This window comes from Pangasianodon hypophthalmus, chromosome 23 (genome assembly GCF_027358585.1).
Source record: "Pangasianodon hypophthalmus isolate fPanHyp1 chromosome 23, fPanHyp1.pri, whole genome shotgun sequence".
Taxonomy (NCBI): Eukaryota; Metazoa; Chordata; class Actinopteri; order Siluriformes; family Pangasiidae; genus Pangasianodon; species Pangasianodon hypophthalmus.
Genome location: NC_069732.1, coordinates 5,674,863 through 5,746,369, shown reverse-complemented (window position 1 = coordinate 5,746,369; position 71,507 = coordinate 5,674,863). Strand labels below are relative to the sequence as shown.

At 38.2% G+C, this 71,507-nt stretch overlaps 5 protein-coding genes across 12 annotated transcripts in view; 1 reads left to right on the top strand and 4 right to left on the bottom strand.

The window, feature by feature from the left end:
- zgc:63863 (uncharacterized protein LOC393372 homolog) overlaps positions 1-10,806 on the bottom strand; it is a 21,685-nt gene extending 10,879 nt beyond the window's left edge. Inside the window, exons 1-5 of one of the 2 annotated variants that reach the window (XM_034298744.2) lie at positions 10,580-10,806; positions 8,589-8,774; positions 8,373-8,453; positions 7,485-7,671; positions 4,963-5,064 (exon numbers count right to left, since the gene is read on the bottom strand). In XM_034298744.2, coding sequence (XP_034154635.2) covers positions 4,963-5,064; positions 7,485-7,671; positions 8,373-8,453; positions 8,589-8,774; positions 10,580-10,643 — 620 coding nt within the window. In that variant the 5' untranslated portion in view covers positions 10,644-10,806. The remainder of the gene's footprint in view (positions 1-4,962; positions 5,065-7,484; positions 7,672-8,372; positions 8,454-8,588; positions 8,775-10,579) is intronic. The other variant, XM_034298742.2, reaches the window with a different exon arrangement.
- Positions 10,807-16,322: 5,516 nt separating this feature from the next.
- On the top strand, positions 16,323-42,023 carry dgat1a (diacylglycerol O-acyltransferase 1a). The gene is made up of 17 exons (XM_026929888.3): positions 16,323-16,673; positions 19,551-19,638; positions 28,729-28,769; positions 30,272-30,357; positions 31,580-31,632; positions 31,761-31,866; positions 33,136-33,264; positions 35,373-35,447; positions 36,899-37,002; positions 37,776-37,814; positions 37,904-37,945; positions 38,476-38,520; positions 39,158-39,270; positions 39,876-39,941; positions 40,107-40,194; positions 40,581-40,643; positions 40,726-42,023. The coding sequence occupies exons 1-17, from the start codon at positions 16,465-16,467 to the stop codon at positions 40,891-40,893; spliced, it is 1,515 nt and encodes a 504-aa protein (XP_026785689.3). The 5' UTR covers positions 16,323-16,464; the 3' UTR covers positions 40,894-42,023.
- Positions 42,024-42,059: 36 nt separating this feature from the next.
- On the bottom strand, positions 42,060-46,356 carry cfap20 (cilia and flagella associated protein 20). 2 transcript variants are annotated; one of them, XM_026929890.3, is made up of 6 exons: positions 45,854-46,353; positions 44,453-44,532; positions 44,258-44,369; positions 43,801-43,989; positions 43,044-43,154; positions 42,060-42,257 (listed from the first exon to the last, which is right to left on the bottom strand). In XM_026929890.3, the coding sequence occupies exons 1-6, from the start codon at positions 45,935-45,937 to the stop codon at positions 42,252-42,254; spliced, it is 582 nt and encodes a 193-aa protein (XP_026785691.1). In that variant the 5' UTR covers positions 45,938-46,353; the 3' UTR covers positions 42,060-42,251. The 2 variants fall into 2 exon arrangements, with proteins under 2 accessions (XP_026785691.1, XP_026785690.1); XM_026929889.3 differs by lacking the exon at positions 42,060-42,257 and having other exon boundaries at positions 43,035-43,154; positions 45,854-46,356.
- A 673-nt stretch (positions 46,357-47,029) lies between these two features.
- Positions 47,030-52,701, bottom strand: oxsm (3-oxoacyl-ACP synthase, mitochondrial). Of its 2 annotated transcripts, none has more exons than XM_053228484.1 (3): positions 52,594-52,701; positions 48,735-49,760; positions 47,030-47,865 (listed from the first exon to the last, which is right to left on the bottom strand). In XM_053228484.1, the coding sequence occupies exons 2-3, from the start codon at positions 49,727-49,729 to the stop codon at positions 47,463-47,465; spliced, it is 1,398 nt and encodes a 465-aa protein (XP_053084459.1). In that variant the 5' UTR covers positions 49,730-49,760; positions 52,594-52,701; the 3' UTR covers positions 47,030-47,462. The 2 variants fall into 2 exon arrangements, with proteins under 2 accessions (XP_053084459.1, XP_026785295.3); XM_026929494.3 differs by lacking the exon at positions 52,594-52,701 and adding an exon at positions 51,036-51,368.
- Positions 52,702-58,146: 5,445 nt separating this feature from the next.
- The window catches only part of LOC113535991 (hemicentin-1), a 26,087-nt gene continuing 12,726 nt past the window's right edge, over positions 58,147-71,507 (bottom strand). The window contains exons 7-14 of one of the 5 annotated variants that reach the window (XR_008300797.1): positions 71,338-71,507; positions 70,909-71,223; positions 70,534-70,764; positions 65,410-65,673; positions 61,463-61,798; positions 61,074-61,322; positions 59,494-59,877; positions 58,150-59,034 (exon numbers count right to left, since the gene is read on the bottom strand). The exon at positions 71,338-71,507 is cut by the window's right edge and continues 94 nt beyond it. Coding sequence is in view for 4 of the 5 variants with exons in the window: in XM_026929637.3 (XP_026785438.3) it covers positions 59,771-59,877; positions 61,074-61,322; positions 61,463-61,798; positions 65,410-65,673; positions 70,534-70,764; positions 70,909-71,223; positions 71,338-71,507 (1,672 nt within the window). In the remaining variant the exon portion in view is untranslated. Of the gene's footprint in view, positions 59,878-61,073; positions 61,323-61,462; positions 61,799-65,409; positions 65,674-67,508; positions 68,779-70,533; positions 70,765-70,908; positions 71,224-71,337 lie in introns of those variants that run through there. The other 4 variants (XM_026929637.3, XM_034298515.2, XM_026929638.3 and 1 more) reach the window with 4 other exon arrangements.

Here is a 71,507-nt window from a genome sequence, read left to right as displayed (position 1 = left end):
TGAGCACAAAACAGAAGCTACATTTTAAGATTTTATCTTTGTAGAGTTTTGGAAACTGTTTTTTTTTTAAACAAATAAATAGTATTTAGCAGCATTATTTAGGATTTTACATTACGCCTAAATGCTCATCTTCACACTCTGAGAGCACAATTTTATCCATCACTTCCGTCGTATATATGCAGCTTATGTTTATTTAATCAATGTGTTATTTCATTAGTTTCTATTACTTTCGCCTGAAGAGTTCCACTTATACACAAAATTACTGAAGTGACTCATCATTCGGTGCTTGATATCTCAAGAATAACTTCAAAACGTTATGTAACGTGAGCTAATTACATTACAGGACATTATGGAAGGAGTCTCCAGTGTCAGTGCTTTGTAACAGACAGAGGTAAAGCGTGAAGACAAGACAGTCTTCAGTCTTTAAGATAGAGGGCTACAGTAACAAACATATTTTGCAGACTTCCACAACATAAAATGTGGATCAAATGTGCAATGCACTGGGCTCCTGAGTGGCACGACAGAAAAGGATTCGCCTTATCGCCAGATCATGAGCTTGAATTCCGACGACGCTACAGCCATCCTTGCGCGGCCGTGCCCTCTGGGCGGGACCTGGGTGGTTGCTGTCGTGTGATGGGGGAGTGATGGCTCATGGGTAGGAATTGTCGAATGACAAAATTGTGTAAAAAAAAAAAAGTTTAATTAAAAAATAATAATAATAAAAATGGGTTGAAGTGTCAATGTTAGAAATCTACGGTATAAGAATTCCATGATATTAATTGCTATAAGAGGAATAAAACACCAGCAGCATGCCCTGTCTTGCATCATTCCTTACTTACTTATAATCCCCACACAGCATTTTGCTATAGTAAGATACCACATAATCCCAATATCACTTTTTTGTCCATATGGTACATATTTACTGCCTGTCAGTGCTTGAAGGCTTTTCCTTACGTGTCTGAAAATTATTCAAAGAGTAAATGAAAACGGGACACTTGATGCATGTATGGTCTCAAACTTTTAAAAAAAAAAAATCAACTTAAATGCACCAAAGTGCTCTAAAGTTTTTAAAGTTCAGAGTTGGACTACACTGAGACTGAGCTTGTTAGCTTGGAAAGTGCCCTGAGCAACAGCACCTGAACAAGCTCGACCATTAAACCTGAAGAGCTGCAGTGCACTAGACGGAAATCCCAGGACACACACACATACAATATTTATCCACAGTCTCTTATTCGCTCCATTTTAAATGACAAGCCATTAAAAATAACTTCCCTTTACATATAGGGCTGGGGAGCAAACACGGGTCCTTTCACGCACAAATCCTACAGCACACCCTGCATCTTTAATGCATGAGGAATCGAATGGTAAGAGCACGAGGGTTTAAAAGCAAACAAAACATCAACGATAAAACAAACCGACATTTTCACTCTATTAAAGCTAGGATGCTGACTCTCATCTTTTGAAATAATGTCAAGTAATAATGAAAAATGATTATAAATAATAGAAATGAAAAATATACTTCTGTTGGTGGTTTTATTATTTCAAAGTCAGGGTGTGCAAACTTTTGCACTCAACTGCACCTCATGCAAAGAGGTCTCGAATGAATATGACAGATCGTCATTTAATCTGAAGGAGATTCGGATGAGTGCAGAATTTAAAGAGTGTGTGTCCTTGCAAGCGAATCAGCTGCGCAGGAAAACAGGAAAACACTTCTGATCCGTATTGCTGGTTGAGACGAAGCTCACGGAATTGCAGATGTTCACAGCGTGTGAAGCTAATGTTACACTCTGCTGCCTCCTAATGGAGAAAATTTACACTGCATTCTTCTTAACACATCACTAAACTGTAGCCTTCACTTTGTAGGGTTTGTCCCAAAACTATAACTGGCGCCTGGTTGATTCCTCGATCCTACATCTGACCTGGAAATCGATCCAATTCTGACATATTTAAAGAAGTACCAATTATTAAGAATGACCTATACAGATGTAAGCATATTCATAATTAAATAATCAGTGGGTATAAATAAATCCTTGCACACTGACAAGTCAAATAATACCTCTTGCTTTAAAAATAGAGAAGTAATGAGCAGAATTTTGTTTAGAATTTTTTATACAGCTGAGAAACGTCATCAATAATTCGATTTAAAGTGACACTTCTTCACTGAGCTTTGGTAAATAAGTTTACTTTTTCTCACACACTTTCTCCATTTCCTCAGAGGAAGGAACTAAGAAGCGCAGGCATGAAGCAAGAAAAGAAATGAGCATCACCTGTCAACACTGCATGTTTACATAAGTGAGAGACGTTTTTCAAGCATGAGGCATCTTCAATATCATTCAATTTCCATCAACAGATTGAAAAATTACCATTTGAAATAAAATTCTTTCCTAATTTTTTCACTAAAGCATTCCCCGATCATCCAGAGATCACCAGTTTGAATCCCGGTGACGACACAGCCATCCATGGCTGGAAGTCCAAAACTAGCTGTGCTCTCTGGGTGGGAGGGACGGCAAACGTTCACTCCCTCATCAATCACAGTGACAGCAGCTAATCACGAGCGTCTCCGAGCTCATGTATGTGGAAGGGGGCGGATAGCGCTTTCCTGAGAGTGTGTTATGCTGCCCTGTGACGCAGCATGAGCAGCAGCTCTAAAAGACTGCAGTTCTCGGAGGAAGCACATGACAGCCTTAATCCTCCCTGGTTCATAGCTATTATAAGATGGAGGAGACCTAACTGGTGGGTGGGAATTGGCCAACACTAAAATTATGGAGAAAATCAGGGGGAAATCAGCGGGGGGGACAAAGGAAGTTGGAAAAGAAAGAGAGGGAGAGAAAAAAAAAACAAAACAAAACAAAAAAAAAAAAAAAAACACCCCCTCAGATTGGAATTCCCACTGGGAACATCTCAACCCTGAGACGCACCACTTCTGGAAATTCAATGAGATTAGCACATTATAGTTAACAGTAGAGTCACATTTAATGTTATGGAACATCATATCTCTCTCTCTTTTATATATATATATATATATATATATATATATATATATATATATACACACACACACACACCCTGACACTGGAGACTCCTTCCTTAAACGTTACAAAAACATCTCCTAACAGAAAGCTTCACGACATCAACAACTCTATGTTTTTCTTAGTGAAAAGAAAAACAAGTTTTTATTATTATTTATTATTAGCCTTGGATTTTCTGTATTGTCTGCCAGACAAGTCCGTATGTATGAGCTGTTACTATAGGAACGATAATGTATGAGGGCATCATTTATGTCACAACCAGAACAACTGTCAGAGCTGTAATGTGCACGCTCTGATTCGAGAATTCAGCAACGCTGTGGTATGAACTCGCGTAGCACATATTGCAACATCAGCATCACACCTCCACCAGTCACGTCGAAAAGGCTGTCACAGTCAAGCTGGTCAGTAACATTAAGCGAAAAGCTTTTTCTGTTTGAAATGTTCAAAAGTTATAGTATTTTCATTTGTTATTAATAATCAGCATCATCTCAGCCTCACTACTTTGTGCTCCCTGCAGAGCCATGCCCTTGAACACTTGCACAAGAGGTGGAGTGTTCTGAACTGATTAACAGGTTAGTAGAATCGCCTCCTTCTGATTGGTTGGATGTCACTGATCCACTCCGAGAACACATAATTTACTGACAGCTGACGAAATGTGACAAGAACTTCACCAAATCTTACCCCAAAAAAAAAGTTCTGACTGTTTTAAGAATGCCAGTCAATTGGTATTTATTCAACTTTTTTCCTGACCTTTCTTCATCTAATATTTTTACATTGTGTCCTGATTCCTAAAATGATCGACAAGACAATGGATGCTACGGAGCTGCAAACTGACCTTCACTCTTTTTAGCAAACTCTGAATGCCTTAAAAAGTACGTGTTTATTCGGCTGCAGTTTGAGGTAAAGATTTCCTGTCAGGTGGAGATTTCTGAAAGAGATAAACACCAGGTCTGTATTTCAGAATTCATCAATCTTGCACAGATAACGACGGCCTTATTAAACCCATACGCCTTGTGCATGTGAACTCTCCCGAATGTTCATTCAATTTCACCGTTAACATCGAAACGGCAAATAGTTTGATTCTTATCTTCTTATAGCTTAATTCAGACACTAATGGGCTACTAATGGGTTTTAAAGATTTGCTTGTGCGGAGGTTTCAGCATGAAAGCCTCCTGTATAAAAAGCCTAACTAAATGTATACCACTCTTTACTCTCTTTATGAAGAGAGAGAAAACAGGAGGGGACTAACTGGTGAGGGAACCAACTTGTTTTACGGACACTCCACAGCATTAAATGTAGACAAAAAAAAAAAAAGATGTGTTATTTTGTAATAAATAAATATTAGTAATTGTCAGTAAGTTGTTGTGGTATGTTAATAAGAACATACGAAGATAATAGGAAAATACTCAACTTCATAGTTGGAAAGATATCATACCACTCCGTCATTGATTACTTTTCTATAACAGCATGTCCCACTGTGTTTTATTCCTTACTTAAAGTATTCCTAAACCATTACAAACAGTCTTTATAGAATAACACGCTGTTTATTGCGTTTTATGGAGTAAGTACTTCTCTGCACCTTTACCCTCATTAAGACCCCGCCCCCCGCCGATCCTTCCATCATGATAAAACATTAACATTTCCTGACTTAGCTAGCTGCCTAGCTTAGTATGCAAGTGTTTATTTTCTAGGGTCCCGCATCATCCTCTAATCATTTGCAAAGCGGACGTGATATTTTGTAAGATCGCAAACTGAGCTCATACTGCTAGTCACTCTGGATGTTTTTTACAGTAGCATTGAGAAATGTGAATGTAGTCTAATAAAAAAAAAAAAAAAAAAAACCTCTGAGTAGAGATTTTAATGCAGCCCCCAGTTTGTGAACCGCCGCTTTAAAATAAACCAACTTAACCCACCCAACCCGAAGCAGTCATACCTCAGCATGAAGTCGTGCAGCTCAGGGTCGACCTGCTCCAGAATGGGCATCAGGTAATTCAGGATGTGTTTGGTGCTGTCCATGGTGGGGTCCATAAAGTCCCTGCACACACAACAACAGCGCAAAGTGTTAATACTGATGTTTATTAAGACTTGTTCTGGAGAAACAAAAGGAACATGTTCCATCATCACTTTCTCACCATGTTAGCTGTTTTTTTTATCAATATGGAAAAAATACACAGGCGTTCAAATAGAGATTTACCTACATCTAAATCTTAGAACACATTCAAAATGTGATTTATGTTGAGCAAAAAACTGACTGGTCCATTTTCACACACTCAAAATATGCATTTCATAAAAACCATTTACATTTTATTCATCTTTGTATAGCTTTGCTGCCTAACAATGAACGTGCACAGCATACAGCAGAGCTTTTCAATGAGCCGTCTGCAGGTTGACTTTTAAGCATTTAAGGCTAATTTGTACTTCCTGTTAACTACGCGTACACAAGATGGCCGCCGTGAAATAACCTGCAGTCGTTTGCATTACCAACGTAAATAATGGAGGCAGAACATTGTGTCTCCAATAGCCTACTTGTGTCCTATTCTACACAGTTAGTGTGTACTGACACTACCGGTTTTCCTATTACAGTAAGTTTTTGAATTTTAAAAACCTTTCTAAACCTCCCGAAAGATCTGTTTCTGTACCAGTCTTCTGGATTTTCTAGATTAGTAAATATTTCTGAATGTACGATGAGGGATTTTGATTTGAGACGCAGATCATGACAACAATCACGCCGACAGCAGAAAGTGTTAAAGAGAAACAGAGTTCGTCTGTTTAGCGTCGCTGCGCATGAAATCGCTAAACATTAAAGTTTGACCCGGAAACCAGACGGACAGGGATGTTTTGGCTCTGACGTACCATCTAGTGGACGCTGCTTTTAATCCTCCAGATGTAGATAAGATATGCAAGTGAGTATGTGAACAATGAAGCTTGTGTAGCAGGTGCGTGCGTGCACATACACGCTGGGAAAGTGAAGTATATTTGCATCCTAATTGTGTAACTAGTAATAATGTTATGTACGCTGTTGTTACAGAAAATTATTTAACACCTTCTGACCAATCAGATTCGAGAATTCCACAGCGCTGTGGTATAATAATGTTGTAAGAGCTACTGTACAAGCAGTGAGCGCACGTGGACCATACGCAGACAATAACAAATGCTCCTAGATGTTTTTTTTTATTAGGAAAATTATGGACTGTAGATATATTATATATAATATGAAACGCAGTTCAGTCACTGCTGTGCTACACTGTCAGTATGTTTTTCTCACATTATCAGATCACTGATTTGACTAACGCTCTGTTATGTGAAACTTCAACACATCGAAAGACAGAAAACACAGAAAGACAGAAAATCTATAGTGAAAACAATCAATCCCCTTTTCAAAACTGCTAACAAATTCTTGACACTTACAAAATACTTGATAGTTTTGTATTTAGTGTACAACAAAAGTGCCTGTTATGTGAACTTTTTCCATGACAAATTTTAGAACTTTATAACCATCGCTATTTTTTTTATTTTATGTTAATGAAAATATGCATGTGTTTGGTCTTATAATACAGAACTTTGTATTACCCTGTAACAGTATTTCATTTGGGGAAAACACCAGTTTCCCCACTTGTCCCTTTTGTTAGTGACGTTGTTGAGGCTGCTTTCACCAGAACGTTTCTGGCAGGATTCAGAAAACACACTCTGCTGGTTTGCTGTAGGCATATTCTGAGCAGAGATCAATGTTTTCTTACTGAACAATATCTCAATATCTTGTATTAAAAGCAGAACTCAGCCTCAGGATACAGAGTGTATGATGTTTTTTACACTTTTCTGGCAACAACCTTCAGGATCTTGGAATGTCACAATTTGATTGGCTGCCTGGACTCCAGATGTGTGTACACACAAATGTTTAAACATCGCAACATAAGCTTTTCAGAGCATGATTTAGTCGTGGGAGTAAATAATGTTCATGAAATCAGTTATTAAGTTATTAACAGTTATTAAGCTAGTAAGGTTGTCAGTGCAAGAACGTAGACCTTGGGCTCTCAAGTGGCGCAACAGTAAAGCGTTCGCTCTGTTGTTGGAAGATTGCGAGTATGAATCATGACGATGCCAAAGCCATCAGTGGCCGGGGGTCAATTGGGCAAAATCGGCCTTGATCACTGAGTGGGAGGGATGGCATTACCATCTCTCCCCTGTCAATCAGAGAGACACTAACCAATCACAGGCATCTGTAAAGCTCATGTATGCAGAAGAGGGCAGACAGCACACCTCCGAGAGACATACCTCCGAGTGTGTTACGCTGTACTGTGACACAACATGAGCAGGAGTTTGAAAACATAAAGAGGCTGGTTTTACGTGTCTCGGGAAGAAGCACGTGTCTGCCCCACCCCCTCCAGTCGAGAAAAAATAAATAAATAAATCAACATTAACAGGACAACACCTTGTTACTCTGCAAGAGATGCAAACCTGAGGTGGTGATTGGACAGCTTCTCAACTATCGCTATGGCCATGCGCTCTCCTACCACCAGCAGGAAGGTCACCACTATATCATGGTAGCCCTGGTAGTAGTGCAGTTGAGGGTTCCTCCTCAGAACTTCCAGGATGATGTCAATCAGCTGCTCCTGCAGCACCTCCCTCTCATCAGCCCGCATCCCTGACACACCGAGACAGAGAGGAAGAGACAGACAGATGAGCTCCAACCTGTCTCACATTCCAGATTTGGTAGCTGTACTGACCTCGCTTCTCTAATGCTAGCCAATAACTTTAAATGTGCATCTATACTGCTACGATTATGCTTGTTATTAGTATTAGTATTATAGTAGTAGTGTTTGAGGATTTTTTTTTAAATTCTGATTTGCATTTTGTGATAGTAAAAAATAGACCTCTCACACACGATATGGAGATGGCTAGAGAACAGCAAGTTCTTAATTTTTGCCATACAAATTAAAAAAAAAAAAAAAGACACACTGATAACACACCCCTAACTTTCAAATATTCAATATGAAAAATTTTAATAGTAAATTAGGAATTGATTATTCTTACTTCTCAGAGTAATAATAAAAATAACTGATTATCTATTAATTATATTTAATAGTTTCCATGTTCTGGGAAAGTTATTACTATTACGTCAGTGATGTAATTCTATACAGAGAGAAAGCAGGTTTTGAGTTTTTTGTGCATTTTTAGACCTCAGAATGACCTGATGGCTTGCTATTCCCAAAAGTCTCAGACATTTCTAGATGTGCCAGTTACATAACAACTCGAAGACATTTCAGAATTCATCAAACGCAATCATGAGAATAGGGATGAGTCACACTGTCTAATCAAACAGACAGACAGACAGACAAAAGCTACCTCTCGGGAATCGGCGCATGGAGCGCCTGACATCCAGAAGCACCTGGTTGTAGTCTTTGTGGTTCTCTCTGATATTTTTAGCTATTTAAAAGAAAGGGAAGGACAAGAAAGAGTAGGTGAGTAATACAAGACAAGGTGAAACAGATCCTTGCGTCTAACGTGTTTTATTTCACGCATTCTGGCTCTTATATACGACACATGCCTACACACACTCACCAGGTTTGGCAGGAAGGTCAAAGACGTTGACGCTGAGGAGCTTGGGCCAAACTTTTCTTCGCACATCGTCCGTCAACAAGCCTCCCTTGCTGACAGCTGCACTGCGCAGGGTCTCGATGTCCACAGGGTCACTGTTCAGGGCCTGCTGGATGTCTGCAAGCTTCTGCTTCTTCCAGGACATGTGATCTGCCAATGGAAGAAAAAAAAAAAAAAAAAAAAATCTGAATTGAACGGCTAAAGGTTACATCTAACAGAACTGTGGACGGAGCTCTTACTTTTCTCGTTATTTCTTTTGCACAAGCAGACTCAATTCTTGATTTTGTAATGTGGCTTATCTCATGAGGCTTGTTTCCAAATCACAGCTATGTAGAAATACGTTGTGAAATTGACTAAACAATCAGGAAATAGACGCAAGTGCAGTTTTGTGTGAGTAAGAAATGAATGGGCACAAAAAATTAGAGAAGCGCCGACTCCTTTTTTCTTAATGTAATACTAATATCACAATATTAAAGCTCTGAGTATCAGAATATAACCTATAATCATCCATTATGGCGACATGCGTCAAGAGTAAGATGTGTGATATGTCTACATCACACACATTCCAGCGTTCAATACGTCACTGGACTGTTTCAAATGTGATCCGATGTCAATATCAGCCCTGATACTGACGCTCATTATCGGGTCAGTGCATCCCTAGCACAAATAATGCAACATAAAATATGCCAATATTGCATTATTTGTGCTAGGGATGCACCGATCCGATAATGAGCATCAGTATCAGGGCTGATATTGACATCGGATCACATTTGAAACATCACATTTTAGACACATTGAAAAATGGTGAAAACTAAATTTTATGACGACAACACTGTTGAATCCTCGACTCTGATTGGTCAGAAGTGCAGCTCTGAAAGTAGTTCCGGTTGCAAGCCGAATCACAGGTTTATATTAATACGCTCGCTGTAATACGTCATCATTTCTATAATATCACAAGGTAGACCCTCCACATAAACAGCTTTAAGATGAATGTAATAGTTAAAATGGTAACATTTTCTCTGAGGTAACATTTATTTATTGTTTATGGAAGGAGTCTCCAGTCTCGGCGCTTAGTAACAGTCAGATGTAAAGCTGTAACTAAGTCTTCTGATGCTGGAATTTCTCGGTAACATGACATGCTGCTTTTTTTTTTTTTTTTTTTTTGCTGTTTTTTTTTGTGTAATTAGCTTTAAGAGAGAGAGAAAAGGGAAGCTGGTGAAGGAATGACCGTTTATAGCTGCTATAACAGAAGTGATAACAAGAAATAGCCTTGTTTCGCAGGCGTTCCGCAACACCAACATCAAACGTAACTACAAACGGATAAAACTGCAATCAGTGGTTTCATTTTAAGAGGAATTAAACACTCGGATCCATGCTGTTAGAGGAAAATAAACAACTTCCAGGTAGTAACAGTAACTCTGCTTTTTCACACCGCCCTGTTGTTGATCATTTTCCTACAACAGCACTACCCCCAAGTGTTTCATTCATTATGTAATTTTCTCCTGGACAATTATTTTGTCTGTCAGGGGTTCAAATGCATCTTTCTCTGTCTTCATGGCATAAAATGCAACAGGTCTTGAAAATTTTGGCACTGTGGCACTCAGCCAGATCTTTCACAATGGATCATTTGTATTCAAATTCTGCAAAAATCTGAGATTTGTGCAAGTGATAATGTCTGAGTCTGTACATACATTGTAATGATGTCTGTTTATGGACAAAAGATTTGGAGATCTCTCTCTCTCTCTCTCTCTCTCTCTCTCTCTGTGTGTGTGTGTGTGTGTGTGTGTGTGTGTGTGTGTGTGTGTCCACGTAGCTTTGCTGGACACGTCAAGACTTTGTGCCTAGTTAGATTACTCATTATTACTAAAGAACACACTGAACTCATCACTCAATCTTATTCTAATATTTAATATTATAATATTAGAAATCATATTAAACCCACAAATCCTGCTCACCTTCGTGTCTGCCTGCTGCTGTTCTGCTCCCATTCACCTGGTGGCGTTTTTTCACCTTTTTCATCTCTTCCAGGTCTACAATATATTAATATATGATAAATACTGATATCATTCAACTATTTCAACTCTGTAATTAAAATAAACCGCCATCTGTTCGAAGTATCCACTCTGTCAGGGCAAACACTTCCGTTTCAACGCCGGTCACTCAACCGCGCTTGCTTGCAGGAATTTATTCCCCAGCTTTGATCCTATTGGTTGACATGCATTAAAGCTCGAAGCTGATTGGGCGGTTGTCTGTGGGCTAGTCCAGCGGGAGCTCTATAAACATGGACGCATGGCCGTGTTGCCAGATTTGTAATAAACCCTTTTAAAAGACTTAATATTATAAATGAATATACTGTGGTTATTATTAAAGATGTAGTATAAATAAAATAAATAAGAATATGTAACTAGAAGTAAATTCATATCAAATAAATTAATTCATATGAAATCTAATAAATTAGTCTCTTTTACATATGTCATACATATTATATATATATATATATATATATATATATATATATATATATATATATATATATGTATATATATACAAAAAACTATCATGTGCTGTTCTTTAATAAGTAAAAAATATTTGTATAATCAATCTTCATTATACAGCAAATTTCTGTGGCATAAGAGGAATAAAATACTTTGGGACATGCTATTAAAGGAAATTGATCAACTTTGTGGTGGTAACAATACTTTATCATACCACCCCATTGTTGATTGTTTTCCTATTACAGCACACCCTGTGGGGCTTTATTCTTTACTTGTATGATCTCACTTGCAATATGGAAGTATATTTGTTTTGACATTGGACTATTATTGTTAGTTGTAGTAGTAGATGTAGTGGTAGTAGTGGTAGTGGTAGAAGAAGTAGTGGTGGTAGTAGAAGTGGTAGTAGTAGTAATAGTAGTAGCAGTAGTAGTGGTAGTAGTAATAGTAGAAATAGTAGTGGTAGTGGTAATGGTGATGGTGGTGGTAGTAATAGTAGTAATACTAGAAGTGGTAGTAGTAGCGGTGGTAGTACTAATAGTAATAGTAGTAGCAGTAGTGGTAGTGGTAATGGTGGTGGCAGTAGTAGTAGTAGTGGTAGTAGTAATAGTAGTGGTAATGGTGGTGGTAGTAGTAGTAGTAGTAGTAGTAGAAGTGGTAGTAGTAGTAATAGCAGTAGCAGTAGTAGTGGTAGTGGTAATGGTGATGGTGGTAGTAGCAGTAGTAGTAGTAGAAATAGTAGTGGTAATGGTGGTGGCAGTAGTAGTAGTAGTAGTGGTAGTAGTAATAGTAGAAATAGTAGTGGTAGTGGTAATGGTGATGGTGGTGGTAGTAATAGTAGTAATACTAGAAGTGGTAGTAGTAGCGGTGGTAGTACTAATAGTAATAGTAGTAGCAGTAGTGGTAGTGGTAATGGTGGTGGCAGTAGTAGTAGTAGTGGTAGTAGTAATAGTAGTGGTAATGGTGGTGGTAGTAGTAGTAGTAGTAGTAGTAGAAGTGGTAGTAGTAGTAATAGCAGTAGCAGTAGTAGTGGTAGTGGTAATGGTGATGGTGGTAGCAGCAGTAGTAGTAGTAGAAATAGTAGTGGTAATGGTGGTGGCAGTAGTAGTAGTAGTAGTGGTAGTAGTAATAGTAGTGGTAATGGAGATGGTAGTAGTAGTAGTAGTGGTGATGGTGGTAGTAGTAGTAGTAGTAGTAGTGGTAGTAGTAATAGTAGTGGTAGTAGAAGTGGTAGTAGTAGTAATAGCAGTAGCAGTAGTAGTGGTAGTGGTAATAGTAGTGGTAATGGAGGTGGTAGTAGTAGTGGTAGTAGTAATAGTAGTGGTAATGGTGGTGGCAGTAGTAGTAGTAGTAGTAGTAGTAGTGGTAGTAGTAATAATAGTGGTAATGGAGGTGGTAGTAGTAGTAGTAGTGGTAGTAGTAATAATAGTGGTAATGGAGGTGGTAGTAGTAGTAGTAGTAGTGGTAGTAGTAATAGTAGTGGTAATGGAGGTGGCAGTAGTAGTAGTAGTGGTAGTAGTAATAGTAGTGGTAATGGTGGTGGCAGTAGTAGTAGTGGTAGTAGTAGTAGTGGTAGTAGTAATAGTAGTGGTAATGGAGGTGGCAGCAGTAGTAGTAGTGGTAGTAGTAATAGTAGTGGTAATGGAGGTGGCAGTAGTTGTAGTAGTGGTAGTAGTAATAGTAGTGGTAATGGTGGTGGCAGAAGTAGTAGTAGTGGTAGTAGTAATAGTAGTGGTAATGGTGGTGGCAGTAGTAGTAGTAGTGGTAGTAGTAATAATAGTGGTAATGGAGGTGGCATTAGTAGTAGTAGTGGTAGTAGTAATAGTAGTGGTAATGGAGGTGGCAGTAGTAGTAGTAGTAGTAGTAGTAATAGTAGTGGTAATGGAGGTGGTAGTAGTAGTGGTAGTAGTAATAGTAGTGGTAATGGTGGTGGCAGTAGTAGTAGTAGTAGTAGTAGTAGTGGTAGTAGTAATAATAGTGGTAATGGAGGTGGTAGTAGTAGTAGTAGTGGTAGTAGTAATAGTAGTGGTAATGGAGGTGGCAGTAGTAGTAGTAGTGGTAGTAGTAATAGTAGTGGTAATGGTGGTGGCAGTAGTAGTAGTGGTAGTAGTAATAGTAGTGGTAATGGAGGTGGCAGCAGTAGTAGTAGTGGTAGTAGTAATAGTAGTGGTAATGGAGGTGGCAGTAGTTGTAGTAGTGGTAGTAGTAATAGTAGTGGTAATGGTGGTGGCAGAAGTAGTAGTAGTAGTAGTAGTGGTAGTAGTAATAATAGTGGTAATGGAGGTGGCAGTAGTAGTAGTAGTGGTAGTAGTAATAGTAGTGGTAATGGAGGTGGCAGTAGTAGTAGTAGTAGTAGTAGTAGTAATAGTAGTGGTAATGGAGGTGGTAGTAGTAGTAGTGGTGATGGTGGTAGGAGTAGTAGTAGTGGTGGTAATGGTAGTTGTAGTAGTTAGTTAGTTAGTTAGTCTGGTTGGTTAGTAATTGGGCTGTTTTCTCATGCAAACTTGGCAACCCTGCAACAAGTTCCACAGCAGAGGAAAAAATCCATTCTGCTCTTATTTTCATACGTTTTCTTAACAATATTACCCAATAAAAAAATCTAATAACAAGAAGAAGAAAAAAAAAGATAATCATCTCAGGAACGAACAATTTCTGCCCGGATGTGTGTCAGGATATCTCCAGCTATGCATCTTCCTGTCTACTGCTCACACACACACTCATAAAGTCATACACTACTGTATACACTGTGAGCTTGGCTTATTACAAGAAGGCAACAAAACGGTTATTTATCCCAGTGAACTGGTTCACACACGCTGTACAGCCTGCAATAGTGTGAGTGAGTGAGTTAGGTGTGTTCACGCATATCAACTGCTGTCTATCTGCGGCCATGTGTGCGTGTCGTGCGTGAAGGTGGACACCAGGGGGCAGTGTTACATAGTCCTCACACTGTTTGATCTCTGCCCAAGATGGCGGCATGATCATCTGATCGAACCAAGCAAGTGAACCAATCATGAACCAATAACCAATAAATGAATCATTTAACTGAACGGGCTCAAATGACTCGAGTCATTGAAAAATGGGAGGATCAAGATTCAAGATTGCAACCACAAAGCCAGCTTTACACGATTTTGCTGCTAGACACACACACACACACACACACAAAAAAAAAAACGACTCTGATTGGTCAGAAGGTGGTGAACAATTTCCTGTAAGTGCAGCTCTGAAAGTAGTTCCGGTTGCAAGCCGAATCACAGGTTTATATTAATACGCTCGCTGTAATACGTCATCATTTCTGTAATATCATAAGGTAGACCGTCCACATAAACAGCTTTAAGATGCGTGTAATAGTTAAAATGGTAACACTTTGAGGTAACGTTTATTTATTGTTTATGGAAGGAGTCTCCAGTCCCAACGCTTAGGAACACGATCAAGATTCAAGATTGCAACCATAAAGCCAATTTAGCGCCATTGTGACCAAAAACTAACCACAAATGTACAAGCTGTTCGAAAAGCCAGAAACCAATGAGAACATGTTGAGCAGATGTGTTGTTCTGAATATGTTGAGCAAAATCTGCAAAAACATGATACAGCAGCTGAGAAAATGCATAGAGCATAAGGATGAACATTTCAAGCATATGTTGTAAATAATAAATACAAAATTAAGTATATGTAGTTTTACTCTCGTTGGTTCCTGACTTTTTGGACACCCTGTATAGGTGGAGGATTTGCACCGTATAATGAATGGACATGGAGAACACACATTATCACACAGTCTGTTATAGAATATACGACCAAAATTTTATTGGGATCATCGGGATGTCCGATACTATAACTCTATAACAGACTGTGTTCTTCATGTCAGATTAAATGGTGAACATATCTACTATGTTCTGCCATACTCGGTGCGCAGAGATGTAGCACAGGTTTGCAGCTCGTCAGCCAGAAAGCATAAAAATAGTTTCACATTTTCGTAATAGTAAATAAACTCGATGGACAGAGCTTTTGCATGCTAATTAGCTAGCTACACACCTGAAAGCTGTAATTCATCCTCTATTTCTTTCCATGTCGCCTCCCTTTTAGTCCTGTCGTCATATAACTGTGATGAGACATTACAGAGACGTTCTGTCTCATGCCGCAATTCAACAAAGTGCTCTTCTTTGAAATCCAATATGATTTGTTTTTACGTTTCACCATCACCACTACTGTGTTTGTAGCTGTGCCGTGAATTTTGTGTAGCACTTTTAACATGGACATTGTCACAAAGCAGCTTTACAGAAAATTATAAATTGATCCCTAATGAGCAAGCCAGAGGTAACAGTGGCAAGGAAAAACTCCCTGAGAGGACATGAGGAAGAAACCTCATCTGAGTGACACTAGATGAGATTATAAATGCGAGTATAAATCATTTCCCTTCTATGTTTGTATACTATATAGTGCTAATTGTGTAAACAGGAACTTGAGTATGAGCATCAGAGTCATTTCTGAATTCATTATACTTTTAACTTAAAGTCTATTGTATGGAACTGAAGTTATTATCTCTTCAGTGATGGAGATTTGAGTGCAAAACTGTTCTTAGCAATCGATTGCAGTCCTAAGGCTATCCAAGGAAGAACATCCACAGTCATCCTTATGGTTTCGATGTGGTACCATCCACAGTAACCTCATGCTGATCTTTCCACTGTTCTTGTGGAGACATCCTCAGCTGATTTTCAGGTGACAAAACTCCAAACAGAAGTAGGGCATCAGCTCGTCATGCTCCTATTGGTGGATTTTAGACGAGTGTCGTAGCAGCGCACACTCTGAGATATTAAGCAAAACTGCCAGACCTTTGTCGGAGGCTGTCTTTGGTCGTAAATTGGCCACCGGTGAGCACGTCACGTAATGCGTTCTGACCACCGATCTCAACTCACAACCAGTGATTATCCTTTACGATGTATGATCGCGTCTGCGACAGCAAAATCGTGCTGGATATCATACAGTGTAAAGCCGGCTTAAATCAGGCTTAAAGGCTTAAATCAGGCTAAAAGGCTTAAATCAGGCTAAAAGGCTTAAATCAGGCTAAAACTCCACCACTGTTTTTGTTCAGAAATTAATATCTTCCTCCATGAGGCCACTCCCACTAGTTATCCTTTGCGCACCATGTGCGGAGCATGTTCTTGCATTGACACAAGTGAACACACCCATCTCTCTCTCTCTCTCTCTCTCTCTCTCTCTCTCTCTCTCTCTCTCTCTCTTTTATCCTTTTCTTGACACGACTCACGGATCTGAAAGATGAGTTCCTGCATGCGAGTCTGACACACTCCTGCATCATTCACCATGTCTCAGTCAGCCCTGTCCTAGATGGAAACATGGGCGACAGGCGCGAGCGAGGCGCCGTGACGCGCAGGCGGAGAACCTTGACGATCTGCGGGGAAGCCGCAGCGGCGGGCGCGAGCTCGAAACGCACGGCCAGGAGCGAGCAGAGCGCCGGTGACGCCTCCCGCAACGCAACCGCCAACGGCGAGCAGGTGCACGAGACGGCCAAGAGCAGAGACGATGGCCTTAAGGACAGGATCAGGTAAAGGCACAGGTTCGCTCGGGTACACACTGTTCATTCACTCCAGTCCTGCAGGTGAGGGATAGATGCATGTGCACAGGAGCTCTGACACTGCTTCTGCTTATAACATCAAGACCTGACATATAACCTACATAACTGATCATAATGCATACCAGAAGCCTCACTGAGCTTCTTAAATACTGAATTCCAGCACTGATGATATGAATTCATTCATCTATCCACTACTTTAATCTTATGCATAATTCTGATACTGGTGTTTTTTGTTTGTTTGTTTGTTTGTTTGTTTTTTCCTGCTATAACACACCCCCTGAACTTTACAATGACCTGATTATAAAATAATGGAAATAATTAACCATCTGTGGAATTAATGACCTCTAATCAGAAGCTGGGATCAGCATTTTAGTGAGGTCCAATTTATTTTCTTTCTTTTTAATATTCAGTTTGTCTCTGTCTAGCTTGAGCAAACAGGAAGTACAGAATTCTTCACTTACAGATATAACATAGCCTAATCTACATTACTTTCTGATTTCTGAATTATGTCGTGCAATATTATGTCAATAATAGTTAACAATGAACTTTCCCATGCTTGTAGTGTGTTATTCGCATGTCATAATGTCACACCACAACTTAAAACTGAACTATCGTTGTTTGTTTTAGCAGCTAAGGGTTTGTAGCTAGCTAATTTTAGTGCAACTACTGTAGCAAGCTGATAACCAGTGAGATCAGTGTCTTGAGTAGTCTAAAAATATTTGTGTTTTGCATTTTACCAGCATAAACCACCAATTGTCCTCATAAACACTCATATTTATAAGTTCTCGCATACACATTTATATCATAAAAATATATGGCCAAAAGTATGTGGACACCTGACCATATCACTGATAAGGCTTTCCATTAGATTTTAGAGTGTGGCTGTGGGGATTTGTGTTCATTCAGCTACAATATTTGGGGAGAGGAGGTCTGGGGTGCAGTCGGTGTTCCAGTTCATCCCAAAGGTGTTGAGTGGGGTTGAGGTCAGGGCTCTCGAGTTTTTCCACACTAACCTTAACACACCATGTCTTCATGGAGCTCGCTTTGTGCACAGAGGCATCGTCATGCTGGAACAGGTTTCAGCCTCTTAGTTTCAGTAAAGGGAAGTTGTAATGTTGCAGCACACAAACACATTCTACACAATTGTGTGCTTCTAACTTTGTGGCAACAGTTTGGGGAAGAACCATATATGGGTGTAATGGTCAGGTGTCCATAAACATTTAGCCATATAGTATATATATAGTTAGATGTTAGCCTATAATATGTGACATGCTCATTGCATATCTCTCAACAAGAAATCAAAGGCTGGCAGTGTTGCATCTTTGGCAATATAAACATAATGAGTGATTAAATCTATGAGCAAAACTAAAGTGTGTCCTCTGAGTCAGTTGAGATTGGAATGAGTAGTCTCGTAATGCAAGTCGGCTACCATATTATCACGTTGTTGGTGAATTTGATCATGTGAGGGGTTAAAAACAAATCTTCCAAAACTCAAGGTCAAAATCTTAGTGTCCTTACAGTTAGTTACTGCTGTGTCTGAAGTGTCTAAGAGAAACAGAACAATCCAGTCATAGATTAGAGCAGTTAAAGGATAAGGGCCTTGTTCAAAAGCACTACAGTGTGTTTATGGCAGCTTTGCCTCAGAATTTAACCTCACAACCTTTTAGTAATAATCACAGAACCGTAATCACTGCCGCTGTATATCGCTTCAGTTCACTGGGCTTATATTAAAACTGTAGAAGTTTAGCTGCCTACATGTGCTTGTTAGATTTAGATCTTTCCTATTTTTAAAGCCGTAATTATGAAGTGCACTGCACCACTAACCCTAATCTATGGCCTAATTGGTGAATACTTAATATAAAATTGCATTCAGAGAAATGAATTGAAATGAATTTAAAAAGTGCATGAAGGATATTGGAGCTTAATTCATCATCATATTTGTTGGTCCCCTTATAAAACTAATTTCTTAAAACAGCACTTCTTATAGCCATTTTCATAAATTCCCATTATTAAAACAGCAGACTTTAGTGATTTTCACTGTTTTATGTGGAAATCAGGCATACAAATGATCCAGGTATTAAATACATAATTGTATAGAATAATAATTATATAATAGTATACTGTATATATTATGAATTATTAAATTACTGTAAAATCTAAATGAGAGATTTGTTATGTTAGGAATAAAACACAATGTGACATGCAGTTATAGGAAAATAATTCAGGCATGTCAAGAAGTGTCTCCTACCTCAGCCTTTTGCCAAATGGTTACAATTTGTATTTATTAAAAATGAAGACTTCCCCATGTTGAAAAGTTGGCAAAGCTCTAACACTGGAGACTCCTTCCAAAATGACTAAATGAGCATTTCCTCACAGAAAGAAATTGACAAGATCAGCAATTACATGTTTATAATGTGTTTATATGACTTGTCTGCTATACAAGTCCCTGTGTAAGTTTTTATTATAGAAATGATAACGTATAAATGACTGTCAGAGCTGCTGTTATAGAAAATTAATCAACATGATCTTGACTATGACCAATCAGATTCAAGAATTCAGCAGAGTGCTGTGGTTTAAAAGTTGTAGTTCTAAGTTGAAAGTAACTTATGGAGCTGATTGTGTGTGTGTGTGTGTGTGTCTGCTCTCTGCTACACTACAGTGTATCAGTGAGCACAATCTGAGATAAGAATCCCAACTTGCTGCAACTTTTAGTGCAATAATGTAATAAGCACTGCAGTTGAGCAACATCAGAGCACGGCTTGCTGTTTTCACAATAAAAATGTCATCTCCAATGGGGTTTTTATGAATGTTCCACACTAAAACCTTTTGCCCTTGCTGTCTCTTCAGCTGCCATCGGCTCCAGGAGTCACTGCTCAGCTCGGAGAGTGGCTACAGCAACTACAGAGGAATCCTCAACTGGTGTGTGGTCATGCTGGTAAGAGCTCCATCATGGACAACACACAGTTTCAGCTTAAAAGCGGACACCAAGGAAATAGTGCTGCTAAAAAAAAGAAAAAAACGCACTTGTTAAAATGCCATTTCCTTTTTCCCCATCTCTTATGGATTAATGTTATAATTAAGCACTATCGCAGGAGCAAGAGTGCAGTTACACTGAATATGAGCAGGTGCCGTAGCTAATCACAGCCGTGCCGATATTCAGTATAACCACACGACTGCGAGTGTGATATTGCTTTTATACAGTAGTTCTATAAACAAAAAATTAATATAGAGTACGTGACATTTCGGACACAATATGGCCAAATGTTCTGTTTATTTTTGCTCCTCTAGTGGAGATAGATCCCGAAGAAGCCACACTCACTTTATAGCACATCAGCTAGCTGCCTAGCTAGCTCACACTGATTTGTACATTCCCTTTGAAGATGTTTCTGGCAAAATTGTCTTCCTTTCTTCCTTTTCATCCATCTGAAGAGCTTTCAAGTCAAAAGTTATATTCCTGAAATGTATTACTGTGTGCCCTGTCCGCTGATGATGTCGCTAACTCTACTGTAGTAACCGTTTCGAACTAGGAAGTGGAATTTTACGTAGCGAACACAGATGAGTGGAGTGACACACATAGTGAAACATCCCAGTGCGGTTATAAGAAATATAGGCACTCTTGGAAAGCTGCTCGGCCAATCAGATTAGTGAACCGGAACTAACTGTTGTGTAATGTGATGTCACTACAATGCAAGTGAAAATATCTGGAATATAATCAAATTTATGTAATATTTCCCATTTTGAGATTACAGCAAAACAAATACGATGATTAAGACTGGATTCTTCATATAGACGGAACAAAATTTTTACTCATTTCAAGCTTGCTGTTCTATTGAAAAATAACATCACATCCCTTAGTGTTTTATTCCTCTTATACCACAACACTTATTCAACACTAATTTTGATTCAGTGAAAGACGACACTTCAGGGTTCTAACAATAGCTCCTCTTTATGACGGGCTGCGTTACACTAACCCATCGTTGTCTATGTTCCTACGACGGCACACCTCCATGTGTTTTATTCAGTACACATATAATAGGAATAAATCGTATGAATATTCTTGCATATAAAATGACAAAATCTCTCCCTCAGCCCCTCATCCACTACACCGTATACATTATATACTCATTATCTCTCATTTAAAAGAGATCTAAGTAACCACGAAACATTGAGAACCTTTTAAAGCTGACAGGAAGGACCGTTTTACTGTATGAGCTTGTCCTGTAAAGTGTGCAGTCGGAGTTAAACAGCTTGGTGCATTTCCTGCTGTGATGTGTTTCAACTAAAGTGAAGCTTGAAAATTAGCTACGTAGATTCAGTATGCTTTTTTTTTTATTTTTTTTATGAGGACCAATAAAAAGTGTCCCACGTGCTTTGACAATCCACACATCCACTCAGTTGCGCAACAAACAACCGAACCCTGATCTGCTAAAAATTAGAGTTCTCGGTCCTTGTTGTTCAGTTTCAGTTCATTACAGGAGAAGATCCACACCAAAATGAGCTTTTGTCATTACAGTAAAGCTTCATTTAGGCTCTAATGAGGGTTAAAATCCAGTAAAGGCTTGCAGATTTAAAACAGTAAGACCACAGGGAATGATGCACCCCAAAGATTCTGCAATAATAAAAACGCACTTGAAAAGGTAAAACATTTATACAACCCAGTACGAGAGCAAACCCAGACGAATTCCTGCCCAATTAAGGAATATGAGCAAATAGTTGTGAAAATTGTTGCAACATAAAACCAACTGAACCACACGAACTGAAAAAAAGCCTGAGGGTTGATGCTGAATCTAAAATTAAGATCCTTTCTCATTTTTATCTCCAAAATTGCTTATAATACATTGTACAGAAGTGCTTACTAACTTTTATTATCTTGTGACTGAATATGAAATAACACAGAGTCAAGAAGTATTTAAGAGTCCTTCCTGTAAAGGACAGTCGAGGGTCAGATGTGAGGAGACGCAGCACAGAACGCAGCTTGTAACGCTGCTGGAATTAACGTTTGGTTTACTAAGACTGTAGCTCATGTTGCAGACTGTGCCTGGAACTGCCTACTAAATTGTAAAGTACAAGTTCAGTAACAAAACTATTAATAAAGTCGTTAAAGAAATAAATGAAGTCCTTATATAAAATTAAATAAATGAAATAAAGATGATTGCATCAGAATAAGTGTGGATGGCATTAATATAGCTGATATGCTGATTTGATTACCAGTTGGTTTTAATGAAAAGACCACTATTTATTTCATATTTTTTTTTAAATTGTATTTTTTAAAATGTTGTGACATATAACTAGGGTTGCCAGATATGTATAAATAAAACTGGCCAATGGACAAGCAGTATTAAAAGATGTCATTTCTTTAAATGGTTCTTGCAAGGTCCTAAAATGGCTTTATATGTTTCATAAACATAAATAAATAAATAAATAAAACAGTCTGCACAGTTCGAAAGTAGTCCGGGACAAACGGGAACCTGAGAATGAGACCTGTAAAGCTCGGAGGCAGAAAAAAAACACACAAAAAACAGGCCAATACTAATCATCCAAAGTTTAGTACATCGAGTGTATGTAATCAGCTGCCTTTCCTATTTCTCCACCCTTTTGTGCACTGATGATCCTCCTTGAAATACATATGTACGAGGAAGAGAAGCTCACGTTACGCGTTTCTACTTGCATGGTGTTTAAATAGCACATTTACGCCAGTTTTTTATATAACACAAAAGTTTTTTTATTTGCTCGGAACGCAGCCTGAAGACAGCTTGGTACATCTGGCCTTCATTACGCACTTTCTTCAAGTCTTCGTTTGACCTCTAATCAGCAATGCAAATGTTGAGTTGGCGCAACTCTGCTTTGCATGGACAGTGTGAGAACGTGAACTCAGTTGTGAAAGGAATGACTTGGATGAAGCTAACGTGACTTGGCGTTGCTTCACTGCTTGCCACATTCATCTGAGTGAAACAGACAACTTTCTTACCCTCAGTCTCTTTCTTTCTCTTCCCCCACCATTAAACTCACTTCTCACACTCCAGGAGTCGTCTTTATACAGTCGTACATCAGCCATGTGCTTGTTTGTCTCACCCACAGTCTTATGGTGGAAGTTAAACTCAGCTTCATATGCAATGAGACAACTAATTTACAATCAGTTTCCCTTATTATATAGTTAAATACACTGATGTATGAAAAGCAAGATCTGAAGCTATATCCAACCTGATCACTGGTGTAACTTACTTCCCAGTAAAAGTACTTAATCTATGTTGAATTATGATTATAGAATAAATTCAATTCTATCCATAATTACTGTCGCACTTCATGAAAATATGCAAAATGCAAAAAACACATGCGAAGAGTTTTGAGCGTTCATTGAACATACAGTACTGTGCAAAAGTCTTAGGCACATGCAAAGAAATGCTGTAGAGCAAAGATGCCTTCAAAAATAATGGAACTAAATGTTTCTACATTAAAAAAAATACTATAAAGAGCAGTAAACAGCAATAAATGAAACAACGTCAATATTCGGTGTGACGATCCTTCGCTTTTAAAAAAAAATAGCAGTCTCAGGTCCAATGTGTGCAGTTTTATAAGGAAATGAGCTGTAAGTGTTACTGAGCATCTTGCAGAAGCAGCCGCAGTTCTTCTGGAGACTTTGACTGTCGACTCGCTTCTTATTTCTGCAGCGAAACCCAGCAGCCTTCATTATGTTTTTTGTCTGAAAAGTGTCTCTTATGTAATCTGCTGCTTTCTTTACTGACATACAAACATTTTTCTGTAACATTGAATTTTGTGCTGGAAAACTAATGTTTGGAAATCTAAAATGTTTTTGTACTGAATCAATAATGTAGAAGTCATAAAATAAAAGTCTATAACTTTTATTATAGACTTTTATAAAGTCTATAACTAAAGACTTTTGCACAGTATTGAACACTGGCACTTCAGCCTTCTTTATTAGTGCACTCATTTATTTATTTATTTACAAAACGCTGGTTTCAAAATTAACTGCAACACCACAATTAATAGATAAAATAACAGCTTTGAACCTGGTCACTTTTGACTTTCTTATGGTCCTGGTTGTGTTAAATGGTAGTTTTGGTATATTGTATAACAAAATTATAGCACTCACGCACTCATTTTCAGTAAGTGAATCCGGAGTGAATCCGGAGTGAATCCGGAAGTGAATCAGTGAATCCGGAGCCTATCCCGGGAACACTGGGCGTGAGGCATGAATACACCCTGGTTGTAACACCCGTACATTGCTGTGCACCATGCACACACACGAGTCAGTTCACTTACTGACATATTTTTGGACAGTGTGAGGAAACCAGAGAACCCAGAGGAAACCCATAGAAACTCTATACAGACAGTAAACTTGGGATCAAATCCGGGACCCTGGAGCTGTGAGACGGCAATGCTACCCACTGTGCCATACCGTGCCGTCCGAAAAGATCGTTTTTTATGGAAATATACACAGTGCTAGAAACTCAGTGCTGCACTCTGTTAGCGTACTGGCATCATACTAAAGCTACACAGCCTGGAACACTGAAGATCATCATGTTGCATGAGGTGCTTGGAGAATTGTTGTGTCTGTAGGTTCCAGGACCATTTACCTCCTTGGGGACTCAGTGGATCATGATCCCCTTGGTGTCCTGGGAAATTAGCACTATGCACCCAGTGTCCTCGCTTATCCGGTTCACCCTTTACCCTATTCTCTCGTCCACTGACCTCCGATACGCCATAAACAGAGCTGGTTACACACTCGCATGGAGCAACCGGCTCGGGTACAGCCTTCTGAGCATGCTGTCTATGCCATCTATGCCATGCTGAGCGTGATGTCCGTGCCAGTCTATTCAGCAGTGACTAAAGATAGGCCACATAAACAAACACACAGCGTTTTTGAATGATTTCATGATTACCTTATCTACCTGAAATGTCTCTAGGTAACTTTCTTTATTTAGGCACCCTAGTCAAACCCCAAACTTTTCACATTAATTCACATTAATGAATTGTTGGAAGTATCACATGTCCCGTCTAAAAATAAACACCCATTTCTCCTGAAGCTCAGAGGGAAAACAGAGAGAGAGAGAGAGAGAGAGAGAGAGAAAATTGCAGTTTCTAAGCCAATATTAAACCAGTCTTTGAAACGAGAATGCAGCGACATTCCTCTCCGGGATTTCGTTTTTCTCATTATAGACCCTGAGAACGTCCCACAATGCTTTGTGTCTGGTAATGAGTAATTATGGCTATTAAGTGGAAAACTGCTGGTTGAGGGCAATTCAGAGGAGGAAAGTACAGCTTGTGACTAGAAATGATGCTGAGTGTTGGTTTAAGCTACACAAAAACATGCTGATCATATGCATGTCTACCTTTTTTCTTCTTCGCCTGCATGGACATGCCGCTATCTCCAAAATCAATACATATAGTCTTCTTGCAAATCAGTTGGCAAGGTAGCATAGAATAAGGGTTTTCAGCCACTGACCCCTGTTATTGTATAAAAAAATAAAATATTCTGTAAAATCATGTTCCTTCCATTTGAGAATAATTTTATGAGTATAAATCTATATAACTATATATATATATATATATATATATATTTATACCATAGAAATAAATAGCGCTGTTGAATTCTCAAATCTAATTAGTTAGAAGGTGTGTATTAATTTTCTATAACAGCAGCTCTGGTTTGTATTAATGTGCTCATTGTAATACACTACAATGATGTATATGTAATATGTAATAAGTCTTTTCTATAGTAGCAGTATACAATCTAAGTATTATAATAAACAAGTTATAAAGTGTAATTGTTAATATAGGGACTTTAATGTTTTCTGACACAGGAAAGTCTTCAGGACGTAGGAGTTCTCATGTAGGTTCTCTGTAACGTGACAAACTTTTTTTAAAAACTCTTATTAATTTCAAACAGAAAGAAAAATAGAGAGAGGCTGATGTAGAAATGACTCTTTGTAGCTGCTACAACAGGAACTGATAAGTTCCACGGGAAGTGTAGATGTTCCGGATATAAACAAAATCTTATATCACGAAATGGATAATTTCATATCTTGAAACGATATATAATCATGATATATTACGTTTTCTCTAAAATGTATGAAAAAACTTTCTACACAAAATAAATGCATGCATTCTTAATTGTTTTTTGATCATTCTTGAAACTAAACAGCAGTGAAAGGCACTTTTTCTTTTCTTTTTTATTTGGAAGTGGTATTGAACAGAACTATCACAGATGAAAACAAAAAAATAAATAACACTGGTCAAAATGGGAACAATCCATCCATCCATCCATCCATCCATTCTCTGTACTGCTTATCCTACGCAGGGTCACGGGGAGCCTGGAGCCTGTTCCAGGGGACTCAGGGCACAAGGTGGGGGACACCCCAGACGGGGTTCCAACCCATCACGGCACAGTCACACACACACTCACACACCCATTCACACACTATGGAAAATTTGGAAATGCCAATCAGCCTACAGCGCATGTAGAACATGCAAACTCCGTGCGCACGGAGCAGAGGAGGGAATCGAACCCCCAATCCCGGAGGTGCGAGGCAACAGTACTAACCACCAAGCCACCATGCCCAAAATGGGAACAATATGAATACAAAATATAAAAAATAAATATTAAAAGACTCTATTCAACTTCAAGTTTCAGGAATCCAAAAAGACAGAAGTACCTCCGTTTTTAGGTACAAGTTCCTCATCTTTTAGTTGGGCTGATGCCTGGTCTGAGTGTGGTTGGGAGTTTCGCACTGTGTCACGTCTCTTTATGCTTGTTTCTGTTTTTGTTACAGCACACCCTGGGAGCTCCTAGCGCCAACCTTAGTAACGTGATCTGGCTCCCGAAAAGTGGCTTTTGCGACAATGGCGATGTAGACGATATAGGAAAATATCTATCAATAGATATCAATATTGCTATTGTCCTATGATATGTGTCTCCATACCGCACTGCCCTAATTCCAGAACATTAAATGTGTCTAGAAATTGATAAACATAGAACATGTTGTTAGCATTGGCAGATTGCTGTGGTATAAGAGGAATAAAACACATCAGGATGTACTGTTATTGGAAAATAATCAACTTCAGGGTGGTAACAGTAGCTAAGCTTGCATTGGGCTGTATCACACCACCCTGTTGTTGATTATTTTCTATAACAGCATGTGTTTTATTCTTAACGAAGCACATTAGGCAGGTGTGTATCATCGTTTTTAATCCTCAGCTCTCTGCCTACAGGATCCAAAAGAATTACTCTGTTTTTAGAGTAGATATTTTGTATCATATGAACACCTGCTTCCTAGTTTTATTAAAATCAAACTTAAATTTGGCATTATTTATGTTTGTTTTGAGTTGTTTTTTTTTAACATTAAAAAATAAGAAACACATTAATGTCACTGGCATCATTTTAAACCCATTCAGTTCAATTCAGTTAATAAATAAGAAATATTTAACTAACAATAGTAGCTGACATAAATTAATAAGGATTTCCCCATCAGTATTTGTTACAGATAAAATAAAGGTCAGTAAATATTTGGGTGAAGTAGCCTTAGAAATGGGACATCAAATGCAGAACCAAAAGTGCAGGGGGTGGAGCTGGACCTGATCCAACTCCTGCTATAACCCCGCCCCCTAACTCTAAGCCAGGAGACACTGTACAACATTGAGCACACTTTTCAACAAACACACTTAACCAGCTTGAAACACACTGAGTTGTTTCCATCCCCTGGAATTTTGGTTTGACTCCGCCCAGGTACTAGGAGCTGGATCAGGTCTGACTCCACCCCCTGGACTTTTTATTCTGCAGTGAGGGGTACTCGCTTGAGGTCAGGAAAATATCTCTACATCTAAGCTAAGAGGCAGTAGCACAGACATATTTTTTGGATGAAAATGGGTGCATATATACCAGTGAGCTGGTGGATTTTAAAATGTCACACCCCTTTTTTGTGCCACTCCTCCTACTTTAGCACATTAAGCACGTTAACTGATGGCGGTGAAAATACCAATAGGTGGAAAAATTGTGGCTTGCGGCCAACCAGAATAGTGGCTTGTGGCCAACCAATGCCGTCATCAGCAACAAGGATCCATTTTGTTCAGTGTTTGGACCAAAATGAGCATGAAAATTTGAAAATGTCACACCCCCTTTTGCACCATTTCAACACAGTACATTAATTTATGAAGATGATATAGCAATAGGTGGAAAAAAAATTGGCTTGTTGCCAACCAGAACAGCAACAGTTTGGTGTAAACTAGCAAACTGAAAAGGTCCATCAGATAAGTGAGTTGCTGTTATTTGGTCATTTCTGCTATGCCACTATCTGCTTATAGCGCTCTGAAGTGAGGTAGCAGCGCCAAAATAGGTCAGTGGGTCCAAGTGCCATTATTTGTGTGTGTGTGTGTGTGTGTGAGAATGACTTGTTGCTTAGTAACCATGCTTCTTTTTTGCTTTGCTGTGATAGTGTTGGGGGTGTTGAGAAGGCGTAGGCAGCACTCCGGGCCATTACAGGGCTAGCAGGTTACTTATTGTTTACGAATGTATGACTGTATGAATGTGTGCATGCGCATTCTTTGTTTGGAAAGGAAACGTGAGTCGGGTGCAAATGTGACGCTTGTAGAGGGGCTCATTGTGGCAAAGTTCCGCCTCTGGAAGGCATCCATATGAGTGCTGTTGTAATGAGGCCAAGCTGCAGTTTTGCAGCATGCTATCTAAAACCAGCCACATTTTTATGTACCATATCTATGATGTCAAAAGGTCAACACATTAATAGTCACAAAGCACAGTACAACATGATGTTTTCTGAGAGTTCACTTGTTTACAACCTTCCTTATCGACATTTAAAGGTAGGTACTGATAATCCATTCTGGTATCTCATAGCTGAACTGACTTTGATCCCTGTGATTGCAGTTTTTTTTTTTTTTTACAACCCTACAGAGCATGTGGTAAATGTTGATAATTGCAATACAAAAATCTTCAAATGATTAACCACAACATTGTCCAAACAGACAAATTGACACGTCTTTCTTTGTTTCGAAGGTTTTGTCCAATGCACGCCTTTTCCTGGAGAACCTCATAAAGTAAGTGCATGGTACATGGTAGCTTTTAGTATCTTGGTTATCTAAGTGAACTTTCACAATACTGACAATGTGTCACCTACACACATTACACTGTATATATTAGACAAGAACAGAGACCAGGATGAAAAGAAATCCTGACTCAAATCCTAACAAGTTACAAGTATACTGCATTAAACATTATAGGCTACAACAGCAGACGACCACATCGAACCCATTCTAGTCTTCTGCTGTTGTAGCTTATCCACCTCAAGTTTCAATGTGTTGTGAGATGCTTTTTTGTTCACCACGGTTGTAAAGAGTAGCCATCTGAGTTGCTGGAGCCTTGACCTCTCTCATCACTGAGGTGTAAATCCCTGGACGTGTTTTTTTTTTTTTTTGCACCATTCTGTGTAAAATCTAGAGATTTTGTGCATAAAAATCCCAGCAGATCAGCAGTTTCTGAATTACTCAAACCAGACTATCTGGAACCAACAAAATGATTTTATTCATTTCACTGCTGCCACATTATTGGCTGATGGGATAGTTGCATGAATGAGCAGGTGTTCCTAATAAAGTGGACAGTTACCATTTCCACAGATGGGTGACAAATTAAAGATAAACTCTAGCTTTGTTTTGTTTGGGGGCATTTCTTTCTTTCTTTCTTTCTTTCTTTCTTTCTGGCATGGTTTAGCTCCATTTGTCCCCTTAGAGAGAAGCATCACTGCAAATCCGTTCTTCTGATTGAACGCTTTTATCCTGTGACGAAATATTTCTATCCTGATGGGAGTGGCCTTTAACAAGATGACCCCGCCCCCACTAACAGGGCACAAGATTAAGTAGTAAATTAAACGTATATAAAAGATAAAGATGAGTATATGATGTGTGTAAAACAGATAAAGATGAAAATATAAAGATAAATGAATAAAGATAAAGGAGTGTATACACAGTTATGCAGTGTTTACTAAAGGTGTAACACAGTGCCGTTATCTGTATCTGTGTCTGTTTTCATATTTGGACTGAAAGTGGAAGGATTGAGGAATAGTGCCTCTCCTGTTAGTATCACATTAATGAACTTGGGCTTTGAGAAGAGTTGCCAGGTTCTGTGTATAATATCCGCATATTGGGAATACTGCAGATCAGAAATGCGCACCACTGTGAACTTGTTTTCCATGAAAAGACTGAAAACAGTATCTCCGTTTTCATATCACTGAACATTTTCAGCTAGTTGAGCAAGTCTTTTTGTTTGGTTTTTTGAGCTGTAGTAGGGGTGGGATATTTTGTGAAACCTGACAGCCCCATGAGCTTTGTGTTGTCCTGTGTTCCCAGTCTTGATGCACACCTAGTCTAAAGCTTTCTGGCAAGCCTTATAAAAAAAAGAAAGAAAAAAGAAAGAAAGAGTACTTCGTCTACTGTTCGTATCTGTGTTCGTGTTCGTTTAGGACACTTTGTCTGTTCAGTAGAAAACAGACTGTTCAGTGATTTTATCATGATCTCTTCTTATCATTCTCTGTTCATCTGTACAGATACGGCATACTGGTGGACCCCATCCAGGTGGTCTCTCTCTTCTTAAAGGACCCGTACAGCTGGCCTGCTGCATGCCTTATCATTGGTAACTTATAGCTTTTAGTTTACAATTTAGCAGTTGCAGCTTACTGACCTTCTTTAGGTACAAAATTCCTTTAGTCCATATTATACTTTTCTGTCTTTATGTATTTCACATTTCTTCTCATTAATGCACATGTCTGTTCTATTCTTCTGTCATTATTCAGGCAAAAAAAAGGCCATATTTCAATTCCCTCTTTTTAAGTTAGGCACAAAACATTTCATTTCTTTCCTCATTTAGACACAAAACCTACCATACTGTGCTTTTTTAAAGATTAATTTAGGCACAAAACCTGTTCATATTTTCCTTTTCTGTTCTTATCTATGCACATAGCTTATTATATTTCTCTCTTCTATTCTTATTTAGGTACAAAACTTATCATATTTGTCTTTTTTTGACCTTATTCAGATTTAATTTACATGTATTAAATAGATTTTTCTATCTTTACATAGGCACATATAGAATATATATATATATATATATATATATATATATATATATATATATATATTCTAATTCTGTCGTTTTAATTTAGACACAAATCCTTTCCCTATTCCACTCTTCTCTCTCGATTTAGACACCAAACACGTTATATTTTAGTCTTCTCTCTTTATTTAGGTTCTAAATGTATTCATATTTTCATTTGCTGCCCTTCTTTAGCATAAAACCTGTCCATATTGTACTTGTTCTATCTTTATCCAGGCACAAACCTGTACACGTTTCTCTCCACTGTCCTTCTTTAGGAATAAAACCTAATACATGTTACTTTTCAGTCCTTAAAGGCAAAAACTGTCAATATTCCTCTCTTCTGTCTTCATTTAGGCACTAAATGTACTATTCTCATGTCTATTCTTATTCAGAGACAAAACCTAGTCATATTCCAGTCTTATCTCCTTATTTAGGTACAATACTTCGTATTTCTTTTGTTCTTTTGGCATGAAACCTCTCCATTCCTCTCTTCTGACATTATTTAGTCCAAAGAAATGGTCATACTGGGATTTTCTCTTTTCAGTGTAAGCACAGTACATGTTTATATTTCACTTGTTTCCTTATTCGGACATGAAACCTGTTCATATTTCATTCATATATTCTAATTTAAGCAGTAAAATAGATCACATGCCACAGTTTCCTAAATGAAGCTCATGATTTTACCAGTTTTTCCACAGTCAGTGTTTTCTGCTGTCGCGTTGAGGTTGTGCGAGTCTGATTTGTGGATTTGTTCTTTCAGTGTCTAACGTGTTCATCATGGCAGCTCTGTACACAGAAAGACAGCTGGCTATGGTGAGAGTCTCACTGTAATCATCCCTAAACCTGCATGAATCCTCTAGGAGCATTTAGAACTAAAGTCAGTTATAATTACTAGTTATAATAACCTTATGCACGGATTTCTTTTTGTCGCTTGCTTTCAGGGCAAAATCTCAGAGAGCACTGGGACTTTCCTTTACTGCATCAATCTCATTGCTGTTTTGTGCTTTCCATCAGCCACCGTCCTCACACTGACCTCTATGACCCCAGGTACTGTTTCCTTCAGATAAGTACACAAGAGATGATCTGGTAATGCTGTACGTATCTGTACGTATCCTAATCCGTATTGCAAAATGTGTCATTATGAGAACTGCCTGATTTTCACTGTCCTCATTAAGAGCACTTGTTTTATTCCCACTCCATTTTGGGTTGTGATTAAAGGTTAGACCAAATCTGATTTTTTTTTTTTGCCGAAATGGGATGCAGATCTGCGTCAGATTTTTTTTTTTGGAGCTGTGTGGATATAAACGTCCAGTATTCTTAGATTAGATTTTATATGTGAACCTTCTCATCCTAATTTAGAGAGCTGTAGCTGATCTCCAGAGCAAATAATCTGTGTTAAAAACATCTAATTTCTTTCTTTCTTTCTCTCTCTCTCTCTCTCTCTCTCTCTAACACTTTTAGCTGTAAATGTACGGGCTTTACCCAGGCTCTTTATTTTTTAATTACTAAACAGTTTTCTGTAGTCTTGCCTTGGTGTTTTTTTTTTTTTCATATGGACTAAAGTTTCAGAAATATGCTTTCTTTGAAACTCACTTTTCTTGGTTCCTATATATTTCTTTAAATTCTCTTCATCCTCTGCTGGATTTGCTGGATCTGCTGGATGCTCTCCTTGTTTTACAGATTTCTGAAATATGTTTTAAAAATCTGCAACATACAGCCCCGCCCCTGAGTACTATATCAATATCAAAAACTATATAATTGGCTCCTTGTGGTACAGGAGATTTAAAAAAATACATTTTATTTGTTTGTTTGTTTGCGCATTTGTTCATTTAATTTGTTCATAATTTACTTATATTATGTAATATGTAATATATATTATGTATTATGTATATAATATATATTATATACATTTATATAATATAATATGATTTATTTATAGGTATTTGATTGTTTATTGATTTATTTTTTATTTCTTTTCTTTACTTCTCTCTCTCTCTCTCTCTCTCTCTCTCTCTCTCTTGCTCTCTCTCTTAGGACTGGCATTAATAGTCTATTAAAAATTATATATTGCTAACCAAGTTCTTTTTGTCCCCTAATGGGTGGATTGATGGTTTTTTTTTTACATGATATGCTTGGATTATGAAAGATTATGGACGTTATTTTTCATTTAAAATAAGCCTTGTATTGCTTTAAATTCCCGCCTGCATTCTGTGTTCTCAGTAGCACTATTAAATTAACAGTGAGAATGTTGTAGTTTTTGCTCTATTGCACCTGATTGTACCGTGTGTGTGTGTGTGTGTGTGTGTGTGTTTGCAGTGGGTGGAATCCTTGCACTATTAGTATACACAGTCCTCTTCCTGAAGCTCTACTCCTACAGGGATGTGAATAAATGGTGCCGGGAAATCAGACATGTCCAAGCCCGAAAACTGTCTCGCTCCAACTCCTGTGAGTGCAAACATCACACATGTCTGAGTGTAGTACCAAGAACTCAAGAACTTCTTCATTGTTGTTGTTGTTGTTGTTGTTCCTCATTTGGCTGCTCCCGTTAAGGGTCACAACAGCGGATTTGGTCCGCGTATTTGATTTGGCACAGTTTTTACGCCTGATACCCTTCCTGACGCAACCCTCCCCAGTTTTATCCGGGCTTGGGACCGGCATTGAGAGTGCACTGTTGCATGCAACCCCAGTGGCTGGGGCTGGTTCCCTGGCTGGCAATCGAACCCGGGCCACAGCGGTGAGAGCACTGTGGCCTAACCAGTAATACTCCAGGGACCTTCCAGATCTTTCTCATTAATTATCAAATAGTTATATAAACTATTACTGTGATAAGTGATAGAATTCAAGAATATGTTATTTGAAACTGAGAAATCTCTGAATATGATTGAAATATGTCTCGATATCAGTTTGTTTTTCACTTTTTCGAATTGTTACTATCCAGTTTTCGCCTTTTTAATGAGTAACACTGTTAGCGTCCATATGATTTTAATTCATAAAAAACACACTTTTTAAAATTAGCATTAGTAAATAATATTGGAATCTCTAACAAACTATGTTTTTTGTCTCAGCTAACAGTGTATGTTTTGCATGTAATCCTATACTGGTGTAAAAAGTGTCTATTTTTGGGACGTTCCCCGGAACAAATGCGATGTCTCACTTTAACTGCGCCTGCGTTCAGCGAAGTTGCACATGCAGCTAACATTCTCTTGATTTGCTGCCTCTAAAGCTACAGCAAAGAAAAACAACCTCCTCATCTTACCCAGTCTTTTTTCTTTTACTAAACTTTTTTAGTTTGCTGTGGTCTTACTTGAGGTTTTGGTTTTCTTGTTGTTGCCATTTTTTTGGACATTGGTATGGAGCTCAGTTTCTGAATTACTATTTCTTTTCATTTTTTTCTTAGTTCTTTTAGATTTTTGTTACATTTCTTTTAGCCTCTACTGGATTTTAATATGTTTTCATCTGAAATTGAACGAATATGAATGAACAGTGCAGCTAGCCCCGCCCCCAAGTACGATTACATTTCAGTACCAAAAACCCTGATAACTCAGGCCCATGTTATGGTACTGGCTGATGAAAAAGGACAGTTTCAGTTTTCAGTACAGTGAGAGAAGGCCTACTGTATGTCAGATGGCATTTCCTCAAGGGACAAGAGGTTTTTTCCCTCCCAGGAACACCGTAGTCAGGTTAACGTTTTTCAAGCCGGAGTGAATAAACATGAGTGTACTTTAATTGTTGACTCATTTAATCCAGCTGACCCACAGTAACACGAGAAAAACTGGAGTGTGAAATAACAAGTCTTTCCTCTTGTATGTGTGTGTGCGTGTGTGTGTGTGTCTCTGTGTGTGTGCACATTCAGTTTACTCTGGACCTGGGTATCTATGCTTTTGTTTACTCTTAAAGGCTTTTAGTGTTTGAATATTTGAAATCTCATTCCAGAGTAAACTAAATTAATAAACAAACACACACACACACACACACACACACACACACAGAAGACATTGCACTCTTGCTGTGTGTGATCATTCATCCTTAATAATGCTGCCATCTGCTGGACAGATGTTGTTCCAGACTTCTCTGCACTTACCCAGAAACAAAATGTCTTTTGTTTTTTTTTTCAGCTGGAGTATGAATAATATTTGTGATAATCGTATGTTTATTAACACTGCTATAATTGTAATTAAATGTTTTTTTTTTAAATAAGAAGCCTATAGCCCTATACGGGTGGGATTCGTTTCTCTGGGTGATGTCAGTAATAACATTTTTACACATCTCCTCCATGAACACTCTCACGTCCAGATAGCACTGAAACTGACATGGAAAGACTGAGTTTCCACAAGATCCTACAAACCCGGATGTTTGTGTCAAACATGCCACACTTTTAATATAGAAACAATTATTGGATCTTTTTTTTTCTTTTAGCAACAACTAATGTTAGATGATTAATTTACTGACAGCAATACAGCTGCTCATATCACAAGCTTCTGAAATCTTGATTTGGGAAATGGTTATCTATTTTGTGACCCTTTGCTAATCTACTCTGCTGTCACTGGCTGCAGGTCCGTCTGTGCAGAGAGCCAATGGGAACGCAGCACACTGTCATGTGACCTACCCGGGCAATCTCACCCACAGAGGTACTACTGCTGAAAGATTTCAGTTAAAGATGCATGATATGGACAGTTGTTGTGAGATATCAGACTCTGAGAGAGAGTTAGGATCCATGAACTGAGACGTGTTAATCCAAAATCCAAAATATAAGAAAACAGGGGAAAAGGGGCAAACACAGGAGGAACGATCGGAAGAATAACAAGGCACAGAACTCCAGTTAAAACTCATAACTCAGAATAGGAAAAAAAGAAAATGTCTCAAAAAAAGTCAGGAAGGTCTCCTCAATCCCAAGTTCAGCATGTGACGTCAGAACAACATGGCTGCTCACAGTATTAACAGTAAACAAATGAGCACTTCTTTACTGTTAAATGAGTTATAATGTATATACAAGTATTCACTTTAGGTCAATCAACATACAGACATATTCGCTTGTTAAATCTGTAGCACTGACTATACAGCTCATCACAGTTAGCTGGCTAGCTTGTTGCTAACAAACGACGAACATGGAGGCACCCAGGTTTTTTTTCCCCCTCATTGTAGCTTGAACACACGGAGGTCAAAAATTGTGTAATTCCAAGTTCCGACTTCCCACTTCTGAGTTAACTGGAACGCAGCGTTAGACAGCTGTAATGGTTGGCAAGACTTTGCAATGAATTAGACAGGAAGTCAAGCAGAAGTAGGGTGATCAGAGATGGGATGCTGGTGGAGAGGGGTAGTGTCCTGGGTGGGTGTTAGCCGCCTGAGTTTGGCTGTAAATATCACAGCACACAATAAAACATTTACATTGGCTTAAGAGTTTATTTGCAAATATGCGATATCAGTAATATCAGTTAGTTCAAAAATCACAGTGATGATTATTGCATGATACATGATGCACAGTCCTCGGCTTAGGATTATGAGATTTATCCATGCATTTTTAACAGACCTGTAAAAGTAAAATAAGCCAAATATCCACCATACACACTTTACACAATTATAGTGGATATTTTTAAAACCCTGAGCATCAAATGTAGTTTTCCAGTTTCTGTGTAATTACTGAGAATGAGATTATTGAGAAAACTATCAAGCCACTTTAAATTCTTGGCTTGCACATGTGTACTTATATTCATAATATAGCTGATTTAGGAGTAGGTTTGGCTTACTTTTTGAAAGTGCTGTATATGATTAATCTGAACCTCCTGGCAGAGGTTGTAGTGGTATTTAATGCCATCAATCTTCACAAAACAGCCCCAAATCCACCTCCATAATTTACAGTGGGTATTAAGTGCTTTTCCTTGTGCTATGTGCCCCCCTTTTCTGAACCCTGATCATCAGATGTTTTCTGTCTCTAGTTACTGTGTGGGAATTGAGAAAGATAAAAGTGTTACACTTAAACCTAGCATTCCCATGAGGTTTGTGTGGGTCATGTCTCTCTCTCTCTCTCTCTCTCTCTCTCACTGCTCTGTTCATATCCTGTCCCATTTCTCTTTTTCTGTAGATATGTATTATTTCATTTTTGCCCCAACGCTGTGCTACGAGCTGAACTTCCCCCGATCCCCACGAATAAGAAAGCGCTTCCTTCTCAGGAGACTTTTTGAAATGGTGAGTTTGAATCACAAATCCAACCAGATCTGAATGTGTATATTCATCTGTTAAAAGAATTTTATATAAACCATATACATATATCAATGCCGGTAAGGTTTTAAGTTAAGGTGTTTGGTAATAAACTGTTTATAAGCAAGTATTCGATAGTTTACTAAGCATTAATGATTCATTAAATAAGGCATAAAACAGTGGCATGCTGTTATAGGGAAAATAATGTCATGCTGTTATGAGGTGGTGTGATACAGCCAAAGTTGATTACTTTCCAATGACAGCATGTCCCGAAGTGTTTTATTCCTCTTATGCAAAGCAATTTTCAGATCATTTCCCTGTGAATTAACTGTTAGTATAGATATGATAACAAGCTTGTTAATATAAACATTGTCATTGTTCGAGTTGTATATAGAACATGACTCAACATCTGATCATCTTCTAACTAATGATCATCTATTTCTAAATTTCTTGAATAAACGATTGAATGCTTTTGTAGATCTGCAGAAGTCATGCTAGGAACCCATTTCCCTGCGCAGTTTCAAGCTTCCTCTTCTCCCAACACTCCTCCTCATACTGATTATGAGCCTCATGAACCTGACTGAAATATTTGACTCTATCATTTGCTAAACTTTTACTAAGATTTACTCAAATTTAAAAGCAATAACTAGTAACTAGTTAACAACATATTTCTTGCTTATAAATAATTTATCACCATATTACTTCTAGGGCACTTATAGGTCCAGCATACTTATTGCACACGATATCTGTTTTAATTACAGCTCTTTTTGATGCAGTTACAAGTCGGGTTGATACAGCAGGTATGTGTGGACAAACCGGAGTTGTTTTTTTTTTTTGGCTTTTAGTCATTTGTGTATTTCCTGTAATGTATAAACCATCTGTTTTCTAGTGGATGGTGCCAACTATCCAGAACTCCATGAAGCCTTTTCAGGTAAAGCTTTCGCATTTAGTTGTATTCATTTGTTTGAGGTTTTTTTTTTTTTTTTTTTTTTTAATCAAAAGGGTCTTATTAATGAAATAGAATCCATTCCAAGCATAATGCTGTTTAAGGGTAAAGTAAGTCCCCGGACTGAGTCACAGTTCACCATGAACAAGCCACAACTGGTCATAGTCATAGGTAATAGAGATCTAATGAGTAGCACTTTAATGTAAAGTTCTGTTAACTAACATAATATACTGCATTAGTTATCATAATACCACAGCGTTGTTGAAATCACGCTGTCAGTGCATGATGAAATCCACTACACTTTATTAAAAGTTTTATTAAAATGGTTTGCATTGAAAATAAAAAGTTAAACCTGGTAGTTTGGTTAGATGGATTACTCAGTGAAAGACTGTAGTATAGATAGTAGAGGCACTGCTCAGAGGAATGCGTACTTGTTCTGTGGGGTTTTAAAAAGAAGAAATATTGCTTTTTGCGATATTTCGATGGATATTAATCCTCTCCGTTTTTTGGGACAGGACATGGACTTGTCCCGGATGGTGGAGCGCCTCCTGAAGCTTGCTGTGAGTACAGGATGCTTGTAATTGTCAGTAATTACGGTAATTACAGTAGTTACAGTAATTTCCTTCTGTTCTCCCTGTAAATGATATCACTGTCTCTAACTAGTGATGGCATTGATATCCATTATCCATATCGGTATCAGTATCATGCCAGTATCAGCAAAAATCCTGGATCAGATATCAGATGGAATAAAAGAATAAATCCAGTATGATTCTGTTATGAGCTAACACCATATTATAACATGCTATTTATTTCCAAGTTATACAGGAGCATTCTATTTAATTTTTACTGTTATTTTTTTGAATGAAAACAGTTGTGTTTACATATTGATTTTATTATATTTGGTATAAATAAGTATTACACTGGAAGCACAATTCTTTTTAAATGGTGTAATTTTACACACATTTATGATGTAAAATTCTTTTTTTTTTTTTTTTTTTTTTCCAAATATTAAAATTTTATATATGTCACGTTGATGATGAAGCCCGTCTTAAGCGTTTCAATGAACATTTCTTTTTCTAACGCTTAGTTAGAAAGGTTGGGATTGTTTTTCTGGTATCATCATCAAAAAAAGAAAAAAGTGTTATTGTCTATCTCTATCTCTATCTCTATCTCTAACCCATCTCTCTTCTTCTACAGGTGCCTAATCATTTAATATGGCTCATCTTTTTTTACTGGTTATTCCACTCTTCCATGAACTTTGTCGCTGAACTGATGCAGTTTGGAGACCGAGAATTTTACAGAGACTGGTGGTGAGTATATGTTGTTGTTCTAGACGAGGGCATGGTGAGAAACAATCATGCAGTGCTTTAGTGATGATAAGCTTTTCATAGCATTAATTTCCTACCCTTCAATTTACAGGCGCTTCATCATCCATAAGTTTATGGATGATGACAGTTAATGCTATTCTTTGAGTCAGTTCTACACAAATATGATAAGTGAGATATGAAAAATTTATTTTAAAGAAGCCATTTTCAACCCTTTGGTGTCTGGGACATGAAAATGTTGACAAGTCTTCCTCTTTACCACAAGCCACACCACTAGCACTAGCATTTTAAGCAAAAAGGAACATGTTCTGGCTGGGGGTGGAGCTCATTTCTGGGCCAGAAAAGCATAAACAAAAGCTTGAAATGAAGGGACTAACCAGATCTATTGCATGACAATATTGCGAATCACAGGTTTTTTAATGTAGCTTTGAAATTAGACGATTATTACAGGTCTAAATACACTTTTAAAAAAATACAAGTTGCACCTTTAAGGTAATCAAAATGGCAGTGTAAGTGAAAATATTTGGAAAGCTGTAACAGGACATAGCTGCTATCTTGACCTGAGTCTTAGTTGTTTCTTGTATTTATAGGAACTCAGAAACAGTGCCATATTTCTGGTCAAACTGGAACATCCCTGTCCATAAATGGTGCCTGCGGTGAGTCTGAGCTCCTTCTGTATTCCTTTCTTGCCTTGCGGCTACATTAAGATATTAGGATTTTCCAGACTGCATCAAATTTGGGGTTCAACAGCCTCATTAATCTGAGTCACATTTTTTACTACTTAAATAATTTCTTGCTTCCTGTTTCTTCTCTGCTCTCAGGCACTTTTATAAGCCCATGTTGAGAAAAGGTGTGAACAAGCTGACAGCTCAGATCGCCGTGTTTTTTCTCTCCGCTTTCTTTCACGAGGTTTTACCACTTTACAATCATTTCATTTATAAATCATAAAATGTCTGACAGTCTAAGACCCTAATCATTAAATCTCTAATCATGCTAAATATTAGAAAGGTACAATACAAGAAGGTTAAGAAGACATTTTTTGGTACAATTTTAAATGAAAGTATAAAACATTGATTAAGTTTTTGCATTATTAAACAGGATGTTTTATTTTTAGCATACATCATGTTAATGATTTTCCTAATGATATTATTTATCTACAATTCATTTTACTGAGTGAAACGTGCTGTACAAATATAAAGTAAATTTTATGGAGCAGTTTTTCAAACATTTACTTTAGTGTTTGACTGAATTGCGTGTCTGATTTTCAGTAGCCAGTTGTGTTTGTTCTCTCTCAGTACCTGGTGAGTGTGCCGCTGAAGATGTTCCGGCTTTGGGCGTTCATGGGAATGATGGCTCAGGTTGGTGTAAAATCCCTGATGTTGCCAGTACACTCATAAACCATGAGCAAGGTAGCATTTTTAATTGATTTGTTGGTTTCAGATTCCGCTTGCCTTGTTCGTGGGCCGCTTCCTGAGAGGTAACTATGGCAACGCGGCCGTGTGGATCTCTCTGATCATCGGTCAGCCCATCGCTGTGCTCATGTACGTCCATGATTACTACGTGCTTCATTATGGAAGTGCGACAGAAGGCGGGGCTTCATCGCAATAAGCAATACGCCGAATTAAAAAAAAAAAAAAAACTCGAACCTGTTTTTAAAGATTTTTAAGGATACGAGCAAGAACAGTGCTTACGTCATTACCACGAAGAGGCAAATCCTCTGCTAATGCACTTTATAAGCGCAGAGAGAGACAGATAGACAGACAAGTACACAGGCAGAGAGAGAGAGAAAGAAAAAGACATTGAGAAAGAACCAACCAAACAAAGAAAAAAAAACAGAGGGAACAAGAGAGAAAGACAGGGAAAGAGACAAAGGGCAAGAGAGAGAGAGAGAGAGAGAGAGAGAGAGAGAGAGAAACTGCCCAGCCAAAGCATCAGCATTAAATTGCCATGGAGCTCACACACTCTGATGATTACAGCGAGCTTACACCACATGCCCATGGCCATTTTTCCCCTCTTGCTTTTCAGTTATGTTTCATGAACATTATATGAATATTATATGCACTTTGTAACAGTGTTTAATTCAGTTTGTATTTTTTATAGTTTTGCTTCCTTTACATAGTAAAACCTTTTAGGTTTTTGCACTTTATCAATAATGCATGTGTTTCCTGAGCCTTGGCTGAGTCTCTTCATCAGTTATTATTTAGCAAATCATATATAAATTAATTACAATTCAAATGAATGTGTTTTATTTTTACAACTTATTGTATACATTGTTTATCTTTAGAAACAGTGTTAAGCCAACTGATTCATGTTAAAGTGTTATACATTTTAATTTCAATTTAAATTTAATGAATTTGCTGTTGTACTTTCAAGAGACTGGACCGGTATTGAGGTACTTTCAGATCCTTTTTACCTAAAAATGTCAATTACATGAATTACTTTGTAAGACAATTTAATAGACTTTAATTGAATGTCTGAAACATTATATAAATCAAAGTATTTCTATTCCAGACTTTTCCATGTAATTACATTTTGATACAGATTTGGTTTTATAAGAGGTTTATTTTAGTGAGAGGTGACAAAAAAAGTTCTATAAATACCATTTTCAGCCCACAACCTTTAACAAGATGCTGTACAGATTTGAAAATGAATGTGGAATTAAAGACACAATGCTACGTTCCTACCGGTGCACTGAGACTCCATTGTGGCAGCTGAAAAAATAAAGCTGGTCAAGCCAATGACGTCTTTCATGTGTTCTACACGAGTGACACGTATTAAAGTAATAGAATATTTTATTCTCTTTGCTCTGGATTCTCACCTCACACGGTGCATGTAAAACATACAACACAAAAAAAAAAAAAAAAAAACTAAACAAGGCAAAGTCACATGACTGGAAATTTGGTGAGGAGAAAAAAAACTGCAGGTAAAACAGGTTTGGAGTGAAGGAAGGGTTCAGATGTGCCACGTTACTGCTGTAAAAAAAAAAAAAAAATAGAAGATGTTAGCAAGCTATAACAGATCTAAACTAAAGAAATGCAGTCTAACTTACTATACTGCATCGTTTATACCACAGAGCTGTCCAATTCTCAATCCTGATTGGTCAGAAGGTGATTCATTTTCTATAGCAGCAGCATTAAAGGTTTTTGTTCCAATATAGTATCGTTTCCATAGTAACAACTTACAGGGGGGCTTGTATTGTGGACAATTCACGTAATCTAAGACTAATAATAAATGTGCTGTTATTTAACAAAGAAGAAGAAAATCATTGATATGAAGTTTTCTAGGAGGATACGTTTATTTAACATTTATGGAAGGAGTCTCCAGTGTCAGTGACAGAGTTTTTTTTTTTTTCTTAGTGTTTTTTTTTTTTGTCTTATTAACCTAAAGAGAGAGAAAACTGATATATAGCTGCTACACCATAAGGAACCTGTTTTGCAGTTGATCCACAAAATAACTATAAATGGTTAAAAAGTATGTGTCTTTCTTTAATAAATAAAAAATTGCAATCACTGGTGAATTGCTGTGGTATAAGCGTAATAAAAGCCTTCAGGGCATCCTGGTAATAGAAAAATAACCGACTTTAGGGTGGTTAACAGCTGCATTACACCACTCCGTTGTTGATTATTTTCCTATAACAGCATGCCTCCAGGAGTTTTATTCCTTCCATGTTGTGCTTGGTGTACAAAATAGTGTGCAAAATGTATCAGATTTGTGCTGCGCTGGAGGATGTCATGCTTGTGAACATGCACTCAACTCACCTTTGCTTTGTTTTGCACCGGCAAATAAAGTTTAAACTCTGCCGGGAGCTCGTCCTCGGAGTACAGTCGATCAGAAAAGTACACTCTTCTTATGCGACAGTTTGCGTGGATCTGGAAGATGGTTGGGCCGTTCATTAATATTTAGAGCGTAAATACTTGTCTAATATTTAAGACGATATTAAATTAATGCTTATTAGTAGGAGAAAAAAATTTAAACAATCTCAAACATACGGGATAACAGGTTTTGCTATTAGCTCACGCACCATTTTCCAGCACCGTATTAATCAGTAGTCTAATGTAGAAGTAGTGGAGATGCTGGTGCAAATGCTGGACACAAAGTCCCAGAATGCAATGCAGAGATACAGCACAGTTGTTAAGACACAGACTCGGCTGGGTTAGTTACTAGATGGCGAGTGTGATGGCACTGACGGGGGTATTAGCGTGAAAGTCTCTTTAGGCAGAGATGAAGCAGGAGTTATATCCCACTGCCACTACTATCAGCAGGTAGTCGAATGGCATTGTGGGTAATGTAGGAAACTTAACTGTAAAAGTGAAAATTGAGCAACATGTCACTGAAATAAAATTAAACACCATCTCAGAATTTCGTTACAAAACAACTCCCGGACGCTACTGAAGATTCCGTTAATGATAAAGATTGAAATGCAAATGGATTTTTCATTCAAGGACCTGCAGACAGTCTGCTAATTTAAGTGTCTGATTTATAGCGAAGAAGTTTTGGCCCATGCTCGGTGCGTACCTGCACTCGCAGCGTCTCGATGTAGTTGGTGCCGTAAGCTCTTCGTGTGAAGTCGGACAGGTTGAACTGGATCTGGTTCCAGCCGTCGTCCAGCCGCATGGGCATGGTGCAGATGAAGGGCTTCACCCGTGTGGTGCTCTGGTAGTTACTGGCTCTGAATCTTCGCCGCACGTTTTTATCATCCAATACCTGAGACAAGACAGATGAGCAGCTCTGAGATACAGCACCATGCTCCTGAGATACAACACCATGCTCCTGAAGAACTCTCTGACATACACATCACGTAGTGTGTGTGTAATTACTGATCGTAGCCGTTCTGATGAAATGAAAAATCTCACTCTCTTTTTCCTGCATCCATTAAAGGAAAGTGAGCACCACTGAGCAGATGTTATTTGGTTGGTAGATCATTATTTGGTGGTGTGTGTGTGTGTGTGTGTGTGGCTCCAGGTGTCCCTACCTGAACTTCAAATGTGAAATATTTCTTCAGATTCTTGATTATCATGACCAGGAAGGGAAGTTTGATGCCCAGGGTTTTCTTCGGATCTGCAGGACATGTGATGTAGGTCGTGCTGTGGAAGCGAGTGAGACAGTAATTAGGCAAATCGTAATGAATGAATAGGAAACTGAGGTCCAGCTACATGTTAATGCTTACCTGACATTGGTTCCTTCCACCTCAAGCACCAATGACTGGATGTCATTGTCCGTAATCCGCTTTATATGTCCATTTCTCACCTGCAAGTACAGTTTTATCCGAGTTATACAAAGCGTACAGGCTTTCATTCAGCAGCTCTACTGAATTTGGACAACTAATCTGAAATTTTACTGTATAGATTCGCAGTGAATCATTTTAATGAATCACAGTAGAATTTAGGCAAATGCCTGCAGTGAGATAGATATAGACAAAGGTGTGTGGACACCTGACCATCACATCCACATGTGCTTGTTGAACCTATCATTCTAGATTTAGTCCCCACTTTACTGCTATAACAGCCTCCACTCTTCTGAGAAGGCTTTCCCCTAGATTTTGGAGCGTGGCTGTGGGAATTTGAGCATTAGTGAGGTCAGGCACTGATATTGATGAGGAGGTCTCGGGTGCAGTCGGTGTTTCAGTTCATCCCAAAGGTGTTCAGTGGGGTTGAGGTCAGGACTCTGTGCAGGACACTTGAGTTCTTCCACTCCGACCTTCACACACCATGTCTTCAAGGAGCTTGCTTTGTGCACAGGGGCATTGTCATGCTGGAACAGATTTGGGCCTCTTAGTTCCAGTGAAGGGAAACTGTAATACTACAGCACATTCAATGCAATTGTGTGCTTCCAGCTTTGTGGCAACAGTTTGGGGAAGAACCACATATGGGTGTGATGGTCAGGTGTCCACATATTTTGGCCAAATAGTGTACATACATAAACAGATAGACAGACAGACAGATGCATATACAGTCAGTGTCATGGCGGTATGTGTGTCCTTTAATAATACACATTAGATTTTAGGCAATTGTATTCAATCATTAGTAGTCATTAGACAGACAGACAAAGAAATAGATAGATACTCGGATATATAGATACATACATGACAGACAGACAAAAATATATACAGATAAACAGACAGATACATAGACAGACAGATACATAGGCAGCCATACAAACAGTGTCATGGTGGTGGTGTGTGTGTGTGTGTGTGTGTGTGTGTGTGTGTGTGTGTGTGTGTATGTGATGCTGGTGAGAGTTTATTACAACTACAGGCCCAATAACAATGAACACAGCAAAAAATAAAAGGTAAGCCAAAGTAAACAGGCAGCTGAAAACAAGGCACATGAACATGAAACTAGTTAAAAAACATAACTAAATAAATATAAACATGAGTGTGTAGGTGTCTTAAGTAAGATTACACCCAGCTTGCAATGTGCCTGATGTACTGAACCCAGATTTGGACTTAAAGTCTCCATCTTGCCATTTCTGGCTCTTTAGTTATCTATTTTATTGAGCAGTTAATCATTTCAGACTAACTAAATTAACTAAATGATGGTTATTCAGTACATATACAGCAGATGCTTACCTTTTTATCCCATATTTGTAGAGGTTTGCTCCCAATGCTGTACAAAATGGACAAGAAGCCGCTTTGAAATGTATTCTTAAACATAACTCAAAATTTTCAGAACCCTGCTTTATCTATTTTATAAAGAACACATGTAACCGCGCTTCTGTTTACAGCGCTTCGCTCCTAGCAGCCTGTACTTGCGCCCTGAATAACCCCTCCGGGTAGCAACAAGTTCCCGAGCAAGCGTTCCACAACAAAAGACAAAATATCTTATTCCGCAACAAATCGCCAAAGGTTTTCTATTTTGAAAACTTCTTAACAAGGAATGTCTCAACACTAATTTCAGTATGCTTTTCTCTCGTTCTAGTTCTTTCCCAAGTCTGTATGTGTCACACAATATTAGAGTTCCTTGAGGAATTAGTCAGAATTTAGTCGAAACGCGCATTAGCTCTCTCTATGTTCAAAACTCCACAGCAACCTCACTCGAGCTCGCGCAGCTTTTTTCTCCACTACTGTTGCGTTGCTAAGCAACACAATGCACCTCATTGATCGCACCGGAAGCTCCCTGTTGACACACCTGTTGTCATAGCAACGTAAAGCCGCACGTGACGCACTTCTGAGAGAACGGGAAGCGGACAATAAATATTTTATTTACAATTTATTTTATTTATTTATTTATTTATTCATTTATTGTTTATCAATAATTAATTATTTATTAATTAAAAGATAACTATGCAATTAATAATTAAATATTTATCTTTTTGAAAAAGAGAGACACTGACATGCAACAAAGAAGCTAATAAAGCATATAATTTTTCAATTTAATAACTAAAAAAAACACTTCAGTTTAAGTGACCTGTGTATTTGCTTATAAATATAATAGCTAAATAATAATAAACATAACAACTAAAACAAGACTAGTTCACAGTGATCACAATTTAAAAATATAATTATTTATATTATTATTATTATTATTTAAACAATAACAATATTGCCATGGATCCTCTATCTATCCATCCATCCATCCATTCATCTATCTTTAAACAATATCAATATTGTCATGGATCCTCTATCTATCCATCCATCCATCCATCCATCCATCCATGCATCCATCCTTTATTCTTTATTATTTCATTATTTGGACCTGAAGCTGTCCCCACATCTCTGTTATGGACATGTCTTGATTCATGCATATAATTGTTATATCTTTAATTCCAAGCGTTTTGCTCCAGTATTACAAATATCATCAGGGCATCAATTAATAAAGTGCATCAGTCAAAAGTAATGACACCCCCACTCATAGATGGATTTCCTTCATTTTTACTATTTTCTAATATTTAACAATAATATTAAGACAATACGAAGTAACTCAGTACAGTGTTAAACAAATCAAAACTAGCTTTTCCTGATGAAGCTTCACACACTCTTCTCAGCCATTGTCATAATGGCGCTTCCTTCCCCCAGGAGTTTTTTCTTAAACATGCCGAGCTCTTCACTGCTAAAAGCTCTACATTTATCTTAGAAACAAAGTTGGACCATAAGCCTTTATTAAAAAGCTATTGACTGGTTGTGAGTTGCAATGGAAGGCAGCACAGCTGACAGTCTTCAGTGCGTCACTCGGTAAATCTCACACACTAGCCAGACACAGAGAGGCGTTCGTGCCTCCAAACCCAAACGAGTTTGTGAGTGCGACTCTCCTGCCTGCTGTCCTCCAGGGCTGGGCAGCACACGGCACGTAGTTCAGGTCAAACTCAGGCTCGGTTCGGTCCAGGTTCAGAGTCGGAGGCAGGACTGCGTGGTAGCATGCGAGTGCTGTGAACGCTGCCTCCAGAGCGCCGGCTGCTCCCAGAAGATGCCCCGTGGCCCCTTTAGTGGAGGAAACAGCGAGAGACGGCGAGTGCTGATGGAAGAGTCTTTTTACTGCTGTGTTCTCTGCAGCGTCCCCCAGCGGCGTAGAGGTGGCGTGGGCGTTCACATACGTCACGTCTGATGGAGGCACGCCAGCGTCACGCAGAGCAGCGGACATGCACCTGTCACAAAAAATAACTTATACTGAGTATACAAAGCTTTGGAATCAGGATTATGTTGCATTATAAAGTTTGTCCACACTTTCACCATATTAGATCGACGCAGCTGACTCTGTTTTAACTGTTTTAAGCATTTTAAGATATTTGAGAGTACTTACAGTACTAGGTGATATTTGTTGGCTGTATATAAAAGAAGAAAAACTTAGTAGAGCCATACAACCTTTTAATATTTCTATTAAGTATATCACCTTCAGGGGAATATTTGTTACGTTCTTATGGCATTAAACACATTTTCAGTGTAGGAGTCTGTATAAAACGGCCATCTTGCAATCTGTTATAATGTATGTAAATAATACAATACTTGGGGGCGTGCTGTTCTAGGAAAATAATCAGCGAAGGAGTGGTGTGACGAAGCGGAGTTACTGCCGGCACAACGTTGATTATTTTCAGTAACAGCATGTTCTGAAATGTTTTGTTCCTCTTATACCACAGCAACAATATTGAATTTATTAAAGAGCAACACTTCATACTTTTTATCCATTTATAGTTAGCTTTAATGTTGAGGAACATACGTACAAAAAAAAAATGCAGCTGGATGCCGAGGAATCCAAAGTCTCCTGTCCTGATGACTTACAAGTTGTTTTTTTTTTGCTGTGATATTCATTTTAATGAAATTTCTAACGAAAATACATTAGAAATTTTTCAAATCTGTGTTTTATGCTTTAAAATTAGCAAGTGGTCATACTGGAAATAAATAGTGTACCCTATAAAAAGAAATACATACATTGTGGCTGCCTGAATTACCAAATCAGGATGTTTTGGAGATTCCTCCATAAACATAAATATATTTTATTCTGGATTCACCACACCACCTGAAAGCTCCATCTCCATCTGCAGAAGGGGCCGTGATGTGGCTGGCGTCTCCTGAGAGTCCGTACCCCAGCACCTCAGCGTAAACCCGGGCTCCTCTCTCTACGGCATGCTTATACTCCTCCAGAACCAGCATGGCTGCTCCTTCGCCCATTACAAATCCTTCTCGCTCTGGGTGAAACGGTCGAGACGCCAGCTTGGGCTGTTCGTTCCAGCTGGTACTCAGAGCCCGAGCACGTGCAAAGCCCGCTATGGCCAGGGGGCTGACACAAGCCTCGGTTCCTCCGGCGAGCATCGCCATGGCGTCTCCGTGGCTGATGAAGCGGGCGGCGTCTCCGATGGCGTGAGCCCCCGTGGTGCAGGCAGTGGACACAGCATGGTTGGGTCCCTTCAGCTTGTGCTTGATGCTGATGTGACCGGCGGCCATGTTGACCAGGATGCGAGGGACGAAGAAGGGGCTCACTTTGCTGTAGCCACGCGTCTGAAAAGCAGCAGCAGTGCTAGCGATCTCCTCCAGTGGCACCATGCCCATGCCAACAGCAACTCCTGTGCTCAGCTGCTCCTCGGGGGTTCTGGGAAACCAGCCACAGTCCTGCAGGGCCAGCTGAGCAGCTCCGAGGGCCATCACCGTGGCCTGAGACATGCTGTTTATCTCCCCACGTGATGCAAACATTTCTTCTTTAAACTCTCCCTCACCGTGTCCTCGGGGAACCCGAGCTGCTATTTTACACGGCACTGCTTTGTACTCGTCTGAGTCTAGGGCCACTATCCCGCTCTCTCCAGCGATCAGACGCTCCCAGGGCAGAGCCGTCCCCGTCCCCAGTGGAGACACAAGTCCAATTCCAGTAATGACAACTCTCCGGAGACATTTAGTAGAGCTATGTTCACTGTTATGCCTCTCAAAAGTTTGTACACCCATGCAGGGCAGCACTCTGGTGTTGGACAGCACTCTGGTGTACTGCCTCACCGGCAGCTTCTGCCAACACGGCAAAGACATTTCTCACCTCTGACACCCTGGAAGTTATAAACTACACCAAAACATGTTGACATTAATATGTTGATCGTGTTTATTTCACATTACATGAGAATGTCTTCTTGTGACCCAAACTACAATACTACTTTTCTCCTTACTGTATGTATTTACTAGTGCTTGATAACAACATCGAGGAGTTTTAAAGCTACAGCATATGACACATTCACACCAGCGCCACACACACTGCCATGTCTGCGTCTCTGCTGTCCTGAGATCCACCACACAAATGATATCATGTCCCTTTCCTACATGAACAGCTGGACAGTTGTTATTAGCAACAGAATGACTCTGGGTAATTACTGTATAACTATTAAATATGGTTATATGGTAGGTGTACCTAATAAAACTCAATCAGTGAGTGTTATTAATCTTTATATTTAACATGTCATCTTCAGTGGGGTCTAAGATAAAGGTAATTTATAAAGAGTTGACTTTCATTGCTCTGTTTTCACTTCGGTTAATGGTTTCCTACATTACCCACAATGCAGGTCGACTACCTGCTGTTCAGGGTGCCAGTGTGATTTAGCTCTCAGTTCTTCTCTGACTAAAGAGAGTGACGCGATGCGGCGGCGCTTTAGTCTTTTAGTCTATCCAGCTCTCTCACCTCCTCATGTGTACACTCTGCTCAAACAGATCAGCTTCCAAAGCTTCAACTTTCATGCTAATACCAGCGTCAACGCCATCGCTCTCGTCATCTCATAGATCGATATCTAGCTGAGTGTCTGAGTCCAGCATTTGTCTTCTACTCTTCTACATTTATTCGCATTAATACAATGTTGAGCATCTCTATCTCTTTCTCTCTCTCTCTCTCCTTTTAGGAGCTAACAGTGAAACCTGACAGCCATTCCATATACTAGAGACTGCTGATTTTTTCCCTCTCTCTCTTATTAAACATTATTGTAACTACATTGCTAGTAATGTCGCCCTGTGACGTCAGTGTGGGACACAATTGTTCATTTCTCACAGGCATAACAACACAGCACCAGCTAATAAATTAGCACCAGAACCATTAAACACACCACAATTATTTCACTATAAACATATTTCATGTGTTTCAGTGTAGAGTTGTCCTTTAATAACCCACTGGGCCTGACAGTCAGTAAATTATACACTTAAAATGGACTCATATAGTAATAGTAGCTTTGATAAAGTGGTCAATAAAAGTTAAAAAATAAGCTACAGGTGTAAATAAAGTAAATAAACTACATGCATGCACACTGTGACCTTAAAGCTAGCATGTCGGAAACATTAAGAAAGCTCCTAGACTTACCTCTTTGTATTAAACACGGCTAACATGGAGTGAAACACACTGGCTGTGTCTCAATCCGCCTACTGCACTTCCCAGGTCTAACTATGGTAACTCTCGCGCTATCATTACACACTACATAGTGATTTAGTATTTGCTTTAGGACGGAACAGGTTGAAATGCTTCCGGATAACAGAACCATGGCATAATAAAAGTAAAATAAAAGTCACAGTCAAAATAAAAGTCTTTGATCTAATCTGATGGGAAAATGAATAAAGAATTATTGTTTTTGTCTGTTTGTGTTGTTTTGTTTTTCCCGTCATCCACATGGCTATTTTTATTTAATTGTTGTTGTTTATTTTGTTCTAGGAATTATTTTGTGGCACACATTGTATTATATATATATATATATATATATATATATATATATATATATATATATATATATATATATATGTACACCATGCCAATACACAAGATATTTCATATTTTCATATAGCGTACATACTGTGAGTCACAAGATACAGCCACTTTTTTTCTGAGTGTTTGTTTATTTATTTATTTATTCTGAGTTTTCTGATGAGAACAAGGGCTTTGCAGGAAATCCCACTTTTTCTAGGTGTCATGTCAATGCTGGATTCGGCTGTGATCTCTGATTCCTGGAATTCACCACAGCATCATAACATGGCTGATCCAGACTTCTTTCCCTATCACCCACAACCACTGTCTGGTTCACACACACACACACACACACACACACACACACACACACACACACAAATAACCCTGACGCACACATGCACAACCCAAAGTTTCTGTTTTTCACTTTTGTTTGCCATTTGAAAGTCTGTTTGTTGATCACCTGACCCAAAGGTGTTTTTTTTTTTTTTTTTGCTTGTTGATTTGGATCTGTTTCCCTGTTGCAAAGAAGTCATCCTGCACTTCACACTAGGATGTGCCATCTCAGCAGAATGGACTTCCCCACCTCTATTTTACAATTTATCAGCGATACAATATAACACCAAGATGATAAGAATGAAAAGTGGGTGTATCCTGTACAAAAAATAAAGCAAAATCACTTTTTAAACAAATTTTAAACTGATAATTTTTAATACACACAGACTGACCATTTTCTTAACTGTTTGTGAAACCTAACCCACTAAATGTCTCGTTACTATAAATTAAATAAGGAATAAAACAAGAAACAGAGTTAGTTACCAGCCCAATGTTGATTATTTTCCCATAACTGCCTGATGTGATTTATTCCTCTTATACCACAGCAATCTGCCAGCGATTGCAAAGTTTCATTTATTACTGAACACCACATCATGCTTTATAACCCTTTATAGTTATGTTTAATGTTGTGGATCATCCATATGACAAGTGTTATCACTTATGTTATAGCAGATATGAACAGTGACTCCCTGACCAGCGTCTCTTGTTCTGTCTGTCTCTCTCTCTTGAAGTTAATAAGCTTGTCATATTGCTGAGAAACCATAAAGCGCATAAATCCTCTTTCTTTTTGGATCACAAACTGTCCTTCAACTCTCTGAGCTGCAAATACAGTATGCCGTTTTCTCACCCTGTCACATGCACGTCACTGCCTCGGTCCAATCTAAATGACACGTTGTTTAAGCTGTGCTCATGTATTAACTCTGGGTTTGTTTGATATGATGAAAGAACTAATCATTGATCTGTCCATGACGTCCAGCTTCCCTGCAGTTCCCAGTCTCCTAGTGTGTGCGTAAGAAGGAAAACAAAGTTTAGCTTTAAGCACAAGCGAGAGTGGCCTTTACTGACCACATGCAGAGGCGTGGTTTTTTTGGGCTTTGGGTGAATTTCATAATCACTGGTTTATAGCTGTGTAAAGTGAAGTGCAATCTCAAAGAATCCAGGACATGATTAAAAATGCCACAAACTCAAAACAAGAGAATGGCTTGCAGAAGAGCATTAGCACAGAAGAAATAAATAAGCTCAATACCTCACACAAGGTCAGGCTGGAGATCAGGACTGGTTTTATCACATCCTCAATGCAAATATAATTTCCACACTTGGTGGTTCTTTTTTATAGATAAAGCTCAGACCAGAGCATTTTTCTCAAAGAAAAAAAGGTACTCATGTGATATGCACTTAGTAACCATAACGATGCTCTAGTATCAGCTAACTGGCTAGACAAGCTTGCTGTCTAGATTATATTTACTATTATCAGTTTTTATCATCATCAGTTTATGATGATGTTTGCTTTCGTTGTAGCTTTGGAGGCAGAAAATCAAGAGAAGAGGAGTTGCTTGTGCGACCTGAATATACGCAACCACAGTTTTTAGTTACATTGCAAAGTTGGAATATACAGTGGACAAAGAAAGCTTTTCAGTTTATCATGTTATAAATCTCCTTACATTCCCTCGATAACAACAGTTCACCTGCACTCGGTCCTCTAAGCCTGTTCTTCTTGTTTATCCCCCTGACTTGCGACCTGACGTCACATGGTGCTTGGATAACATTAGGATAACATTAGCTAACTAGCTAGCTAAGTTTGAAAGTATTACAACCTACCATTTATTCTTCCTGAGGGTAGAAATTTAGCTACAGCCTTAACATCTTGCCAATTTAGCTTCCCTCCTGCTTCCATTGAAGCCAGCTGGAGTACACTGAGCCTAAACGCTTAACTGAGCTATAGTGGAAAAGTCTGGTTATCCAACTTAAACGTTTTGATAAATTGCTTAAATTTCAGTTTAGGAAAGTAGTGTAAACCCTGAAATGAGAAAATTAGTGTTCATTTTCAGTACAGGCACACATCTTATTATATAAAGAGTAACTAGAATAACATGGTAGGACATTAGTAACTGGAGTGAAAAGTAATATTATTATGACATTCCTCTTTTCTCAGATCCACCCTCTGAGATTTCAGAGCTGCAGGATGTACAGGTATCTAGTGGAGAAGATGTGGTGCTCAAGTGCTCTTCTAATGCCAATCCTCGGCCCAGATACAAATGGATCTACCATCGGACATCTAATGTGCATGCCGAGGACCAAGATGGCGTGTCTCTGCTGCACATAACCCGTGCTGGTGGAGACAACATTGGCAAATACATATGTATTGCCTATAATGATCTGGGAGAAAGGACACAAACGGTCCGAGTTGGTGTTCAAGGTAAGGCTTCAGGTTTTCATTATAGCTGTGTGTGACATTATCCAAAATATGATCAAATATTCAATGAATAGTAAACAACTGCAAATGAATCGCAACCAAGTTCTAACAATGGCACATATATTTAAACTTCATGTTATATTCATACGTTTTTACAACCTGGTTTCATTTTATAGCATTACAACTGCAGAATATATTTTCAAATGACCAAACCATTGTCTCTGGGTCTTTGTTATTTATAAAATACATGCAAAAAACCTTTCTAATTCTCGAGCATCCTCCTTTTTTTAGCAGGAGAATGAGCACAGGTGGGAGAGTAACTAAGAAATGGAAGGAATATAACAGTGTGGCAGCGGAGGCATGGCCGAGCATCAGCTGCAGACACAGATTTACTAAAGAATGATACGTCATCATTTTTTATCCATTTCTAATTGCATTTAATGTTATTAATGTTAATGTTTAAAAGTTAGTTATTAATGTTTTAAAATGGTTCTATAATGTACTTAATAACAAATTGTAAGTAAAGAACTTTGAGATTTTAGACTCAATGAAAATAATTATAAAGAATGACATTATCAATTAATTAATTATTGACAATTTGAGGCCCAGAGTAATCTTCTTTTAGGAGGCCCCAGGTTCCTAGCTATGCCTCAGGTGTTTTTCATATTATAAATATTTTCTATAATTATTATATTATATTATATTATATTATATTATATTATATTATATTATATTATAATATATTATAATATATTATATTATATTAGCATTTTTTAAGAACCCTTTTTATTTTATGTACAAAATCTCAGTTGTATTTAGTACCAAAATATTTAAGTTGCTAAAAAGTATGACAACCATTAGAGGTCTCTGTTGGTCTCTGTTAGTTCATAGTGTTTTTTTTTTCCCACTTACATAAACCTACACTCCACTTTGACCCCCAGCAGTGTGGTTTTCAATGAGCGCTGGCCAAAAAAATCCTGGCTGCAGCCAGGTTGCTATGACAACCCACCCTCTGCTCAAATACAACCAAATATTTTTGCCTTTTTTTTTCTTCAGTAGGATCATTTTCAGCAAGGTTTTTCAGTTTAAGGCTGTAATCATGCAGTTGCATCACACAACAAACTTACAGGCAAAACAAGAACACATTATACACTATTAAAAAAAAAAAAACCTCACAACTGTGTTTCACATGTCTGTAAATAAGAAATGCACTGTTAGATGTTGGCTGTATGTTTTGCAGCTTTGCTTGTCATGTGATTCACAATAGAGCCACTGGGGAAAAGCCAAAGTTACGTCTGACGAAATACATGATCACTTCCACATGTTTGTTCTCTGGTTTCATCTTACTGTAAACACTGTTCCACATTTTGCTCTCCTATTCTGGTGTAACAAAGAGTGATCTATAAACTGAACATGATGCTCGGAAATGCATGTGTTATATAAAACACATCTCCATGGACACAGAAAATGAATGCAATCTGGGGACTGTAAATATGTGGCTCCACCAGAAGAGTGGAGACTATAGACCAGGCTATTGAGTGAAGTGTTGTAACCTCTCCTACGCATGACTATTTTATGCAGCGTATCATCACATTGTTGTTCTTTCTACTTTACTGCTCCAGTAAGTGCGTAAACAAGCTCCAGTCGGTTCAGAATGCAGCAGTCAGAGTTCATCCTAGAAAATATGATCATATCATGCTTATATTATCAACACTGCACTGGCACCCAGTAAAATTTCACACTCATTATAAAATACTATGAATGGCCTATATAGCACTGAATGTTCTGACTCAGAATGCGTTCCCTTTTGAGTATGGTCACCACTTTCACCTCTGGATTGCTCAGTAGGGATCTAAATCTACATCCAGATTCCTCTACAGCTGCCTTGTGACTACGTTAAAAGTGCTAAACAAATAAAATTGAATTGAATTGAACTTACAGGCAAAATATCACCTCTGCATCTTGTATCATGATTGTTTTTTTTTTTAAAATGACTTCATATCTATTCGTTGGATCATCTAGAATAACGAGTTATTAATTATTAGAAAGGAAGCATATTCATCAGAGAAAGTGTTTATATATACTGCAACACAAAAAGGTGGCAGAATGCATTCACTAAACTACAAAAATCAATACAGGGACAATGGCTTATTCTGTATTTTGTATATTGTATTATTTTTATGTTTATTTTATTCTATTTTTAATCATTTTTGCCTAAATTAGATTCATAGAAGTTAAGTTAAAAGGTGGAAAACAAATTAACCTAAATCTAATTGTGTATTATGGTCCATTTGACATTAAAGCCCTGAACACAAGATGTCAAAATGTTTTGGTTCAAGATTTTGCCTCAAAAAAATATGTATCGTTTCTTATATACAGCCTGCTCTGGTTCCTGGTGTGTGGTTATGAGTGGCACACTTTTTTTTTTACATGCACTAAATCAATAGCAAGCCAAATTCCATGATTATTTCCAGCTTTAATGCCTTACTATGGTATGCCTGGTATGTCATTAGTCATCATGCCTCTTGCAAAGAAATCAGGTGCAAGTCAACTGACAAAATGTTTTGCAGAAACTTTCTATCTGTTATAGTACTGTGATGGAATAATGCACCATTATTGCTAAACAGTGCTCCATCTATCATTCTAACTATAACGATTCTTATTATTAGTTAATTTAATTTCTGCATTTAGTCATTTTATGACAATCACTTTGAATTTCATTTTCATTTTTTTCTTTAATTTCCTTTTAAGTCACTTTTTATTGCAGAGTTAAATTTGCAACGCTATGAGGGACTCATCTTGCAAAAATCTATTTCCTCTTTATATGTCTTTTACAGTTATTTATTTCCCATATAAAGCAAATAGTAAAAATGAAAAATGGGGACTTGTGAGATTAGGAGGAGTTGCAGCTGCTTCCATGTATGTAGGGAGTCAAAGTGCATCAAATAAGGAGTTAGTGGGAGGACAGAATGTGTGTCTTACTGAGGTGGGGAGGTGAGTGTGTGTGTGTGTGTGTGTGTGTGTGTGTGAAATGTACTGCAGGAATGTAAGAAAACAAAACAGCGTCATGCTTAGTGTGAGTCTGAGAGCATATCTGCAGTAAATAAGCCTTTAAAGACTCGCCAGTTCCCTGAAATCTGGACAAAATTATTTGGGGTCAAATAAACGGAAATTCCAAAGAAAAGATCTCAGGAGAAAAGTTACAAAAAGCCATATGAGAATTACTGTACAGTTATACATATGCAATGTCACTGTAAGATTATGGGAAAAGTTTTACTTCTATTTTGGCATTTAATTAAAAGTCGGACCGAATCTCATAAAGCTGCCACATGACTTCACATCAACTGACCAGAAATAAGTTTAAGATAGTTGTAGGGAAGACCAAAAGTAAATAAAGAAATACACATTCTAGCTGAAATACAAACAGAGCTAAATACAAACGTTGGCATAAGTGCAGGTACTCATTAGTGCTAAACTATGAATGATCTTAACAGTCCATAAAACATTTATTTTTACTGGACTGTATGGAATATGTCCCGGTATCTGTGGGGGTTTCCTCCAGTATTCTTCCATCTTTCAAAAACATGTCAGTAGGTGGATTGGTAAAGATAAATTGCCCTTAGGCATGAATGAGTGTGTGAACGTATTGTACCCTGTAATGAGTGCATTATGTCCTGTGATGGACTGGCGTTCCATCCAGGGTGCAATCCCGCTTCATGATCAGTGTTCCCAGGATAGGTTCGAGATCCCCTGCGACCCTGTGAGTCAGTGAGTGAGTGAGAGCACCAAAAATATGATCGTGTTTGAAGTTAAACTTAAAAGGCTGTCTATTTTGCCTCTTTTATGGTAGTGAGATTTAAATTTTTTTAATTCTTGAATTTTAAAAACAAATGAGATTATGCTACATTTCCTTGAGTCAGTTCTGTTACACAACAGAAATAAAAATAATTACATAACACAAAGATTCTTAGAAAACATAATCAGTATTTTATTAATCAGAATATTTCAAATGAAACTGAGTAACCAATTTGCTACTTCTAAAAGATTAAAAATGCTAAAAGACAAAAATGAATTTCGTCTGCATTATGACCGTGTTAATACTTTGATGCAACGTTGTGAATTGTTATTTCTATCTAGTGCACACCAAACATCTTTCCAACCTATAATAAACAGATAAAACCATAAAATACATGTAAAAAAAAAAGAATCAAGTAATTTTCAGAAGTATTCACATCTTTCACATCTTAAGATTCACATCTTAAAGTGTGTTTCGCTGGGATCTGGAAAACTTCAATGTCACTCTCAAGGAAAAATACCTGCAGCAGTCCCCCGGGTCAGGTGTAGAGGACGACTGACACGATTTTTACAAGGAAAAAAAAATATAAACAAAAGAGCAACAAGGTAGGTATGTCTAATAAACTGGCCAATACGTTTACACACACTTGTACCGGCAACACACACCACCATGTATCATTGCTGTGCTAGAAATTCCCAAATAATATCTGCTAAGCGCTGGTCTTATAGCGGTGCAGTGCATAGCAGCAGATGGGCTACAGTCAGTAAATAAATCTACACTATAAAGTGACCTTTGTGGAAGGTGTACTTGATTAAAACGTACATTCTTTTGCAGCCACATTAATATTTAGGCAAGATTTGGATTAAATAAAGTGGATGGAGAAGATCCAGAGTTGAACAGAAGGTTACTTTACTTCTTAATACTTCAGTAAGAAAAAAAAATGATAAAAGAATTACAGTATGTTAAATGCAGTGGAAGAGTTTCACTAAATGAGGTGCTATGAACAGGCTCAGCAGTGCAGACCTACGTGGAAGTGACTCACTTGCTGCAAATAAGTCCATTTTCCACAGCATGGTTATCTAAGAAAAATAAATGCATAAAGAAACACAGGATAAATTACCACCTTATCAGATTGTGATAGAACAAACGTTAACTGAGTCACTAAGCGATGACTTCCCAGAGTGAGCCTAGTAATCTCAATGATTCAGGACTGAAATAACTTGATAGCGTTTAGTGTTAACTCTTAATTTATGCACACAAGACACAGAAGCTTGAAACTGAGATTAAGTGAGAAAGCTTGAGTAAAATTGACTGCATACACACTTACAGCAACTTTGGTTAAACAAGCCTGAAACCAGACTAAGCACATCATATAATAATACACATCTAATAAATAATGATAAAGATAAATAAAACTGAGTATTAAAGAATAAAAAAAATTTAAAAAAAAACAAAAACAGGACACTCGGCCCAAATGCTGCCGTTTACAAGGCCGCCTGAGGCACATTCACAGTAAAAACATGGAGATATGGATCTACCTGCCCATACACTCTTTGATTATCGGCTCTTCCCGAAGCTTCTTCCAAAGGTTTTTCCCAGAGGATCAAACCAGAAAGCCTTTAGCGTGCTAGATGGAACTTCTTTCACTAAGAATAGCTTTTCCATCCCTAACAGTGGTGCTTATACACACGATGAAACCACCAGTGTTGAATCAAACGCAACCGAGTCGAATGATTGTCTCTGAAGTGGTAAATTCAGGTGACCTTCCTGCGTACATAAACGCTCACATTTCTTTGTAAAAACATTTGTGAAGACTCATTTCTTGATAGTCCTCTTTTTGACCAATACATAACCAATGATCATCACCACAGCCAGTCCGACAAAGGGTCCAACAATCGCCCAAAAAGTGGTACGATTTCCACCTGTCAGAGAAAAGTCATATTAATGAATATTTTTTCAAGAGATAACAACTTTATTGGTGCATTCTGGTGTCAGAAGCTGGATTTTATTATTGATGGTTGGTAAAGTCACACTAAAAGTAGCTTAAACAAGCTATGAGATATATACTTGGCCTCTCTGTGTTCTGATATCTGTCGATATACAAACTTTACAAGGCAATACAAAGCAAAGTGGCTTAAAATAAACTCGGGCATTGAAAGCAGAACTTAGTCACAAGTTTCCAAACAAGCTATGAGTCAGACTATGTGGGTGATATATCGTGTCTGATTTGTAATACATAAACTGCAGCACCGGGCGAAGCTGTTAAACCTGTAACACCTTGACATGTATATTATTTACTCCACTGCTGAATGCTGTGGTATAAGGAGTAAATAATAAATTAAATAAATTAGATTAATTTTCTATAACAGCAGCTTGCACAATAGTTCCATCTGCTAATGCACTCTTTCGAATAGGTTATTGTTTCTATAGTAACAATATACAGAGAGAGATTTACACTTTCTGGTTTCCTGGGAACATAAAAGCTGCATTTTTTGTCAAGAAAGAAAGAAAAAAGAGCAGATGGTGAGAGAACGACTCCTTATAGCTGTTATAATGTATAACTTTTTTTTTAGTTTAGTGGACATTAAATGGATAACGAATGTGACAATAAATGGATAAATTATTACGTGTTGTTCTTTCATTTTAAAAATTGTAAACACTGTGGTATAAGAGGAATAAATTATTTTTGGATGTATTGTTATTTGAAAATAATCAACTTCGGAGTGGTCAACTTTGCCTCACACTGCTTATTATTGATTATTTTCCTAATTGAGCATGCCCAGTCTTGTTTTATTCTTCACTTGAACTCTCACGTCCTGTCAGCAGATCCAGACTTGCATTCTCTTCGTGACTACATACCGTACCTTCATCTTATTTGTTTTACTGTAATGATGAAATAATTCCGTAGTAGTTACTGAATTGTATGCTTTAAGATTAATAACTGAGTAATAAGCTGTGAGTTAATAGTTCTCTTGACTTTTAGCCATTATTGTTTCTCTTTACTTTATACCTTTTGCTGAAAAGATCTTTTTTTACAAACTAAAAATTAAATCCTCTAAACACTCTGTAGGAAAAGAGAAACCCGAAACTGCACAGAACAATGTTTTTTTTTACCCACCTCTTGGTTTTGCTTGAACAATGAACAGTTTGCTGACGCTGCCGATTCCATTCGAGGCCGTGCAAGTGTAGTTCCCTGACCCGAGAGACGACAAGTCAAGGACTGGATGGCCTATATTAAACTCCTTCTCCAGATTTGTTGAGTGCCATGTATACCTCGGAGGAGGATTTGCCATCACTGTGCAGTTCAGTGCAATGTCTTCAGTTGTCTCGTTGAAGATCTCTACTACACTGGTGACCTGTGGACTGTCTGAGGAAAGCAGAGATGCACTTCACAATTCCAGCAACAAAACATTTTATTCCTGAGGAATTTTAAAATAATTAATTGAAGTTGCTGTAAATTATTGTGTGGCAGTTGCTGAGTTGTTAAGAGCTTAAGCAAAGACGTACAATGTACAGTAAGGCCAAGAACCTGTGATGCCATTTTGGAAGAGGCTTGAGTTCCAGCTCCCGTCATGCTCAGTTTCAGCTCGGCCTCACACCTGTAGAGAACTCCATCATCAGCTCTGCTCAGGGACATGTGGAATCTGGTGGATTGATTCACTGGAGTCTTGGTGGAGTCAGAAAATGAGGTTTTTGCCACCAGATGTTGTCCTTTGTACCAGTTCACAGTGAGGAGGTGAACAGGAGCGACATTGTAAACGTCACACTGGAGTTCATATTGTTTGCCTTCAATCATCGGCCCTGTGCGACCCACGGTGCTGATGGACACCCGATCTGGAAGCCCTGTCAATCAAGAAAAACCTTCATGTCAAAAAACTTACTGATTAAAATGTGCTAAATTCTAACCCTGATGCATGCATAAATGTCATAAACCCATGCATAAAACACAATTTCCTACTAAAACTAAGGTTATCATAGTGGGTAGTGCACATCAAGTGCAGAAAATTCCTACCTTTCAAATTACAATCTGGTCTAATAAAGTTCTAACCTGGACAGAAAATGAATTTAGAATCCATGTTCTGCACTAAAAGTATCTTGTGGACTGTAACTGAATGGAAAATTTTTAAAAAAGAACTATTTGTTCTCTCTTATTCCACTGAAGGACAAAATAGAGCAATAAACTCAAGGCCATAGACTCAGTTACTGACAAAATGTGCAAGCTAAAAATGTGATGCTATAACCATGTGTCTTTCCAAAAAAAAAAAAAAAAAAAGAATTTAGAGGTTTCACAGCAATGGGGGTGAAAACTTATGCAATCACTACTATTACTTTTTTATTTGTAAATAATTTATTGATTTTCCACACATTTATATAGAATCATGACATATAATCCCAATTAGGTCCATTTCAGTTCCAGGTCATAACACTACAAAATGTAGAAAAGTTCAAGGGGGTGAATACTTATGTAAGGCACTGTACAAATTAGGTTTGTCCCTTTGTATTGAGAAATGCCAGGAAATGAACACATGTTTTGTTCCGCCCCAGTGTAATGTGGCCCGTTACTAAAAATAAAATGAGTTTGACACCCTGATCTCGAGTTTCCAGTCTGGACTTCAGGTGCAACTAGCAACTAGTTCTCCTCCAAAGCTTTAAGTTTACATTTTTTTCTAATGCATCAGTTTATCTCAGGGAACTTCTTAAACTTCAGAGAACGTAACCATAATCTCAGGTCTAAAACAAGATTCCTGAAACCAGTAGCATACAGTACGGGAGGATTCTTCTTAATTCCTCTGGAATGCACTATCAAGTGCAGGAAGAGGAGTTTTCTGATTTAAAATCTCCATATTGTGAAAATGGACTTTTCCCTATATTTTGAGAAAAGCTAAAATTGTGTCTTCAGTTCAGTAGTCACAAGAATTCCCTGTTTTAATACTCTGATCAAAATCACTGACTTTGTCTATGTCATGCGAGATAAGGCTGGGCGATATATAGGGCTGGGCAATATCTAGGGCTGAGCGATATCTAGGGCTGGGTGGTATATAGTGCTGGGTGATATATAGGTGGTATATAGGGCTGGGTGATATATAGGGCTGGGTGGTATATAGGGCTGGGTGATATATAGGTGGTATATAGGGCTGGGTGATATATAGGGCTGGGTGGTATATAGGGCTGGGTGATATATAGGGCTGGGTAATATATAGGGCTGGGTGATATATAGGTGGTATATAGGGCTGGGTGATATATAGGGCTGGGTGGTATATAGGGCTGGGTGATATATAGGGCTGGGTAATATATAGGGCTGGGTGATATATAGGTGGTATATAGGGCTGGGTGATATATAGGGCTGGGTAATATATAGGGCTGGGTGATATATAGGGCTGGGTGGTATATAGGGCTGGGTGATGTATAGGGCTGGGTAATATATAGGGCTGGGTGATATATAGGTGGTATATAGGGCTGGGTGATATATAGGGCTGGGTAATATATAGGGCTGGGTGATATATAGGTGGTATATAGGGCTGGGTGATATATAGGGCTGGGTGATATATAGGTGGTATATAGGGCTGGGTAATATATAGGGCTGGGTGATATATAGGTGGTATATAGGGCTGGGTGATATATAGGTGATATATAGGGCTGGGTGATATATAGGTGGTATATAGGGCTGGGTGATATATAGGGCTGGGTGATATATAGGTGGTATATAGGGCTGGGTGATATATAGGTGGTATATAGGGCTGGGTGATATATAGGGCTGGGTGGTATATAGGGCTGGGTGATATATAGGTGGTATATAGGGCTGGGTGATATATAGGGCTGGGTGGTATATAGGGCTGGGTGATATATAGGGCTGGGTAATATATAGGGCTGGGTGATATATAGGTGGTATATAGGGCTGGGTGATATATAGGGCTGGGTGGTATATAGGGCTGGGTGATATATAGGGCTGGGTAATATATAGGGCTGGGTGATATATAGGTGGTATATAGTGCTGGGTGATATATAGGTGGTATATAGGGCTGGGTGATATATAGGGCTGGGTGGTATATAGGGCTGGGTGATATATAGGTGGTATATAGGGCTGGGTGATATATAGGGCTGGGTGGTATATAGGGCTGGGTGATATATAGGGCTGGGTAATATATAGGGCTGGGTGATATATAGGTGGTATATAGGGCTGGGTGATATATAGGGCTGGGTGGTATATAGGGCTGGGTGATATATAGGGCTGGGTAATATATAGGGCTGGGTGATATATAGGTGGTATATAGGGCTGGGTGATATATAGGGCTGGGTAATATATAGGGCTGGGTGATATATAGGGCTGGGTGGTATATAGGGCTGGGTGATGTATAGGGCTGGGTAATATATAGGGCTGGGTGATATATAGGTGGTATATAGGGCTGGGTGATATATAGGGCTGGGTAATATATAGGGCTGGGTGATATATAGGTGGTATATAGGGCTGGGTGATATATAGGGCTGGGTGATATATAGGTGGTATATAGGGCTGGGTAATATATAGGGCTGGGTGATATATAGGTGGTATATAGGGCTGGGTGATATATAGGTGATATATAGGGCTGGGTGATATATAGGTGGTATATAGGGCTGGGTGATATATAGGGCTGGGTGATATATAGGTGGTATATAGGGCTGGGTGATATATAGGTGGTATATAGGGCTGGGTGATATATAGGTGGTATATAGGGCTGGGTGATATATAGCCGGGTTCTTCTGGAGACTTTGACTGTCACACTTGCTTCTTATTTTGCAGCAAAATCCAGCAGCCTTCATTCTGTTTTTTGTCTGAAAAGTGTCTCTTATGTAAAATGCTTTCTTTACTGACATACAAATGTTTTTCTGTAACATTGAATTTTGTGCTGGAAAACTAACGTTTGGAAATCTAAAATGTTTTTGTACTGAATCAATAATGTAGAAGTCATAAAATAAAAACATATAACAAAGTTTGTACTAAAAAAAAATAGGGTGCCTAAGACTTTTGCAAAGTACTTTTTGCATAGTTTGTGGACACCCGACCATCACACCCATATGTGCATGCTGAAAACCACATTCCAGATTTAGTCCCCCTTTGCTGTCGTAATAAAGCTTTCCACTAGAATTTGGAGCGTGGCTGTGGGGATTTGTGCTTGTGTTCATGAGGTCTGGTGTTCAGTCGGTGTTCCAGTTCATCCCAGCGGTGTTCAGTGGGGTTGAGCTCAGGGCTCTGGGCAGGTCACTTGAGTTTTTCCACTCCAAACCTGACAAATCGCTGTAAGGCACACAAAGACATTCTATACAATTGTGTGCTTCCAGCTTTGTGGCCAGAGTTTGGGGAAGAACCATATATGGGTGTGATGGTCAGATGTACACATTTGGCCATATGGTGTATTTAAGTTATATTTCACACCCATTATTTTAGCTGTACAAAGATGTAAGAAGGACTTTCTTACTGTAAACAGTTACTGGGAGCTTCATTTGACACCGCCCTGCCAATGTGTTGAGGAAACAAATAGGCTGTATGTCCCAGTGCACGAGGCTGTCCACCTTCCAGCTGATGAGCTGGACATCTTTCCTTGTCTGCACTGCTCCCTGAGACGCCTCCCAGCCCATGCCCATGTGGTTGCTAGGAGTTGTTGTGGAACAATCCACCGAGGCTGAAGCTCCATACTCCACCAGCAGTTTAGAGGGCTTGATCACAAGCTCACAACTGGCAACTAAGAACAGAATCAAGAGCACTGAATCATTCTTTTGATTTAAATAAATAAGCTATAATAATCATACTAACTGAAGTTCATTAACATACACTGCCAGCCTGAAGTTTCTGAACATGATGAAGTGTTTTATTACAGTTTATCCACTAATTGTAGTTAACTAAGGAAGAATTAAATGCGTTCAGTTAAATCCCTAGATCTTTGTATTTAAGAACTTGTTCATTGTCCACTCTCGGATTGTAACATGACTTTTAATTAACAGCTAGACTGTAATTTACTGTAATCTGAGATTTGTCTTTCAGTAAATATCAGTGTTAGTATCAACTATCTAATATCAAATATTTGATGTGTGCTACGAGTGCCTAATTAAAGTGATTCAGATAAGCCTTTTCCACTTACATCCAACAAAATAAAGAGTGAGAAAATTTCTCAGTTGACTTATACCTACCTCTTACTTAAGATGATCTAATTCTAGAGTATTTAACTTCAAGCCATTTCTTGACGCTTAACCTAAAATGTGTTTGATTGATTGATTTGTTTGAAGAGTGAAAAAAAACACTGGCAGTTGAATATAAAGGAATAAAGCACCTTGGGGTGTGCTGTTAAAGGAACATAATAAATGATGGGGTGGTGTGATGTAGCATGATGTGAAGCAGAGTTACTTTTTGCACTCCAAAATGGGTTATTTTCCTATAACAGTACATCCTAAAGTGTTTTATTCCTCTTATATCACAGAGACAATCACAATTTTTTTATTTATTAAACAACACCAGATGATACTTTTTAGCAGTTTATATTTATTGCATTTAGTGTTGTGGAACAAAACAAGCTAATTCCTCTTATGTCAGTTTTTGTTTAATTTAATAAGACAGGGGGGAAAATGTAGCTTGTTACCACAAAGCCATCTGTCCTGAGGCAGATTTCCCTGTGTCAGAAAACATAGAGCTTTACCTCTGATTGATGCAAAGCGTGGACACTGGAGACTATCTATGTTTGTTGAATAACACATTTTTAAATCCACTTATAATTATGTGGTGCCTACAGCTGTTTCTATAGAAACGATAATGTTAGATAAGTGCATTAATATAAACCTGTGATTTGCCTTGTTGTTGGAGCTGCTGTTATGGAAGATTAATCAACACCTTCTGACCAATCAGAATCAAGAATTCGACAGCATTGTGGTATAAGACACTAAGCACTAGCACCATTCTTACCTGATCACCTGATCTAGGGTGGATAATATGACAAAATACACAATATAAAATACTAAATACAATAATATAATAAATACAATATTATAATACACAATATTACAACGTTTGCTAATAGTGTGCCATCAAAACAGCAATTCTATGTGGAAAAACAAAACCACTGAAAAATGATTAGGTTCAATTGTAAATTTATGTTAAAACTGACAAAAATAAAGCATTTAAGACACAAAACTTGAGGGAAGATTAAACATCCGGTACAGAAATCAGCTCCGTGTTACCATGACTAACCATGGAGTGGTTGGAGTGTTACAGAAAAAGTCATGATACCTGTGATATCTCAGAAAAGTGTTCTGTGACGTAATTTATTATGGTATTGTTATCATATCATATCGCTCAGCCCTACCCTGACCTAACAGAAAGTTGCAAAGCTGATGATTTAATAATTGACATATTTTGTGACTTCCCTGACATGGCTATTCTTTTAATTTCTTACTTTTAAACCTGCAATTTCTTGACATCTTTCGTATAAAATCGTTCATATAACTGATCATATTTACGGCATCTTTTCTATTAGGAGCACAAATGAAAGTGAATTTGCAAACACACAGAAATGAGCATTGCTGCAACTGTTATATAAAAAGAATGATTTTTAATCTCTAAATAAAAGCATTTACAAATAGAAAAAAAAAACAATGAATAAGCATGATATATACATATATAATTAAATAGAACGAAACAGTGCTAGGGCAGAAGGCATGCTTATCTTTAAAGACACACACGCTAGTGTATGTTGAGTACATTAACACAAAGGCAGGAGGGAAACGGCTTGAGTCATTGCCCGGGTTCACTCAGCTTATCTCCTCTCTCCCGTTTCAACAGTCCGTAATGAGTACATTCCAGTGCCGTCCCTAGCACCATTCCCAGTATTTTAACACTGATGATGGACATTTTCACTGTGTTGCAGTCATTCCTTCGACGTCGCACGAGACATTATTCCCAAGTGCAATTTTTTTTTTTAGGACATTCAGAATTGAAATGATATTTTACATATCTATATACATCAAGAATTTAACACAATTCAATGTCTGCAAATGTACAGTTTGTGAAAATAAATATGCTTTTTTGATGTCTTTAAAATGATCAGTATTTCTACTGAGTATTTCTTTTCTAAGGCACTGCGTTCAACGGGAGAGATAAAAGAACTCCACAAGCCTTCATCATTGCATTAAAGTTAGTGCACGGTACACAGTTCAGCAGTGTCGTGATCAAGTGGGTTACACTAGCACACGCAATTTCAGAGAAAATACTAAATGATGAATGGCGAAATAAAAATCTCTCAACAGAAGACAGAATAGGTCTCCTAGATACTGGCTTCAAAATCCGCAGTAGTTCTTTATTACTGACACAGTAAACAGTAGTTTAATTAAAATGGGCTCCTCTGACAGATCCACAAGATGATATGTATTAATATATGAGACTGTAGGCTTGATATGTATTGCAGATGAAATACTAGGTGATTTATAGTGTTAAATGGAGCACAAATCCAAATGAGCCAGCTAAACTCTCAGTGAAGTCTAGCGCGCCGGTGGATATCCACTATCCCAGTTTAACGGCGTTCCACTCTTAGATCACTGGAACTGCTGCGTGCCAGACGTCTGTATAGTAGAAAACAAAATAACTAAAAGCACATCCTACACCATGATTTTCTTCATGGGAATCGTACTGTCTTTGCCGTTCTGCGCTATGTTGCCGTTTTGAGCGCTGGGCTTGGCGCCCTCCACGGTGTAGTGGCCCATCTTGGTGTTTTTGTAGTAGATGGAGTAGATGCTGAGGAAGATGACTGAGATGATCACCACCACGAGTGCAACAAAACCTGCGATCAGGGGCAGGTAATCCTCTGTGGCGAGAAACACACCAAAAAAGAAAAAAAAGAAAAAAAAAAAAAGAACAGTTGCAATTTCAGTGACTATTTTTGATAGAATTTAACTGTAACTAAACTGTAACTAGATCAGTGTGCTTTGGACTAAACATCCCTCTTCAAAAGTGAGTAATAAAAGGTATTGTAGTCCATCATGGAAAAACAGGAAGCAGTACAAGGAAATCATTATGATAAAATTCTTTATGTTTTAACACTCTCCCACAGAAAATCATACAATCATTATTCCAGGTTTAAATATGAAATGTTAAAGTACATATAATCTGGGCATGTGATTCAGACCTTCTCATAAAATCCCTGACTGAACAAGCACACTTTCACAACTGTGCTCTAACTGCAACCACCAATATCTCAATATCATACATTTTGAAAAGGATATCATTTTAAAGGTCCAGTGTTTCATCTTTTGGGATAAGAGGTGATGATATAATGATAACCGTCTATAAATATTGTGATAAATTACGTCACAAGACACTTCGCAGGTATCATCACTGATTTTATGACAATGACTCCTTTGTTACTCAAGTACCTGATTAGACTGAAAAATAATTTTTTATGTACCGATTGTTTGCTTAATTTTCTTTCGTATTCATTGTTGCAGGTATTTAAGGAAAATGACATTAAAACAATAACTTTTTGTTTTTTTAAGTTTTTGCTGGCACTTTGTCAGCAAACCTAAATATTGCGAGACATATTGTGTATTGTGAAAATGTCTCTGAGTATAGTGATACAGTGATATTTGTCCCATATCGCTGACCACTATATGCCAGATTAATTGTTTAGAGAGCAGGACAGGAAGAGAAGGCGGAAGTAAAGCTGCTTAATCGCTCCTGGAGATCTGACCAACTTAATCTGACCAACACACATTATCCAGCTAATCAAAGAATATAGCATAGCATAGAACAACATCCTGTGATATGTTGCCATAATATCAAAATAGTTATATTCTGATGTATTTAACATTAATAATCATAAAATCTATTTTGAAACATTAAATCTGAGTCCACCAGAGATACTTTATCACTGCATTATGGCTTCTCAGGTTGTTGCAAATGGTGTAATGGACTGAAATTCAATTCTGCTGAACTAGAAGACAAAGACACCTAGCCCATCCACGTCTGTTTTGTGTTCTAGGCCCTTAACCATGTCCATGGTGTGATAACTGTACGACCCGATATCACAGTTCTGGCTAATGTACAATAACTGCTTCATGGTTGGAAATCTTGAGGTTTTCACCATGTGTTAAACAAATTCAGCTCCCAATCCCAACATGCAACTTTCCTCCTGTGATAAATCTTCTGGTGCTTCTGGTGTTGTTTAACAAGGTAACACCTGACTAACTACGATTACGAACTGTCGTCCCAATGAGCAAACAATCTGCAGGCGATGCCGTTAGGACTTCATATCTACGTTCTTTCCCAGCTGTATTTCAAGCCATATTACACACATATAAAGACGTGCATTTACGACAAAGTCCTGCTTAACCCATTTAAAGCTTTAGGAACTGTCTATAGCTCTGTGCTTTAAAATACAAATCAAAACGAACTTGTGTAAATTGGCCTATTCTTCGTTATTGGGTCCCACTGGCTGCCTGTTCTTCACAACTCAATTAGAAACCAACAACCTGTGAAGTCACGCTCAAACAGAGAAAGATTTTACACCTTGATGACAGTGTGAATGATATATGATAAGGGTTGGAGTAAAGAGTATTATTACCTTTCATGACTACATTGACCACTCTGCTGTCATTCCCAACAGAATTGTATGCGATGCATTTATATACGCCGTTCTCTTTTACTGTCAGGTTTCCACCTTCCGATCTATTGTTGTTGAAGATCCATGCGATAGTGGGCGGTGGATACCCACTGGCCTCACAAACGAGCACCGCCGGATAGTCGTGAAAAACCGGGACCCACCGTGGCAATTTGTCCGTTATAGCCGGTTTGTCTACAGCAGAGGAACAAACGAAAAGAAAACAACAAGATGAAAGGAGTTGCATATGGATTTCATAGTGCAAATGAATCATCTAAGCCCTGAATTTTGGCATTCTCAGAACGTAAGCGGGAACTTTTTCTATGAATCATTACTTACAGTGAACTGTAATGTTGAGAAGATCTGATTTCACGGTAGAGTTATCTGGTGCCGGTTTCAGCTTGGCTTCACAATGGTACTGTGTTTTAATATCGTTTCTGCTTGGGGAGATCTTGAGTGTCGCAGTTTTATCAGCTGGATTCGTGGTCTCATCAAAACTTTGATTTTTCACTAGATTGTTTCCTTTGTACCAGTTCACAGTGAGGAGCTGAACAGGAGCAACATTCTGAATGTCACACTGGAGCTCGTACTCTCTGCCTTCAATCATCGGCCCTGTGTGACCCACAGTGCTGATGGACACCCGGTCTGGACGCTCTGAAAGGGAATATTAAAATTATTACATATGGTAAAAAACCAGTGATGAGATGCAAGTTGTATTAAAAAGTAATAAACTACATAATAAACAAAAATATAAGACATCACACTTACTGTAAATGGTAATATCCAAATCTTTCTGACAATAACCAAGTCCCACAAAATCTCCGTAGCATGACACGTTTCCACTCCAGCCCACGATGTCAATAAACAAGTCAGAGTTAATTACCAAGGTGCTCTCGTTGGACACGCTGTCTAAAAATTTCCAACCCCAGTTTCTATTA

Excerpts from the sequence above, each read along its gene's own strand:
- dgat1a (XM_026929888.3), top strand. The coding sequence starts at position 16,465 with ATGGGCGACAGGCGCGAGCGAGGCGCCGTGACGCGCAGGCGGAGAACC. Across the intron at positions 33,265-35,372 it reads ACTGTCTCGCTCCAACTCCT|GTCCGTCTGTGCAGAGAGCC; the intron begins GTGAGTGCAAAC and ends CACTGGCTGCAG. Across the intron at positions 35,448-36,898 it reads GGGCAATCTCACCCACAGAG|ATATGTATTATTTCATTTTT; the intron begins GTACTACTGCTG and ends CTTTTTCTGTAG.
- cfap20 (XM_026929889.3), bottom strand. The coding sequence starts at position 45,937 with ATGTTTAAGAATACATTTCAAAGCGGCTTCTTGTCCATTTTGTACAGC. Across the intron at positions 44,533-45,853 it reads TACAAATATGGGATAAAAAG|GTGAGAAATGGACATATAAA; the intron begins GTAAGCATCTGC and ends CTGTACTTGCAG. Across the intron at positions 44,370-44,452 it reads GTGGAAGGAACCAATGTCAG|CACGACCTACATCACATGTC; the intron begins GTAAGCATTAAC and ends TCGCTTCCACAG.
- oxsm (XM_053228484.1), bottom strand. The coding sequence starts at position 49,729 with ATGTCTTTGCCGTGTTGGCAGAAGCTGCCGGTGAGGCAGTACACCAGA. Across the intron at positions 47,866-48,734 it reads GATGGAGATGGAGCTTTCAG|GTGCATGTCCGCTGCTCTGC; the intron begins GTGGTGTGGTGA and ends TTTTTGTGACAG.